Source organism: Hevea brasiliensis, chromosome 18 (assembly GCF_030052815.1).
Source record: "Hevea brasiliensis isolate MT/VB/25A 57/8 chromosome 18, ASM3005281v1, whole genome shotgun sequence".
Lineage (NCBI taxonomy): Eukaryota > Viridiplantae > Streptophyta > Magnoliopsida > Malpighiales > Euphorbiaceae > Hevea > Hevea brasiliensis.
In genome coordinates, this window is record NC_079510.1 from 52,233,677 (window position 1) to 52,305,765 (window position 72,089).

The 72,089-nt window shown below is 36.4% G+C and overlaps 1 protein-coding gene and 1 non-coding gene across 2 annotated transcripts; both read left to right on the forward strand.

The window, feature by feature from the left end:
- Positions 1-13,696: 13,696 nt before the first annotated feature.
- LOC110656681 (uncharacterized) lies at positions 13,697-16,294 on the forward strand. Its single transcript, XR_009146161.1, has 5 exons — positions 13,697-14,230; positions 14,747-15,196; positions 15,301-15,613; positions 15,696-15,821; positions 16,054-16,294. It is a non-coding gene; the product is annotated as an uncharacterized LOC110656681 (transcript).
- Positions 16,295-22,166: 5,872 nt separating this feature from the next.
- On the forward strand, positions 22,167-30,089 carry LOC110656680 (EH domain-containing protein 1). Its single transcript, XM_021813572.2, has 16 exons — positions 22,167-22,517; positions 22,650-22,729; positions 22,914-22,982; positions 23,072-23,129; positions 23,694-23,749; positions 23,843-23,876; positions 23,959-24,020; positions 24,680-24,793; positions 24,950-25,052; positions 25,152-25,201; positions 28,230-28,358; positions 28,446-28,697; positions 28,792-28,871; positions 29,248-29,374; positions 29,499-29,642; positions 29,732-30,089. Exons 1-16 carry the CDS (start codon positions 22,436-22,438, stop codon positions 29,915-29,917), a joined length of 1,626 nt encoding a protein of 541 aa, XP_021669264.2. The 5' UTR covers positions 22,167-22,435; the 3' UTR covers positions 29,918-30,089.
- The last annotated feature ends 42,000 nt before the right edge of the window (positions 30,090-72,089 follow it).

Below are 72,089 nucleotides of genomic sequence, written 5' to 3' on the forward strand. Positions count from 1 at the left end.
ATAATTTAGGGGACAAAATGGGCCTTTAGTCATTTAAAAAAATTAACATTTATTATTTATATTATTTATTAAAATATAATAAAAATTATATTTAGTGATTGATAACCAATTTGTAGTTAATAAGATTTAGCAAACTATTGCTAATCCATAATAATCCATCTCTAATATATTTGGCGACGTTTTATCTGTCACCAATAATTTTTAAAAATTATTATAAAATACCATAAAACAATAAGTAAAATTACACAATAATATAATTCATATTTATAATGAAAGAATTTAAATTTTTTATTTAAAATTTTTTTAATTAAAAAAAAGAATTTAATGCATAATTATTTAAGAATTTTTTTTTTAAATATTTTTCTTGTAAATGATTTATTCTAAATAAATCTTGTATTTTTTTCGATAAATAATGGCTTTATCTCTTATTAAATGATTTAGCAACGTGATATCTCTCACTTAATCATATTAATTTGCCGTTAATAACATTTAGTGACACTTAATCAATCTCCAAGAATTTTATAAAATTATAAATAATTTTTTTTATAGTTAAAAATAATTTATTAAAAATTTCATAAATTATGATAATTTTATACTAAAAAATAAATGATTAGATTTAATCGATTATTAACAATAATTTATTTTAAAGTTTTATTATTTAAAATAATTTTAAAGTTTATATATATTTGAAATTCTTAACTTTATATGTACTTAAATTATATTTAATTTAGTGTTTTATTATAATTCAAAATAAAATTTTAATAAAAAATAAATAAAATTGGAATTTTTTAAAAAATTGTTAATTCCATATTTTTAAAAAATTTGGATATAATTTTATACAACATTAACTAAAAAAAAAATCAGAAACTCACTTTTTTTTTGGTAATTTTATCAATTGTTATAAAAAATTAACTAGAAAAATTATGAATTTACTTTTTTTTTTAACTTTTATGTTTTAATAATGAATGAATATCTAATTGAATTTAAAGTGTTTTTTATTCTGTTTATTGTGGCCTTTTTTCTTCTACGGCCGATTATTTAATTAATAATTAATTTATGATAATATATAAAAATATAAATATAACACCCTAAAATTTTAAATAATTATTTTATATATAAATTATCATGTTTTACTTTATTAAATATTATAAAAATTATATTTAAATTTTCTGAATTTTTAAAATCGAGTTTGATTTTCTTAAGATAATAAATTTCATACATTTTTAAAAATTAATTTAAAGACCACGTGGCAAATGTAAAAATATATTTTGACTCTACAAATTTTTTTGAATTTTTAGTAATTTTTTTGAAATTTTTAGGTCTCGTTTTAGATTTTAGGACAGAATAAAAATTCAATTTCAGGTATCTTGAATCGAATCGGACAGGATCCGATCAGTTGAATCAAACCAGCCCATCTTTTTCTGTCCTTCTTCCTCTCGCACGCACCAAACCCCTCCCCCTTCTCTCTTCATTTTCTCTCTCATCTCCCCTCCGCACTGCCGGCCATCACCTCCCCTCCCTTCTCCAGTCGCTGACCACCCCCTGGAACCTTCCCCACCACCGGCCGCCACCCAAGGACGTTGAAAAATGAGCCAAAAGTCCCTTCAAGCGCGCGCGCACGACTCCTTAACTTCTTGGCCAAAATTTGACCAATCCGGCCACCAATCAGACAAAATCTAGTTCCAATCACCTTCTACTCTTCGAGAGCTTTCCAAAGACACTAAGAATAAAAATTTTCATTAAGCAGTTTGTCCGATTTAAGCTCATGAAGTTTTAGTCCATTTCGACTTTTGGGCTAAATTTCTCCCAAACCGGAAACCCCACGGAGATTTTGAGAGTACTAGCGTGCTCCACTAGATGTGAGCTTCGCAATTATATAACTTTCAAAATTTTTTGACATCGAAAATTCGGTGGGTCTTACGGACTTCGCAGTATTTTTTTGAGCCTTAAATGAGCTTATTTAATTTCATAAAAATTATATTCTAACTCCTAGTGTTGTTCGTTTCGCATAGGTACATTCGTTTCGCTAAAATTTGACCAACGACCTTGTTTGCATTTTCGGGCCGGACAGACGAACTGCCAGAGTCGCTTCAAAAACAAGTCAAAATTTCAGTCATCGCCATCATTTTCTGATGTCCCATAATCATTCCAAGTGCAGAATCGGCATAGGTAAATCCAAACTCTAAATTTCCTTATTTATCTAGTACCTGATTTAGAATAAAAATCCATAAAATATACGTGGGTAGTTAAAAAATTATGATTCCTTTTGCAATAGTCTTATAGCATTGTTAAGGACAGCAAGAAAAAAATTTGAAAATTTTTAGAGCTAGTTTGAATGACTTTTGCAAAATATCAGTTTTAAGCCTTATAATTGAATTGTCGGACGGTGTAAAATTTGTCTAGAATGGAGGGCCAAGAAGGGGCCAGGTGATGTTGTTGAGTTGACTTGTGACTTTATAAGTGTAATTTGAGCTACTTTAAAGGCTAGGTAGGTCTTACGTACAGGAAAAATTTTGTCAAATTTTCGACATAAATTAGGGTGTCTTTTGACTCGTTATTATTTTGTATTAGAGCTGACAAATTCATTAATATATTTGTTTCGGTGAGTATGGACAACCATCTTCCTCCAGTCAGCCACCCTAGTAGTCTTTGGTGTACTGTGAGTAGATATTAATTTTATTTGTAATTTTAATATTATTATACATACAAGGCACGCTCATGCATTCACTTATAATTATATGCATATAGCTGTTATAGGCACGCTTTGTGTTGTATTATCATTATTTGATGAAATTGATGTGGGTGTGTGCGTGTGCGTGTGTTGGCGTGCTTGAGGTATGGCACTGGATATGGGTAGGACAGGCAGATCGGCTTAAGCTAGTCTCGCTTGGGGCCAGGACCTTTATATAATAAGTCAGAGTGAGTGTGGCTTTGAGTTAATCTCACTAATCCCCACATTTGGATTATTAAGAGAAAGTCCAGCTCGAGTTAATCTCGCTTGCAGAGGTTGAAATTAAAAGAGTTGTGTAGGGAATCACCTCCCATATATATATATATATATATATATATATATATATATTTGATTGATGTGACACACAGGTGTGTGAGTACTCCAAATTATTCTTTGTGGGAATATTGTCTGAATTTGATTAACTTTAATGATATATGTTGCATTTCATCCTTTAAGGATGCATTAGCTCTAAATAGTTATAGAGATTGTATATAAAATCAATATCTTACTCTATGAATCAAACATTCACTCCTGTTCACCCTTTTTTTTTTTTTCAGGTTATAGGAGGTTCTTTTTCTTTGTGATTAACTTACTTCTTTCCTCGCAGGTCTGCTAGCAGTAATATCAGTTTTTCATAGTATTGATTAAAAATCTAGACTTTGCAAGTGCTAGGAATATTATATTTGGTGTGGGATTATAAAAGATTATTTGGTTTGAAATTATAAACCTATATTTATGCTTGTGTGATTGAATGGGATGAATATATACATTGGATGAGGGAGCTAAGCTCCCATTTGATATAATTGTTGTGTTAAGAATTGTGAGGGTGAGCAGAGCTCCCTAAATTTATATATTTGGTAATCACAGGTCGGATGAGCTAAAAACTCCTTGTTGGATAGTCTAGATTATGGCCGGACTCTGTTCAGTTGATTCCTTGAAATAGAACTTAGAATATGAGATTTACGATTGGGCTAGAACAGTTAGGCTTATTGGAGGCTTTGGGGGTCTTATGCTGATCCAAGTCCTAGTGCTGGTCTGGTCCATAATTTGAGTCGTGACAAAGTTGGTATCAAAACTTAGGCTCCAGATTCATGGGAAGTGCATGTCTAAGGTTTTAAAAAGAGTCTTGTTAAAGGGTTACATGCAGAGTATAGGATGTTGTTTCGTCTTCTTCTATAATTCTTTATTTCTAGATTCTACATTTTTCTTTAGGTAGTGTAAAAGTGCTTTAGTCTAGTATCTCATTTTTTGTGGAGTACATGGTGATGTGAACTTGAGCTAGCTAACGTGTTGAGGTCTTCCATGGGGATACATATTCCAAGAAGTTTTGTATTTTTATCAGTATGGGACTAGGTGGCATGCCTATCTAGCATAATGTATGAGTACATAAAGGTGAGTTATGACAGTATAGCTACCCTAGATAGGGATGAGGATATCACTGCTGGCAGTCGTCAGTGGATAGCCCAGTCAGAGTAAGTTTATAGTATCAGTGGATTCCAAATAGATAAGAGATTAGAGAACCTGATCTATTAGAATGTACAATGGTAACTATGCAATGTTTTTGATATTTGTACTGTAAGTTACAGATTACAGTATTGACATGAGATTATTGGGTAGAGCTGCATGCTTTCCCGTGGTGCACCATGATGAAGGTGGTTATAGACAGCCTCAATTTTGGTATAGTTATGCTAGAATAGAGTTCTATTTTTGTAGAAGAGTTTGGAACTCCTAGTTTGTAGTTTAAATCCTTGAGCTAAAGTATCAAATATCACAGTTGAGTAGTAGCTAGAGTCAATGACTCGGTCACTCTCGCATGGGTTAGAGTGTTATCAGGAGTTACCATAAGACTAGAGGTTTCAGCTTAGTTGCAAAGTAAAGGTAACACCTATAGAGTGAAACCATCTGGTTTTCGGTATGGGATCTTAGATATTTTTTATATTACGATGGACGTTTTACCTAAAGTTTAACAAGAATAGTATATCCTTTATGTGTTAAGGAGGTGCAAAGTACAACTTTGCTGCTTAAAGGAGATCGGATGCTAGGAATAATGTTCATAGCTTATAAGATGATGTTTTAGGGAATTTTAGAGTATGATAAGAGAGCAGATAGCCTTATATAGTTGTGACAATGTAGTAGATGTAGTAGCTCTTTTACTGTTAGATGTGCTACAGAGTATGATAATGTCCTTCAAGTGAGACAGCAGATTGCTATTAGTATTGGTGACTAACTGAGTGGCATCTCAGTTAGTACTGTAAGCTGTGATAGGGAGTTGTTGGTTCAGGTACCTTAAAGAGGACACAAATCCCACTATGGAAATCATAAGTGATAAGATCATGAAGTACGCAAAGCTTTTGAGCTAATGATAGGTTTGGGTACCTAGTACCTTAAGTTTGTCTATTTAAGTTGAAATGAGAAAATAAAATCTTCATCTTGAGGTAGTAGAGGGTAGTTTGTAATCTAGTAGGCAGGAATAGAGATTATGCAATGAATGATCAACTACTATTCTCTGAGTTCCTTCTTAGCCTCTTATTACTCAAAACAAGAGTATAACACCCCTATTGGTATAGCCTGGTATATTTCACTGTTCCGGTGACCGGTGTCTGTCCGGACAATTAATGGGATTAGGGCCACACTTAAGACAACTTGAGAAGCCATAAACACAAATAATTAGTAATGTTTAATTAGTTAACTATAAATAAGAAAAACAGAACATAAGAGGTTAAACGAGCCGAGAGTCACAGCGACGAGTGACCTCCTCGAGAAAGACTGCGAAGTCATTTTAAACTCAAATTTCGAACCATAAAAAGTGACGCTGCGGTCCTTAGGACCCTTATGAACATAGTGGAAAAGAGAAAATCACGAAAAATAACTGTTAAGTCAGTCAAATAATTAGGTCAGGGAGCCGGAAGAAATATGAAATTATTTGCAAACCGAGATGAACCGGCGAGGGGCAATTTGGTCAATTGACCCCGAGAGCTGACTCCTGACCTAGCTGTCAAATAAAATCGGAGAAAAGAAAATTTCGGAATCGAGAATTAAATTAAAGAACTAATGGAAAAAAATAAAAAAATAAAAAAAAAAGAAAGAAGATGGAAAAGTCAAAGGTGATGACATCATGCATGATGTCATAAACAAATTAATTAAATTATTTATTAAATTGATTTGTGGTCTTCCATAAGCTAAGTTTATAAAATAAAAGAAAAGAAAAAAAAATGGTCATCTTCTCACTTTCCCGTCCACACTCTTTCTCTCTCTCTTTTCTCCTTTGTTCCTCCATAGCCATGAAAAATCAAGCTTTTAAAGCTTGAATCAACCCCATAAATCCCACAAATTTCTTATGTAAATCTTATTGTTGGATCTTGACAAACTTATTGAGAACAAAAAGAAAGAAGAAATTAGAAGAATTGGAGCTTTTGGAAAAACTTCAATCGAAGTAAGTTGATCCAACCTTTTCTTTAAGTAAAAATGTTTGAATTAGAGTAGAAATGGATAGAATAACATGAAAAATTGAGAAAATTATGTATGAGAACAAAGATGTAAATTTCAGCCAGCCATGGGATTGTGAAGTGTTGATGTGTTTTAGTTCAAGTAAATGTGTGTACAAGCCTAATTGAGCAAGTAGATGTGATTGGCACACTTTGATTTGATGAATTTTAATAAATTAGAAATCAGGGTTTGAATGTTAGGGTTTGTGAACCAAAATTTGGAGAAATGAGTAAATGACATGTTTGACCTAGTCTGAGGTGAAAAATGGTCAATAATGACCAAAGGAGATGTGTTTGAATTGTTGGAAGTGAAGCCAAATTCGGAGGTTGCATGGTCATGCTGCTGGCAGCATGACCAAGCCAACTTTGAAGGACCAAAACGGAAATTTTACAAGTCCAATTGATATGCCACCAATTGGAGATGAAAATAGACATAAAATAGCACAATTTTCATTAAGGAACCATGGCAAAAAACTGACTAAAACTTGGTGAACCAATTGACCAAAGTGAAATGAGAGCAACTAACCAAATGAACAGTAACTGTTCATTTGGTCATAATTCGAGCTAGACAGGTCAAATTGACCTGAAATTTTACCAGCAATTAGATAAGATATAGATATAAAACTTTCATGAAGAACACCACCCCAAATTATTCCATTAACCTAGTCAAATTATTGAGCAAAGTTGAGTTATTAAACCTGCAACTCTGGAGAATTACCATTGAGCAGTAAAGTTCTAATGGCTATAACTCTCTCTAGAAAACTCCGATTTAGGTGAATCTTGAACCGATGGAAACCTAAGACATAGTAGAACATTTCGTATGAAGGAAATTAGACCAAATTATGGACTTAACTTAATCAAATTATTGAATGAAATTGAACCAAAAATCTGCCAGAACCATAGTTGTAGTATAAACAGTGCACGTGAACAGTAACTGTATTTTGGCTATAACTTGAGCTACAAAACTCCGATTGGGGTGATCCAAAAATGAGAATACACTTAAGACAATAAGGAACATTTTCTATGAAGGAAGTTTTGCCAAATTCCAATAGTAGATTGACCAATGGAACAGTGCAACTTCGGAGCACCAAAATCGAAAATTGGCAATTTTGCCAAAATCACCTAAGTTTTGAGAAAATGACCAAAACCAACAAGTTTAGTGACCAAAATGTGGTATGTGGGTGAAGTTGGAATTCCCATACCTATTAAGCATTAGAAAGTCAACTATTTGACTTGAATAGTGCAGTGAATAGTAACCCGAAACACAAAATTTAAAGACCGTCGAATTTAGCACGTTAGAGCTAGGTAATTGTAAAGCTAAATTTATTTTGGATTTATGTTAAGTTCTAGTACTGAAACATTATAAAATTGTGTGTTTCAGTTGAAAAGAATATCGGGAAGAAACCCGAGGAACCGAGTCGAGGCTAAGGACGACTCGCTTGAGGTTTGTGCACAATAAACCCTATTTAAGCATTTTATCCTTGAAAAAAATTGATTTAGTACGCATTATGAATTTATGAACTTTTGTGTTGCCACCTTGTGACCAAATTATAACTTTGGAAATTGATTTGATTTTTGTATACAATATTTGAATGAAATGTTTGAAATGGATTTTTGATTCACACTTAGCATGACAGTTACTTATTATTCCTCCTCCATTTATGGGGTTGAGATCGTTTATTTTCCTCCCTCTCTGGCTTGCCAGTTGAGGTTGTAGATCGAATGAGTACTAATTAGCTAGCTAGCCACCTCCCTCATTGATTTTCATTAATGGGGTTGAGATTGCTTTGTCGTGGTGTACAACACGGCATTGATCGGAAATTTTGTGTCATGGCTTAAGTTGTGTGTGACTTTGGCAACACTGTGTTTATGAAATTGTTTGACTAAACTGTGTTTAATAGATTATTTGACAAAATGATGTTATTATGAACTTTAACATTTGTGAAATGTGATTGAGAAACATTTAAATTGTGTTTGACAATGAATTATTTATTTATTGCATTTTAAATTTTTATTGTGCACCACTAAGTATTTTTATACTCAGCGATAGCTTATTTTGCTGTCGCAGATAAGAGCAAAGAGAAAGCAGCAGAGTGAGCTGCTGTTAAATCGAGGACTACTCTGATCATTTTGTACGGGTATTATTTTATACCCTTGTAGATAATCTTGATGTAAATATAGAAATGTTATTTGTATCAATGTAAGTTGAGCAGTTGTAAATAAATTATAATGATATTATTTTGGACTTTCTTCTATAAATTTAATATTTGTACATATGAAATTCCTACTTTATGCTTTGTGAATGGAATTATTAACTATTCTGAGTTGATAAATTTGATTTGGATTGTGAAACTGTTTTGAAATGAATTGATTGGAGTTGAATTGTGATTTATTGGAGGTTGGGAGTTGTGAAATATTTTTGGAAGTGCTTTTTACAGGTCTTTGAAGAACTGGTTTCTCAAAATACAGAGGGAACTCTGTCAAAATTTTTATAAAAATTACGGCAAAATTTAAAATGGACAAAATTTTTACTAGTATTTAAGCTTGAATAAATGACTTTTTAATTCTCACTAAAATGCTCACCACTTCCAAAATGTAAGAAAATCGTTTTAAAATCCCTTGTAGGGTACTTAATGAGTTATCGGTAGGTGAAGTTCGGTAGTTCATTAAGTATTCTACGGGATCATGTTATGCCTTACGGATGGGTAAGATGTGACAAAGAGTATACTCTAAGTAAAAGAAAGGATAAGGACAGAAGTTAGCGTAGATAAATCATAGAATATGAATATATATATATATATATATATATATATATATATATATATAAGAAGTGCAAAAGGGAAAGATAAAATGATTGGATCGAATGTAGCAGGAAAGATAACCTGAATGCTAGTAGAAGTACTAGCTAGAGTGGTTAGAGGACCAATTCTGAATATCAAGGTGTTGATGACTTGATAGAGACAATGAAAAGATATAAGTTTTTGTCTTAATAGTCAAGTCAAGAAAGAGAATAGAGCTAATGAATAAAATTGTCAAAGTTTAGATTTGGGTAAGATAAAAAGAGTTGGCTAAAGAATAAACTAGAAAGCCTAGATTAGGATAAGATTAGGAAAAGTAGAGTCAAAATATAGAGAAGGCAAAATGCAATTCTAGAAAAGGTAAATGAGATAAATAGAAAGGTAATGATAGAGAACTTAGAAAATGACAATACTAAGGAGAATGTTTGTTATGGTATAGAACCTAAAAGTGCAGAACTCAAAGCAGGTCATAATTGGTGCAGTGTTAGGGGCCAGAATGTAGAGCTTGAAGTGATGAGATTGGATCAGCCTCTACTTGCTTCCCATATCTAAAGTGAAGCAGATAGCAAGGGGGAAATATTTCTTTAACTTGTTAACAATTCCAGGAAGATTAGGAGAGGAATACAACAATAATGAACAAAAGCTAGAAGGTGTGCAATGGTGTTCTGAACTGTCTTATAAGGCAAAGAAAATAAGTTAGTAAATAGTAAATTGAATAAAAATCAATCTAATGGATCAAATAAGCATGATATAGTTGAAATCATTCATATTTTCTTTAATTGTAGGAATATCATTCATATCATATTTATACAGTTGAAATCATCCTATTATTAGTAACATTAATAAATTCATATTTAGTAATACAAAGAAAAAAGAAAATGCCAATCTCAATGTTGCTCAAAATATATAAATAGTAGAACTAAAGAAACCATAAAATATAAAAATAATGGAACCAGATAATACAATTTCCAAAAAATACGGTATAATTTTATTTAGACTAACAAATTAAACATATAAAATAAAAAAAATACAAATTAATTTTAATTATGAATAAAATACAATTATGATAATTTGGCACTATAATAATAAAAAATTAAATTTAATTAATTGTTAAAATTAATATTATATATATATAATAATGTTATATCATATATGAAAAAATAATAAAAAATTATATATGAAAAGTTAAATTATAAACAACGAGCACAAATAACATACAATGCATATTAAAAGAAAAACCTAGTCACTACTAAAGAACTAATTATTTAATGCTAATTAGCCTGACTTTGTTTAGTAGGTGAATCATATTATTTACTCTCCAATTCCTTAACTTAGAAAAAAAAGAACAAATAGCAAATTGCTCTTTTAATCTCTTATAATAAATGGGGTGAAAATTGGCTACTGAAACCTTTAAATTAAAAAATAAATAAATAAATAAACTCAAATTTCACACTGTTAACTCCCCGTCCTTGGTACAGTGGAATTCAAATCCTTCCACAATCTCGCAATTAAACATGCCCTTTCCTCCGTCTCCACCTTGGTTCTCTTCCTCTCCTTCTTGTCTCATCAGCTTCATATATATGTCGCTGAGATCTTCAAAACCAATGGAGATTCATGTAGAAACTTTGCGTAACAGAATTATTAGGACCCTTGAATGATCGCAATGTCCACATGTAGGCCACATTTGGTTTGCTATGTAAATCTAGATGTACTGCAAATTTCACTTTCTTGCTTAGTAGATATGAAAAGGATATGTAGATTGATCCCAAAAGACTACCATTGATGTGCAAAAATTGGTTCATCTTTGGATTGCACAAGGATAAGTCAAATCATTGCATCTAAGCCGGGGTCTACACATTTATTTTGGGATCCTTTGTGCCCCCATAAAATTAAGTTGAAAATATCCAGTAACTAGTTACTTCTAATGCCCATTTGTGACTAGGCCTGAAGCACAGAGTTCTCCAGACATTAACAAATTTATGGATTATAATCTTGAAAAGATGATACTGAGCTGCTCAATTGCTTACTTAACCATACTTAATAATTATATTTTTAGTTTAATAATAAAATAAATTAAAAATATACCTTCATTAGTCATTTTAGATATTAACAGCAACATGTAAACATAATTTTATCAAATACTAAACATAAATTAACTATTATCAATTATCAATTATTGATTATTAGTTATTAGCTATCAGCTAAATTATCCAACAATTAAACTAAATATGCACTTAGTTTTAAATCTAGTTTTATTATGATTTAATCCTTATTTTGTTTTTAATTTTTGATGATTTTATTTCTGATTTAAAAACGATTTGGTTCATAAAGTGCTCTCTAAAGTTATCACTTATTATTTTTATTATTATCATTTTTAAATATTTTGAACCAAGTTGAAACTGGTGGTTGGAATTGTCAATTTTAATTAGGTTCTAATTTAGGGTTTGGAGAGAGGGGACCGAAGGCCCTCCAATAGCCAGTCCAATTCCAACCAGGGTGCAGATCGAGACCAATTTTAGATTTGACTTGGGCTAATTTCGGGTTTGACTCAGACCATTTTCAACCTGATTCAAGACCTAAACTGGCTCTGGCCGGGTTAGGGAACTAAATTGCTTGGGCCTACAGTTGGTGTACATGGAAGAACAAATTTTGCTACTCATTTCCGAATTCAGATGGTTAGCAAAATAATTTAAAATTACTGTCTACTTATAAATTTAAACGATATTAAAACTGTATCAAGAATATAATTTCTAATGAGTTACAATTAGCTGCATGATAGATTCCGCAGAGTTTGGACCATAAAAATAAAATTGCTCGAAGGTCAAGCCTATACCCTCATGCTTCTCTGGTTTTGTGGAGGTTTATTTATTTATTTATTACAGCAATGAATTTTGCGGAGAGGTTGAATGGTAGAATTGTATCGCCTTCATAGGCTCGATTGAAAATGAACCTACTTTTTTTAAGTCTTCGCACGCACGTCTTTTCTTATACCTGACCATCCAATTGTCAACATTTTAATATGGGTTAACTTTCTTGGCCATCACTCACTTTTGCAGTTGTTACATTCTTGTCATCATCATCATCATCATTATTATTATTATTATAAAATCCTCTAACTTAAAAAAAACATTATATAAAAGTTTTTTTACTTAAAAAAAATATTACATAAAAATTTTTCATATCAAAATCTCATTATATTTTCGACAAATCTGATACATAATAGTATCACGCTATAAAATTAAAAAAAAATTAAAAAAACTTAAGTATCAAGTATAAAATTCATATTAGTCTCTCTTCTGAAATCTCTACCTCATATATATTAATTTTATTCAAAAGTCTAAAAAATTATATTTCTTACTCGATTAGGGATTAAGTCTTCGTATCACTCGAAATACCCATAATAATTAAAACTCTGTAATTTTATACTCAAATACATAAATAAAGTATATAAATTGTTCTAAAAAAATTTCAGCTTTAAAATCAAAAAACCTATTTGACATGCTTATCCCATACTTTTTGTACTAAAAAGACTTTAACCCTATTTGACATTAAATTTTAAAATTTTAAAAAATATATTTTTTTAGAAAAAGTACCATCTCAATTCTATTAGAAAAAGTAGTTTTAAAAATATTATTTTGTTATTTTAGTATTATTATGTTAAAAGATGTTAAATTTATTTTTAAATTATATTTTAATACTCTATAATTAATATATTTAAGAAAATATTTTTCTCAACAATAGTTCTAACAGTAATAACAAATAGACTCGACTTTTTTATTTTACATTATAACATTGCTATATACTAAATTGATTCAAAATATGATGATATTTTAGCATAAGAGATTTTTGTCTAATATTTTTAAAGTTGAAGAAGTTTCATGTAACGTTTTTTAAGTAGAGTGATTTAATAGTAACGAAATTAAAATATAAATGAAAGTGTAAAAATTGAGGGACAATTGTTAAAAATGAGCCTTGGAGCAATTCAAGCAACTGACTTCCAAAGTTGATAAGAAAATTTACTAGAAACACTGATCTCGGCTCTTGAGAGTCCAAAAGGCACAAACTTAACAGAGTAAGGGGCAATTTTTATAATTCGTCTCTAAATTTTATTTTATATTTTATTTTTTTTTTACTTTAATTTATAATTAAAAAATTTTAAATTTTAATTTTATTTTATAAAAAATTCATCTAACGTGCAATAATAAGTTTTTGTATTAAAAAAATTTCCTTTAAACTATAATATGACATTTACAAATGTAATTTTAATACTTTTTCATAAATGATAAATTTTTGACATTTGCAGAAAGTATATTATTATAATGATATTAATATTTTTATAATAAGTGTATATAGTGATTGAAATAACTAATTTTTTTAGTGTAAAAGAAAATAAGATGAAAAGGTAATTTTTTTTATTTAAAAATAAAGAGATTTTGAAATAAAATTAAAATTTAAGAAATTTGTAAAATTAAATTAAAATTAAGGAGTAAAAATAAAATATAAACAAAATTAAGTACTGAGTATAGCAAGGGAATTGCATTTCAAAATTTGCTGTCCGGATACACATGTGGCAAAGATTACTCGGCTAATACATAATTTTCATATGCTGGGTCCCACCACCTGCAGCATCAATCATGCCAACTTTATTAATTTAAAATGGTACATGTTTATGAAGCAAAGGGAGATTGAGTTGAAACCTTTCTCTTTAATGATCGTTCCCCTCTCAGCACATTCATGCTCCCAAGTTTCTTTGTTTATGGGCATTCTTCTTGGCCTTGCACTCAGATTCTGAGTTGGGCAAAGTTCCCAAAGCTATGGAAAATGAAGGAGAGCCTTTCACTTCCAATAACAAAGCAAATTTATGGTACTTCATCGATGAAGGGATTGAATTGAAAAGCTTTAGACTATGCCTCAAATGGGTATTCCAAGATCAATCTAATATTTGGACCACTGCTCTCTCGTGGTCCATCTTCTTGCTCCTGGCAATTGGCGTTCCTATCGTGTCTCACTTCGCTTTTTTGTGCTCAAATTGCGATTCAAACCACCAATGACCTTACGATGCAGTGGTGCAGTTATCTCTTTCGGTATTTGCTATAATTTCATTTTTGAGTCTATCTTCTTGGTCTCGCAAGTATGGTGTAAGAAGATTCCTCTTCTTGGACAAATTAGATGATCAAAGTGAGAGAATTCGGAGAGAATATAAACAACAGCTCCAGGTATGCTTCGTTTTCCAACTTCTTTTCTTTTTTGCTTGAAATCTACTCATGCGACATGATTCTCATAAAGAAACAAATCAATGTAAATCAAACTTTTTCATGCAAGAATTGATACATTTTTGTTTGGATAGGGTAAGTAGTTGACGGATAAGAAGCAAAGAGGGAGAAGTGTAGGAGGATTAATGGGTGAATTAATGAAAAAGGTAAGCAATGGTAATGTACTATGAAAGAATCTGGTAAATTTAAAGGTATAGAAAGAAAAATAGTAATAGTTTGAGAATTAGTAATTACCCTTACCTCCGTTAAGTCGCTTGCATAGTCACTTAACCTCTATACCTTATTTACCCTTACTTCAAGGGCTTCTCTACCAGATCTGGAAATATTGTGATCAATTCTAATGTTTGCAATCATATTCATTATCTTATAGAAACCTTCGGCTTGAATTTGGCACATGAAATCGATGATTATTAATTGTATGAGCCTTGATTTATGTGCAATTGGTAACCCCACTTGCAGAGATCAATGAAGCTGCTCTGCAATTTTGTCCTCCCCTGCTTTGCTGCAGAGAGTGCCTACCGAATATGGTGGTATGTCACAGGAAACACCCAAATACCCTACTATGGAAAAATGTATGCCAGGGACACAATTCTGTGCATGTTGCAGCTATGCTCTTGGGTGTATCGAATATCAATTTACATCCTTGTCTGCATTCTCTACCAACTGATTTGCTATTTGCAAGTACTTAGTCTTGAGGAGTTTGCTCTAGTCTTTCAAAAGGAAAGTGATGTGGGTTCAATCTTGAGGGAGCACCTCCGAATCAGAAGAAATCTTCGCATCATAAGCCATAGGTTTCGAAGGTTCATCTTGCTGTCTCTGGTTTTGGTCACTGCAAGTCAGTTAATTTCATTGCTGGTGACCACCCGTTCCAGTGCTCATAACAACATATTCGAGGCTGGAGAACTCGCGGTATCTGTTTTTAAATGCAGACTATAATAATTCTTAGCACATGATACTTATACGTAAGGAAAATCAACTGACAATTCATAATTCTCGTCTGATTTTGAGGGCAGTTGTGCTCCATAAATTTGGTGACGGGCCTCTTCATATGCTTGCGAAGCGCTACAAAAATCACCCACAGAGCACAGTCCGTGACAAGCCTTGCTACAAAGTGGCATGTATGTGCCACAATAAACTCTTATGATGACATGGACGGTGAGACCCTAGGGGATCAGACTAGTGCTTGCAGCCACCATGTATTTCCTGTGGACATTTATTGGGTTTTGGATGATGATGATGACAATGGAGATGAAGATATTGATAATAGCACCAAAATGGTACCAATTTTTGCGTATACAATCTCATTCCAGAGGAGACAGGCCTTAGGTTAGTTTCTCGGTGGGAAATGGGAACAAAGATCTTTGAGAATATTTACTAAGTATAACTAATCATCCATCAATTGTTGCAGTGACATATCTGGAAAACAATAGGGCAGGCATGACAGTTTACGAGTTCATGATGGACAGAACATGGCTCCATACCATATTTGGGATTGAACTAGCTCTACTACTTTGGTTGCTCAACAAGACAATAGGTATTTTTCTTAATCTCAATTTTCTACATGCGCCTTTGCTTGTGTGTGTGCATGGTATTTTTCAACAATCACCATAAAGATGGCGTGATTTCATCACGATCAGTATGGTAATCTAATTGGATTTTGAATGTTGAAAACAATAAATTAATCTTGAAATCTCTAGCACCAATTAGTTTTATTCTTTTTTTATACAAAAACGTAACTTCTTTCACTTCCTTTTTTTAACACTCAGTGAATTGGACATGAAAGCGGCAAGACTCCAGTGATGCAAGGAACTATAAATTTGGCAGTACTGCGAGTTCATTTGGCCAAGTGTTATCGGCTTGAGACTATGACATTGTGTGTATGTAATAAAATGAGTTCATTTGGTTATCATTTTTGTTAATATGCGAACCGTTAAATCTATATACAGTTTGTGAATCATTGACAAGTTTTTGTGAAATTAAACAAAAAGGCCATTGGATTTATAACTAGTTGAGGTTTGCTTTTTTTTTTTTTTTTTTTTTTGAAATGAAGACGCAAATTCATTGATCAACCAGATTCAAAAACATGGGAAATATCATTACGATCACAGCGGAAAGATAAGGAGGGCAGTCCTCCACCCATGATTGCAGAGTATCTGAAATAACAAAAGCCTGCTTTGCGAATTGATGAGCTAACTGATTGGCTGTCCGTGGAGCATATTGAAACCTCAGTCACTCGATCATGGAAGATATATGCGGCACATCACCTACGCATAAATCGTATGGAGAAATCTGCTCTTGACCATTTAAAACTGCTATAGTGCTCTGATTCTCACCTTCAACAATTAAGGAGTTAAAACCAGCTTCGAGAGCCATCTACACCCCGAACTTGACTGCATGTACTTCAGCCATGCTTGCATCCCAGGCCTCCTGAATTCTTTTAGCTGCTGCCATCAAAACATGACCCTGATCATTTCGAATTATCATTCCCAACCCCACCATATTATCTGGACGTGAACCAGCATCTGTATTTAGCTTATAAAAACCTTGTAATGGTAGCTTCCATCTACTGCAATCTGCAGCTTTTTCAACGGGATGATGTGCAAATTTTGAACTCTGAAGTTCCTGCCAATGCTTAGATGCATTTGTGAGAACCCAAATCTCATTGAACTCGCCTCCCTTAAAACATGGTTTCGCTCCTTCCATATAAACCAACCAAGCACACCAAAATATTCCATGAAATTCAAATCCTGGGAACGAAACAGATAATGAAGTAAGACCCCAACTTCACCGTTCGGACAAGCACTAAGCTGCCATCTCAGAGGAATTTCAAATCTATACAGCTTAAAAATGTCAGGTACCTAGATTTTCTTAGTATCTTAGTTTCTTACCATATTTTGACATCTAAGTAATGAGTTGGCCACCATGGAAAGTAACAACTTTTCCTCTGCTTTTGTTAAGGGAAGAATTTCGTTAATCTAATGCCATATCCCATACGGCATCTAGGCTTCAAAGTATAATATATTTCTTTTTCCTTTATAAACACGTATAAAAGCAATTAATTATTAGGATGGCAATATTTTTATATTGATCATCAATTGCTAATTGAGATTTCAATCCCAAATACGTAAAGTAAACATGGAGATGTTGAAGATATTCAACTAAAGCTGTGGAAATTTGGCTTCATTCACTATTCAGAGTGAGATCCTTGTTGCTCTCTAGTTCCAATTTAGTCTTTATCTTAATATAATGATTATAAATCTTTATTTCAATTACTAGTTTTTCTGCTCTGGAATCTTTGAAAGGGTAGGAGTGCGTTTATTTTTAATAACGAGCAATTTTCTTTCCAAGAGGTGATTGCTAAGGTCATTAAATCAGCTGAAGAATTTGCTTCTATCCCTTTGGACCGCCACCTTAGTAAGGTTCCTCACCGGTATGTTGTTTGGACTTCTTCAATTTCTCACACCATCAAAATTACTTTTGATGCTATGATGAATCGAAGAAAGAATTTGGGCAGCATTGCTACTATAGTAAGGAATGCATCAAGAGGTTCTAAGTTGGTTTACTAGACGATATACAACCCTCTTATTTTAGAGGTTCTAATTTGTAAGTAAACGGTTTTACTTGCTAAGAATAAAAGTTTCGCTTTTATTCTGTTTGAAGGAGATTCACAATTAATAATTTCTATGGTTAAAGGAGACTCTATTTCTAGTAGTCTTTTGGGTATTTTGAATGATGTATCAACATTAACCCATGATCTTGATGAATGTGGTTTTCATTTTGTACATAAAAAATGTAATAGGCAGCTCGTTCTATTGCTTATAAAATGCTCCATAGAGACACTTTTGCGTATAATCCCTTGGAGTAATTCAACTTTGTACTCTTTTCTTTGCCTGTCTCAGGCTTAATAGATTTGCATTGTTGACAAAAAAAAAATAAAAATAAAAAAGTAAACACGGAGATGAAAGCAGCCTTGCTTTGCCCACATGTCTGAACGACGGAGCACAGAAATTGCAACAAACAACAACATATTAATTCTTAAAAAACAGCAAATTAGAAAACAATTGTTAATGACTTGAGCGTTTGGGTTTGAGAGAGTTTTTCACTTCGTAATCATCGAGTATTGTCTCAACTTGGGTAGCCACATCCTCTCAATTTCCCCCAAAATAAATGCTACAGCCTCAATTCATTATCCAAAATTTCTTCTGCGCTTCTTCTCCTTCTCCAGGGTTTCCCCATATATCAAAAAATATACAAAGCAAAATTCTTCACTATAGCCCACCTGCTCAATGGCCGTATGTGGTTTTCTTTCTCTCTTCTTGTTTTTAATAAATTCTGCCTCGTATTTATATATTACAGGATCAGCTTTCTGATTTATAGCCTGATTAAACTGGTTTTGTGCAATATACTGTAATCCTTTTAAAAATTAATTAAGTAGGATGAATTATTAATATTTGTTTTTCAATTTAAAAGAAAGGCCAGCTGAACCAGGAAAAAGTTGCCTCCATGGTAGATAGGGTTTTTAACTTTAAAATCTCAGCGTAGAGTGTTATTTATTATTATTATTATTTTTTTTTCATTTAAGTAGGGGATTCGAAACCTAAGTCTGTTAGGTTCTATTGAACTAAACTAGATTAGCCTCTCAATATTTTAGTACAAATAATACACTTCTCTGTCCATTTTATACCAATTTTGAGAGAAGTGTTTTAAATTAAATTCAATGAGTTAGAAAATGTAATTTCTCCTCTTTTTTTCATCTTTTTCTTCTTATATTTTAATATTCAAATAAGAGAATTTAGGCAAATTAAATTTATTTTCTTTTCTGTTATTTTCATCTCTCAAAAGGTTAATTATGAACCTTGTGTTCTTCATCAATTAATTCCATATGTTGTTACTTTTTATGATTTACAGTTAATTATCAAATATCATATCTTGCAGCTCTGTTGCTGTCTATTTTCTTGCGGAATCAAGTGACCAAATGGAATGGCTGCATATACATATCGCTCGGAAGTTGGAACAATTGAACAACTTTTTGAAGATTTTGTCTCTGTATTATTTAACTTCCTTCGTCATCGCCCATAACTTTTGCATTTAAAAATTAGGAGTGCGGTTTTGATCTGCAGTTTATTTAATAATGGAAACTAAATTAAAATTTCGATGCGGATGTAGTTCAGTTTTTTAATATATCAGTTTTGATTTAATTCTTTATTATTTGGTTTAGGTTTGATTTAATATAATTCCTGTTCAAGTTTTGTTTCTTAAAACAATTTTATGTATTTTTTTTATAAAAGGTTATAATTGAATAAGTTAATTATTAATACACAATATATAATATAATATATCTTTTAGTATTTTTAAATTTTAATTATAAAGTTTATATATATTAAACATATTATATAATATTTAAAATTAAAATTTAGTTGTTATTGTATATAGTATAATAATACAAATATATCAAATAATATCATAATATAGCTTTTAACTATTTATTATTTATATAATCTTTAATTATAAAATACATATATAATATTAAGAAAATATAAAATACATATACATTAAACGTATATATAATATAATAGTACCATATAATTAAGAATTATAAGGTAATTTAATATATATATATATATATATATATTTCTTTTTTGAAAGTATAAAATATATTTAAAAAAATTATAAAAAAACATATGTGCAAAATCAATTTTAGTTCGATTTCAACTTTCTTAATGAATAATTTAAGTTGAACCAAATTATTAAAATAAATTCAATAAGGTTTTTATTAATTTAATACGATTTTTTTATTTAAAGTCTCGAGAATCATGCATAATCTTAATTAAAATATTATTTTTTATGTTATTCTTCACTTTCTTTAAGTGTTTTGAATTTTGATTATTCCATTCGTTGATTTTTTTTTATTAACGAAAAAAAAATCAAAAAATCATGCGTTACATTGTTTGGAGTTGCTATATATAATGCAAGCAATCCCTAAACTTTTCCCTCTTCCTTAGAGGTTTGTAGTCTCTTCCTCCTCTACCAACCCTTTCTGTCATAATCCCTCGATTTTTCCTTGGATGCCTTGTCCACTAACTGCTCGTCTCATCTCATCTCATTTCCTATATATATAATTACTTTTTTTCTTTAGTTCTTCCCTTTCGTTGGCCACTTTTGAGTCCTTTCGGGTTCTTTTTTTTTTGGCTCTCTACTTCTTTTTCTTTAGTTCTTGATGTGCTCATAGACCCAATCAATTTCTAAATATCATTGGCGTCCTTCAGTCCATCCCTTTTCTCCTCTGGCTCTCTTGGTCTCAGAGGCTCTGTCCACAATGAGTCCACATTCAAAGTCTACACATTGGCACACCTTGCGTTATGTGTCCTTGCCATGTCTAAGTGCAGTCGTTAAGAATAAAAAAACTCGATGCTCATCATCGTTGTCATTTTTAGGCTGAGAACAAAACACGATTCTCTACTGTGTTGTTTTTGGTATGTAATTAAATTGAGGATTATGTAAATTTGGTTATTGATGTTTTAAATTAAGCCTTGGATATGTAATTGATTTCTAATGTTGGATGATTTGTGAATTGAGGGTTCTATTATAATTTATTGTTGTTGTTGTTGCTATGGGATTGAATTGATTGAATTTGTTGAAGCTACTTGGAATTTGGGTAGAAAGAGAAGTGAAGTGGCAACATATATTTTTTTTTTTTTGGTAAAATTATATTCTAAATCAATGAATCGAAATGTATAGAAATGACAACGAGACGAGTCACGACAGGGATTGTTCCTCCTGTCCCTGCCTCATAGGAGTTCGGGGTTAAGACGGGACTTGTTCGTTGGGAAGTAAGGTAAGACAGTTTTTCGTAAGAAATTTATTTTATTTTAATTTATTAATATATAACATCAATTTATTTATAAAAAATAAAATATAATTAGAAATACAAATTTTAAACCTTAATTTAACTATATATTTATATTTTTTTTGTTAAAATTATAATATTAAAATATATAAAAATAAATTATTTTTTTAATTAATTAATTATATATATATATATATATATATATATATATATATATATATATATATATATATATTACTGTTCAGGATGATTATGGAGATTTGGAATGGGGGAAGGATCTTTCCGTCCCTGTCCCATAAAAAATGGAGTCGAAATGAGATCGAAAAAAAAATTAATCATACAGAAATTTTTACCATCATCATAATTATATAAATTTAATTCTTATATATTTTCAGTTTGGCTAGATTTACATTTTATAGGATTTCAATAATTAAGTCTTTTATTATTCAGTTGAAAATCAAATTGGCTAATTATACATTTCTATCTATCAAATATATATATTTTCTAATTTAAGATAAATTACGTTACACTCATTAGTTATCCATAAATATGGTACATTATTTCATTAGTTATCCATTAGACTTGATTGCTTTGACATTAAACTGTCTATGTTAAGGAAAATAAAAGGGTGAGGCGGTGCAGAATCATTCCACACTTGTGAAATTTTGAGAAAGGCTGATGGATGAAAGTTTATCTTTATAAAAAGATTTTTAGAGCTTAAATTTGTGATATTTAAATCATAAATGAAGTAATCCTATCGTTGTATCAAAGCCCCCTTACAATAGCAGCAATTGGATTAATGGCGCCCTAAGTCTAATTCAAACTTCAAAACAAGGCCCTTTAGCATGAAATCATCACGTCACACTCGTCAATCCAATCAACGCTTTTTTCCGTTTCAATAAAAAAAAAAAAAATCAATCTAATCAAGATGCGACCACCCGCTTTATGCTTCATAGCGATCATATAAACGACGTCGTATTTTTTTTTGTTTTTTTTACCTGATCGCCAAGGCCAGTTGCACTGTTGCAAAGGGAGAGAGGACAAGAGTAGCGGGGGGGAGTGGGGGGGAGGTATTGCGCCTTTTTCCCAAATCCATTGTCAATACTAATTCAAATTTTGAAGAGACAGGAGACGGTTGTTTGAGAGAGATCAAACGTTCAAGTGTTCTCTTATTTCTTCTGAAAAAGAAAAGGGGATAATAAACTCTCCTGTTTCTCATATTTTCCCTTGGAAAATTGAATCTCATAGAAAGGAGTTGTTATTTGTGCGTCAGTGGGTGTGGTTCCGTATTGAATTTGATAATGGAGGGGAAAGGCACAATTGGATCATGCTCAAAAGAGCACCAACAGATTTACAAGGAGTGGTTCAACACAGCCGATTCAGGTTTTTCTTCTTTCATATATTTTTATTAATTAATATTATACTCACTTCTACTTTTACTTCTTCACCCAATTCTTTAATATGTTGGTTTTAAGCAAATGCTTTTTTTTTTTTTTTTGAATTAATTTGGTGTAGATGGAGATGGGCGTATCACTGGAAATGATGCCACTAAGTTCTTCTCTATGTCCAACCTTTCTCGCCAGGAACTCAAACAGGTTACTCCATCTCCTCTTTATATTCTATTATTTTTTATCCTGCAGATGTTGCGTCGATTTTTAGTTTTTCTTATTGATTAAGAGGCTTTAATTGTTTTCACTATTCATTTTCGGTTTGCTTACTTGTTGGATTGAAACCCGGCAAGATTTAACTTATTCATTTATTTTTGCTTTATTTCCTAAGGTTTGGGCACTTGCAGATACTAAACGGCAAGGATTTTTAGGATTTACGGAGTTCATTGCTGCTATGCAGGTTGTGTATTGAGTTATTGTTGCCTTTGTATTACTATGATAGCTAAATCATGTGAAATCTCACTTTTTTATTAAATTTCTTAACTGCAGCTCATTTCTCTGGCGCAGGCAGGACATGAGATAACCTCGGATATCCTTAAAACTACTTGTATGTAAAAATATTACTTAGTTTTTTTGCTAACATGATTTTTCTTAGGAATATAGCAGTGAATAGCATATGTATGATTTTGAATAGGTTTTCTTAGTTATTCCCTTCAATCTTTTCAAAGGGAGATACATTAGAAAATCATGAGTCTTGATGTAATGACTGAATGATCCATAAAGGCCCAATTTTGAGGCCAAGCACAGACTAATAAGATAAAACACTAAATGTTTAACCATTTCTCTCAGCAGAAATTTCCAGCCTTAATCTATGCGTTTTCATTATCTTGGATGCGTAAAAGATATTTCAGTTACTATTCATCATAGTACATGGACTATAACTCGGCATTGATAAAGTACTATAAGATGAATTTGGAAATTTGTTATGCTCTAATAAGTGCATTTCATTTCCCCTTCATGTTAATATTTGGGCATCAAGGATTGGAGCCTCTTTGGTTGATCCTTGCATTTTTATCATTAAAATGTTTTATGTCAAGGCCAGTTCTGGCATTAACATTATTGGTTTTGTTTTGTTCATTTAACTATCCTGAAGCATTTATGTTTCTCACAGCTTCCATGGAGAATATTAAACCTCCACTGATGGAAGGCATTGATACCTTGTTAAATGTAAGCATTCTGCTTTATCCAACTTTGTATGGTTTGATTATTTAAATGCAACTAATAATTGGATTTTTGTTTTCTAAATTTTTGCAAAACAAGGTTTCAACAATGAATAGTGAGCCAGAAATCAATGGTCAGACACTAACCATCTTTGCTGATAAAAGATGTATTTTTGGTTAATTGTTGGTTAAGTTCTTTCGTAATGAATGATGTAGGATTTGTTCAGCTACAATCATCAGCAATGGCTCAACGGTTTAATTCGAAATCTTCAAGAAAGGTAAGTTGTATGTTCCAGTATGTCATCACAAAATGCTCTTCAGTTCTGACTCAAATTGAGTCTAATTAGAGTCATATCCTTCTCCTCTCCCGTCTCTCTTATTTATTTCTAATATACATTGTTACCCATTTTTTCTGCCTTTTCCTGAGTCCTGACTGTAACATTTACTGTTGGTTGGACTGATGTCTATTTAAGGTGAAGTAAGGATGTGACTTTCTTAGATGCAATGCAGCTCTATCACTGTACTTTTTTTTTTCTTTCTGTGGAATTATGCAGCAGCAGATCATTATGTGCCTTTTCTGCTTGTGATCAGGTTTCCTGTTTGCACAGAAATTTCGCGTGCATTATTTTATTATTTTTTAATGTACTGGAAACCTCGTTTAATGATATAAGCCAAAGAATATATGGGATCAATGGTCCACATCTCACTATTGAATTTTTGCTATCCACTTTCTTATGTTGCAATCTTTACAAAATATAGGGATATTTTTCGTATGCATGCCTATTTCTCTATCCTATTTTGTCTGATATGTTGTTCATTCATTTGATTCGGTAATATGCTAGATCAACTTCTTCCTACCTGTCTTTTAGGGGATGTTGGCATTTTTTGCCTGTTTTCTGATGAGTTTCCTTTCTTTCCTTTTTCATTTCTTGCTTAGATGCCACTTGTTGCAGTTACATCCATCATTGATGGCTTGAAGAGACTGTATATTGAAAAGCTAAAGCCTTTGGAAGTTACCTATCGTTTTAATGATTTTGTGTTTCCCTTATTGGTGAGTTTACTGGCAATTTTTTTGATTTATTACCATGAAACACTTAAATTTGGTTAATTCTCCCTACACTGTATTGAATTCTGGCCTTAGTTTGCAGGTTAGTTAACTTTCTATGCTAAAGCTATAAATAATCATCTACATTAACTTATTTTTCAGACAAACAGTGATTTTGATGCCAAGCCTATGGTTATGCTTTTGGGTCAGTATTCCACTGGCAAAACAACATTCATAAAACATTTACTTAGATGTAATTACCCAGGTTAGTTAAGTACTTCCAGTCATCTTTTTCCTTTTGAATACATTAACCTTTCTAGTCAGCTATCTATGTCTTCTTTGGTTTTCTTTCCCCTATGGACAGGAGCTCACATTGGACCAGAGCCTACAACTGATAGATTTGTTGTTGTAATGGTATTAATAGTAATTCTCGTTCAGCTGTATTATTTGATAATTATTCAAATGATATATAATAAGTCATGCTGAAACCTTCAGTCAATAATAGGAACTCATGTATTATCCTTTAGATTTATAGTTATTTCATATTAATTATTTTGTTTTGACTGGGATATCTGTTTTATCTGTTCAAGCTCTATAACTAGACATTAGCAATCTTTTAGTGGATTTGGGAAGTCAAATACAGAGTGATATTTTAAACTCTCTTACTTAGTTATTTAATTAAAGGCTGCAAAACAGGCAGTGGTTTTATAAATGAAATAGGGTAATTAATTTCATTGAGTTCTTACTGTAGTTATTTTTAAGGAGTCAGTTGGATTATACCAAGATTCAGCTGTAAACCCTTATATTTTTATATTAGTTTTAGATAAATTAACGAAACATATACAAGAGAGTATCCTTTTGTGCATGATGTTTGCGGATGATATAGTTCTGATAAATGAGATGCAAGAAGGAGTTAATAGAAAGTTAGAGCTTTGGAGAAATACTTTAGAGTCAAATGGCTTTAAGTTAAGTAGAACGAAGATAGAATACATGCATTGCAAGTTCAGTGAAGACCGAACTGGTGATAGCGAAGGAGTTAGTTTGGATGGAGTGATACTGTTTTAAAGTAATCACTTTAAATATCTCGGCTCAGTCCTTCAAGTAGATGGGGGATGTGAGGAGGATGTTAGTCATAGGATTAAAGCCGGATGGTTGAAGTGGAGAAGTCCCACGGGAGTTTTATGTGATCGCAAGATTCCCAATAAGTTGAAAGGAAAATTTTATTGTACAGCCATACGACTGGCCATGTTATATGGTAGTGAGTGTTGGGCACTGAAGGAGTCATATGTGTCTAAGATAAGAGTTGCGGAGATGAGAATGTTAAGGTGGATGAGTAGCCATACTAGACTAGATAAAGTCCGTAATGAGAGTATTAGAGAAAAGGTAGGATTGGTACCAATTGAAGATAAGTTGAGAGAAGGGAGATTGAGGTGGTTTGGTCATGTGAAGCGTAGACATACAGAGGCTCCAGTTAGACAAGTAGAGCACATTAGGGTAGAGGATAGAAAGAAAAGAAGGGATAGATCTAAACTGACTTGGAGGAGAGTAGTACAACATGACCTAGAAGCATTACACATTTTCGAGAATTTAACCCAAAATCGTTTAGAGTGGAGAAAGAGAATCCATATAACCGACTCCAAATTTTTGAGATAAAGGCTTAGTTGAGTTGAGTTGAGTTTATAATTTTCTTTTTGAGATGGCAAAGTGATTAGGACTTCATGGACATAGTGATTGCTATGCCTGGGTCTTGGGGAGGTTCCTTTCCATTAAATTTATTAGTTTTATTGATGTTTGTTCTAGTTTTAATCTTGCTTTGGTGCAACAATTTAATTTGTTTTCTACCCTTTGAAAGTCATATGATCCAAAGGAAGTTTCTGAAGTACAAATTTAGCCTTTTGTGTGGAATTTCCAAATCTGTCAAGCTATTTCTCCCCAGTAGGGAGCTTCATAGACCAATATATAATAAGTGTTATTAGATTTCTAAATTTGTAATAACCTAGGTTTTGAGTCACTGAAACACCTTGTGATCTTAAAGTACCTATTTTTAAAAATAAGGGAGACATATAGAGTTGCTCAAACTATAGGGGGATTAAACTCATGAGCCATACTATGAAGTTGTGGGAGAGAGTTGTGGAGCATCGACTACGTCATGATACTTCTATTTCTCTCAATCAATTTGGTTTCATGCCCGGTCGTCAACTATGGAAGCGATCTTTCTCATTAGAAGCTTGATGGAGAAATATAGAGATGGGAAGAAAGATCTACACATGGTTTTTATTGATTTGGAGAAGGCTTATGATAGTGCTCCAAGAGAGGTCTTATGGAATGTGTTAGAACAAAAGAGGGTATCTATTAGGTACATACAAGTATTGAAAAATATGTATGAAGGAGCAACTACTATTGTGCGCACAGTGGGAGGGAACACAAGAGATTTTCCGATCTCAATTGGATTACACCAAGGATCAGCCATAAGCCCTTACCTTTTCACATTAGTTTTAGATGAACTGACGAAACATATACAAGAGAGTATTCCTTAGTGCATGATGTTTGCGGATGATATTGTTCTGATAGATGAGACACAAGGAGTCAATAGGAAGCTAGAATTTTGGAGAAGTACTCTAGAGTCAAAGGGTTTTAAGTTAAGTAGAACGAAGACAGAATACATGCATTGCAAGTTCAGTGAAGGCCAAACTGGTGATAGGGAAGGAATTAGTTTGAATGGAGTGGTACTGTCCCAAAGTAATCACTTTAAATATCTAGGCTCAGTCCTTCAAGTAGATGGGGGATGTGAGGAGGATGTTAGTCATAGGATTAAAGCCGGATGGTTGAAGTGGAGACGTGCCACGGGAGTTTTATGTAATCGTAAGATTCTCAACAAATTAAAAGGAAAATTTTACCGTACAGCCATACGACCGGCTATGTTATATGGTAGTGAGTGTTGGGCACTGAAAGAGTCGTATGCATCTAAGATAAGAGTTGCAAAGATGAGAATGTTAAGGTGGATGAGTGGCCATACTAGACTAGATAAAGTCCGTAATGAAAGTATTAGAGAAAAGGTAGGAGTAGTGCTAATTGAAGATAAGTTGAGAGAAGGGAGATTGAGGTGGTTTGGTCATGTCATGTGAAGCGTAGACATACGGAGGCTCCAGTTAGAGAAGTAGAGCACATTAGATTAGAAGATAGAAAGAAAAAAAGGGATAGACCTAAATTGACTTGGAGGAGAGTAGTACAATATGACTTAGAAGCATTACACATTTCTGAGGATTTAACCCAAAATCGTTCAGAGTGGAAAAAGCGAATCCATATAGCCGACCCCAAATTTTTGGGATAAAGGCTTAGTTGAGTTGAGTTGAGTAGGTTATTTTTGCTTCCTTCATCATTATTTCCATATTTTATGCTTATCATTGTAGTTTTCGATAGCTCATTGTGTTCTTGAAATCAGTCTGGATCTGATGAGAGGAGTATACCTGGGAACACTGTTGCTGTTCATGCAGACATGCCGTTTAGTGGCCTGACAACATTTGGAGGGGCATTCTTATCAAAATTTGAATGTGCACAAATGCCACATCCAGTGAGTTAATTTTTGCTTTTGGTATAGTTGACTTATATCTGTCTACTCTGGTATCTATAACAATCACTGTTGTTAATTCGCTTGCAGTTGCTAGATGAAATCACAATTGTTGACACCCCTGGAGTTCTGTCTGGAGAAAAACAACGAACACAAAGGAGTTATGATTTTACTGGTGTTATATCATGGTTTGCAGCAAAATGTGATCTCATTCTTCTTTTGTTTGATCCTCATAAGCTTGATATAAGTGATGAGTTCAAGAGAGTAATTGCATCTTTGCGTGGTAATGATGACAAGATCCGTGTTGTTTTAAACAAGGCAGACCAAGTTGATACACAACAAGTTAGATGTTTCATTCCACAGCTTCCTTTACTTTTTTAATGGCAGAAATTTGTTAGATATGTACAATTGCTTACTTTCAAACACCATGTTACAGTTGATGAGAGTTTATGGGGCACTAATGTGGTCACTTGGAAAAGTTTTAAATACTCCAGAAGTTGTGCGTGTTTATATTGGGTATGTTCTTTATCCTTCATGCTTTATTTGATCTTACTAACTAAATGTGTCCTTATACTAGAGAGCTACAATTTCATTAAAGATTGTATATCACTTCAATATCTAGCAGATGGGTGAAAGCTGGGGCTTAAAGGTTTAATTTTTTGTAGCTTCAGTTTCTTGCTTCATTTGATTCAAACTTTTCATTATGAGATTTTTGCTCAATATATGTTCGAAGTTATCTCTCATGGTGCTTATTAAGTCTATCTACAAATTTGCTTATGGATTTCCCTTTTTATTTAACTTTCCATTGTGAATTTACGACGCTACACAATCTCAAGTTAAGGGTCTTTTTGATGTAACTGAAGTGATTATAGCATTTTTGTTGGTTTTGCAGTTCATTCAATGACAAGCCTATTAATGAAGAAACTGTCAACCCAATGTTCCGTGAACTTTTTGAAAAAGAACAGGATGATCTTCTCATGGACTTGGTTGATATTCCTAAGAAGGCCTGTGATCGCCGTGTACGTGTACTAATGTCACTTGTGATTTTCATTGTCTTGGGCATATGCATGCTTAAGTTGTATCTGTGAATGTTTTATGTGCTTAGGGCTATAAGCAGGCAATGATGGTTTGTTGTTATTGTAGATAAATGAGTTTGTCAAGCGTGCTAGAGCAGCTAAGATCCATGCCTACATGATTAGCCATCTTAAGAAAGAGATGCCTGCCATTATGGGGAAGGCTAAGACTCAACAACGCCTTATTGATAATCTTGAAGACGAATTTGCAAAGGTTTCTTTTTATCTTTCTTTGTGCATTTTGCTTCCATCTGTTCCACATGTGCGGTCGTATTTGTTGAGTGTTTTCTTTCTACTGAGCAGGTCCAGAGGGAGTTTCATTTACCAGTCGGAGATTTCCCCAATGTGGATCATTTCAAGGAAGTGTTGAATGGTTATAGCATTGACAAATTTGAAAAACTGAAACCTAAGATGATACAAGCTGTTGATGACATGCTTGGCTATGAAATCCCTGACCTCCTGAAAAATTTTAGGAATCCATATGCGTAAATGATTATGGTTGCAAGTGAGAAAGGACAGTGAAACATTCTATGGTTATTGTTCCTGCTATATGGTGTTTGTTTTGAGAGTGATGGGAACTTTGGAGCAAGATATTCGAGATTTGAGTGGAATGATAATTTCAATTCCTTGGTAATTAATTTTGGTTGTGTTATTTTATTTATATTTTAGGTGCAATTATTATAAATTTAATTTTATATAAAAATAATTTAATAATTATTAAATTAATTATTTATATTTAAATATATATATAATTATTATATATATATATTTTAATTAATTTATTTAATAATTATTAAATTTATTTTCATATGATATCCATGTTATATTAGATAAAATTAACCTACTAATGAGTGTATGAGATCAATGTATTTAACCTATTTTATACTTGCTCTCTTGGTGATCATTGTCATCCTGTTGGGAATTGGATTTGCTGGGCAGTGTAGGTGGCTTTGTGCTACATAAAGAGTTTCGCATGCCCGGTCATAGGACATGCAGGTTCAATGCCAACAGCCTAACTCTAGGGTTTGTTGATCTTTGGAAAGAAAAAAAAAAATTATAAGATCAACATTGGTTTTAAGAAAAATTAAGAGCCTTTTTGTAGTGGGAAAAGGGAGGAGAGAATGACAGGGTAAGGGAAAGAAACAAGTAATTCTTTTATTTTGTGAGAAGGAAAAAGATAAAAAGGAAAAAGGAAAAAAAAAAAGTTCAATTTTTCTGTTTTGCAAGAATGAAAAGGAGAAAGGAAAAAAATTGGGAGACTCTGGAAAATGTTGAAAAAGTAACATTTTGTGCCATTTTATTTTTCATTCAAATTGGATAAAAAAGAGTTGAAAACATTGTTAATTTTTTTATTTTTCATATATATAATAATTTTTCTTTTCATTAAGATATGAAAAAAAAATATTATTTACTTTCTCTACGGAAAAGTTATAAAAAAAATAATTCCACAAATTTTATTGGGTAAAGCACACTTTAATACTTTGTGCTGTTAATATTTTAAAGATAAATTGATAATAATATTAAATGGCACTAATGTGGCATAATGACGTTATGCCATATATGACGTGATATTGATGTGGCGTGTTGATGTATAGTTCATGTATGACTTGGCATTGACATGGCATGTTGATGTTGCACAATGTATGACGTGGAACTAACATTGCATGTTGATATCAGTGCCACGTTAGTAATTTTTATGCCATTATTCATTTTATGATCTAAGTACAAAAAGGTGGAAGTACATGGCTTGAATTGCAAAAAAAATAAAAATAAAAATAAAGTTTAAATCTTAAATGCTAAAAGCATAAAAATTATGAAAGTACACGAAAAAGTAAGGAAATAAAGAGAGGAATGAGACAGAGAAAGAGAGAGAGAGAGAGATGGATAAAGAGAGAGACATAGTGAGAGAAAAAAGGGAGAGGCATAGGAGATTCATTATGTCTTTCTCTTTCTCTCTCCATGTCTTTCTCACTTTGTCTCTCTCCCCCTCTCTCTCTCTTTCTTCTAATCTTTTATCTCTCAGTCAACTAGAGCAAAAGAGAGAATGGGAGAGTAGGACAAAAAATTAACAAAGAGAGTGAGAGAGGTAAAGATAGATGAAGAAAGAGGCAGATAGGAAGAGAGAGAGAGTCACAAAGAGGGAGAGACAATGAAAAATATGGAGAGATATAGAAACAGAGTGACTCTCCCATGCCTCTCTTCTTATCTCTCCCTTTTTTTTTCTTTCTTTAAATGTGTCTCCCTCTCTCTTCGTGTCTCTCCCTCCCTCCATCCTTCTCCCATGCCTCTTTCTCTTCCTATTTGTCTCTTTCCCTCTCTCTCCTATTTCTCTCGCTTTTTTCATATTTTTTCATGTATTTTCAAAATTTTTGCATTTTTAATATTTAGGGCTTATTTTTTTCAGGTAATTTAGGCTATGTATTTTAGTTTTTTACATTTAGGTCGCAAAATGAATAATGACATAAAAATTAATGATATGACACTGATGTCAGCATATCTTATTAGCATCACATTATACATGATCTCATATCAGCATGCCACATTATACATGATGCCAAGACAACACCATATCATACATGGCACCAAATTAGCATTATTTAATATCATTAGTAATTTATTTTTAAAATTTTAACAATAATAAAGTTTTTATCCTTAATTATAATAAAACAAAGTAGATATCCTTAACATTAAAAAGACTAAAGTATAAAGTATTAAAGTATACTTTTTCTCAATTTATTTTCAATGCAATTTCACTTTATATATATATATTGTTGTTTTACTACAAAACAGTCATTTGGACTTAAAAGACAAAGTAAGCAAGAGTCCAATCCTCGAGCTTACGTTTGATTGATTCGTGATTTTTGCTACGACTTCTATGTTTTCGTTAACTTTTGTAGACCTACTGTACATTAAATTCTCATCTGCCAACTAGAAATTAGATTTGATTGAAATGCGTGAATCACAATATTGAGGACCAGATCCAATGGTGTCAATCAATTAATCTACTGCATCATTAATTTCTCTCATCGATTTAGGCTTTTGCTTTGTATATCGAGTTGCTAGTAGTGATACTAATGGAGGAGAAGAAAAATATTGGCAAGAGACTTGCACTCAAGGCATTGACTTTGCAATCGCCTAGCGCCTTGGCTGCGAAGGCACCTTCATCTTCATCTCTTCTCGCAAGTTGGCTTATTCTCTTCTTCTTTAGGAATTTGGAATTTTGTCTGCCTTTATCCTTTTTTCCTCAAATTTAATCTCTTTTTTCTGCTTCTTTGTTATGGAGCAAATGAGAATAATTACCTCAGCTCACCTAAACTAGCTCCTGAATCTCTTTTAGCTGATGGGATTTTTGTTATTATTATTTTTTATTTTGCCTTCGATTGGATTGCTTTTTCTCTTTTGCTGTTAGTTTGATCGCTGTTGGAATCGGTATTATTTTGTTTTAAGTTGTGAATATGAGGAAGGTAGTGTGCAAGGTATTTCCATGGTTGGTCAAAGGGTGTTTTGGAAGAAGACTAATGTTTCTGATGCCATATAGAAATAGGAGAGAATGTGTTACCCTCAAACAGTATTTCTATAGCATACAATAATTAGCTTATATATAATTACTGTGAAAATACAAACAACTTGTCATATTGAGCCAATTAATCAAATTAGGCACATTATAGTGCAAATTTTGCTTCTCTTAAATGGCTTTTTTATCTGTATCTACTTGGATTATTTGAAAGTTTAGACGAGGTTGTTGAGAAAATTAAAGCTCAGGGTATCCAAGTTTTAAGTGTTGTTTGTCATGTCTCAAATGCAGAACATAGAAAGAATCTCATTCAGAAGATAATTGAGGTGAGAAAGTAATCTTTTGGTGGCCTTTTCTGTAACACCCCTCACCCGTCTACAATGTAGTCGAATAAAGTGTGCTACATTCAGTGCCGGAGCACCCTATCTTATCTTGTCTTATACCGTATTAATTTAAATTTAATTTTTATTTTATATTATGCCATATATGAAAAATTTTTTTTAATCACATTTTATTTTGGTGAAGACCCAAACAGAGTCTCTTTTGTTTTTATTAGCGTATGGCGGGTTCCATTATTTACCTGTTAAAAATAATTTATATCCATTTTATTTTCCATAAACCATGTCATATTATCATAATATTCATAATCATTTCAAGTAAATAAAATACTTCATTTCATTCATATAAAATTAAGTACAATATTTATAATTTTATTTACAATCACAAAATGAATTATATCGTTTACTTATTTCATTTTCCATAAACCATGTCATGTCATCATAATATTCATAATCATTTCAAGTAAATAAAATACTTCATTTTATTCATATAAAATCAAGTATAATATTATAATTTTATTTACAATCACAAAATGAATTATATCATTTACTTAGGCACAATGGACAAAATACAAAATCTAAACATGCGTATAGGCCCTAACCAAAATAACCATCTGAGGTGACACCACTCTGTAGTAGATCTGATCAGAGAATCCTATCTAGCACTACCGCTACTGATGCTGTTGCTACTCTCCAGTACCTATGCGATGGATAAACCAACGCGCTAAGCATAACACTTAGTGGTGTATAAAATAAAGGAAAAATAACGAAACAATTAAAATAATTATTCTATGTGTAATTTCATAAATTTCTAAGCCATTTACATATTTTATGAAATCTTGGGAGCAAGTAAGTTATTAGGATTGTCTTTGTTCATTTACGTTTTTTTTAATCTTATTGTTCATATCTATAATCTATTCATGTACTTATTTAAATTTAAGGCTTATTACTCTTATCTGTACCTAAGTAACCTATAACAAACTATAAAGGCTGGATACACGGGAGTATACTAGTTAAACATCTGTATGTCTAACATGTATACATCTGTCATGTCAGGCACAAGGCCAGCGGGCAGGCACAATGGCCAACGGGCAGGCACAATGGCCAACGGGCAGGCATAAAGCCAGTAGAATAACCATCTTAAACATATATTTTCTATCAATTATTATTCCTATGGGCAGTACTGCAATCTATAGTCTCTAATTGGTATACCAATCCATCCATGCTATATAAATATGTCTAGGTATACTTAGGGCAAAAATAATATTTTTAAGTATTTATAGTTTCATTATTTCGTATTATGTACTAATTATATTTCATAGCATTTTCAAGTCATTTGTAATAGGAAACATAAGTCCCACATATATATTCATATCATTTTTATGTTTAACAAGTCATTTTATGAACCTTTCTCAAGGTCCAGATTTGGTGTCTTTACTTCACTTAGCAAATTGTTCAAGATGGGGCCACTGTTTGTCCACACTTCATTCATGAAAGTTGTTCTTCTATGTCTTATCTTTATTTTCCTTTTTGATTCATGTCATTTGAAGTTTTAGAACTCAAGTTATGGTCAAATAATCACAAATGATTTACTATCTCTTTTTGGGTCCAGAATTAGGTAGATTCTAGAGTTAAACTTTACCTAATTAATTGGACATGTTACAGCCACTTTTAGGCCTAATGTTCTTCATAGACGTTGTTACCCTATGTCTTATGATCACTCAAAATTGTGAATTATAATTTTTCAAGTTTTGTAGAATTAATTATAGCAAATTAACTAGCCTGGACTCATGTACCCTGTGCCATTAGGATCCCAGGTTCAAGTCAGTAGCTTTGACTCTTAATTTAGGATCCTTATACTCAAAATTTGAGGTAAGTTCCTAAATAAAAGTTCGAGCCCTGTCTCTTAGGTTTCTAGAACAGTTTAGCTCATCCCATTTGGGATTTCCTAATGGGAGATATGATATAAATTCTGTTATGGGGTTAAGTGACTATTTGGTTAAATTTCATGTTTTGGTATGCTGACTTGTCCTAGTTAATTGACCTAGTTTCTTTGGGTTCTGGGTTTTAGTCAAAACACCAATATTGTAGATTTATGTCTTATAAAAATTTTTCCATTGGTTTCACTACGTTTGGATTTTTGTAGTCCAAGTTATGGCCTTTTTGCCAAAACTGCTTGGGTATGCCTAAGTTCAGAATTTCTGGACAGTTTGGTTCTGGATAGTTTTGTTGTTCTAACTTGTGCTAGCAATTTGTTCTCCATAAAATTTGTGCTCCTATTTATAATCTTTCCAATGGTATAAAAATCAGGTCATTCTGTCCTTTCTAGAGGGAGTTATGGCCTAAACTGTTCATTTGGTCATTTTTCTAGGTTTAGGGTATGGTCATCTGAATTCAAGTAGTTTTTCGGTCAATTTAGAGACAATTTTTAAGCATGGTTTCTTTATGAAAGTTGTAGCATTTTGACCCTTGTTTCTTCTCCAATTGGCTTCATACCAATTGGAGCAACACAACTCTAGTTATGACTCAATTTTCACACTGGACTCATTAGTCCCAAAACCTGCATGAAAACACACTCTCAAATTTTCAATTTTCTCCAACTCCCATACTTCAATTGGCATACATGGCACTTCTAGTAGGCAACAAATCATCTCAACATCATCAATTTCAAGTCATATACCAAATTCCCAAAATTAAGTAAAAAACCCTAGCTCAAATTTCTCAATTTTTGCATACCACATATAATTCAATACATATACCATATCTTTCATGTTATCAAAGCTACGATTGAAATTTTAATTAAATTAAATTCAACATCACTCACTTCCCTAGGCTGACCGAAATTAGGGTCATACAATTAGCCAACAATTCCTTTCAATTTCATTCAATTTCCACTCCCTTAGGCATGATTAATATACTTAAAGAAGAGAGGGCGAGTAATCTTGCACTAACCTTTTGTGACCAATTCTTGAACTTGCTAAAAACCTCAATTTCTCTTCACTTCTTGGCAGCCACTATCTTTCTGAAGGTGTGAAATAAATTTTTAGTGAAAAAAAAGTATGAGATTTGGGGTGAAAAAGGGAGGAAATCAAGCTTTGAAAATAAAAAATGGTGGGAGCTCTTTTGGGATGGTGGTTCGGCCATGGGTGAGAAGGAAGAGGAAGAAGAAAACTTTTGTTTAATTACAATTTGTCATGTTATGCTTATATATATCCATAGCAAATTTTCATAAAATTTTAATGATGTAATATTAACATCATGCTTGGGTTACGCTTAGGCTAGCCTGAGGTCATGCTTACATCAAAATTTTTATTTCTTTTTCTTTTTTTTTTCTATTTCCATTGCATTTTTCATGATTTTAATTTATTTTATGTGTTTTAATATCTCTCATTTTAATTGACATTTAGGTCAAAATTTAACTCTGAGGTTGAAATAACCAAAATGCTCTTCGTTATGCTTGTCGGGTTATAATTTCCCTTTATCGATTGGCTAATTTCTTGAATTTTTTTTGGCATTTTTAATATCATTTAATCCTCATAAAACCTTCAATTTAATCCAAAATATTTATTTCACAGGGTTCTTTGTAGGTCTGGAGACGGTAACTGTCTTCACAATCGCTTCCCAGTACGATCACCCATCGCCGTGACTCCGGCTCGTTTAACTCATTTACAATTCATTTTTTTTTCCTTAATTTTTCTTGGTCTTTATTTAATCATCTCATGACTCCTCACTCAAGTTCAAGTGTAGTGCCAGACATCTTGGCTGTCCGAACAGACGTTAGTAATCAGAACAATAGAATGTATGGACTACCTAAAGTGAGGGCATTATGATTTTTCTCCTCTAAATAAAAATTTCATCCTCAAAACTTACTTGGTGTAAATAGTCGAGGAATTGCTATCTCCCTGTTTTTCCACTTTTTAGTGTTATAATACTTCACTTTCTCCTTAGTCTGTCTTACTAAATCTAGCTCTACAATCTTATCTCAATTAGTTCTGCACCTATCTTCTTTCATCTGATATACAGGGTCTATCAATGCATATGCTAAAGTATTATAAAAAGAAAATATACCTCTGCTAACATATGCTGGATCTGGCTCCTCCCGAGTTATAGCATATACTCGAGGTGCCATTTGGGCCTCAGGCCGCTCAATTGTCTCAGAAGCTGGTTTCTATGAGGTACCCGTCACCTCTGGCCTCGTGGGTCATCTACCTCTCTGGGCCGCAGGGGCAGATCTCTCGATCGATGGTAGAATAGTGGGAGCAACCCTCTGTGGGCAATCTCTCAAAAGGTGATTCGTAGATCCACATCTAAAATATCCTTCAGTCAATAATCGACACTCTCTTCGGTGCCTCCTCTCACAGTGGGTACTCCAGACTGGCCTTTCTGGCCCTTGGACTTCTTACTAGCAGAAGTCGACATGCTAGACTACCCCAGTCCAAATCCTCTCTTACGCTGCCTATCTCTCCGAGTTTGCTCATCATTTCATGCTCTCTCTACATTGAGAGCTGCAGCCACTAGCTGTGTGAAGTCTGTATAGTCACACCCTACTCCACCGTAAGGCATAACATGATCCCATAGTACGCTTAACGAATTACCTTACTTCGCCTACCGGTAACCCATTAAATATACTACAAGGGATTTAAAAAAAATTTCTATACATTTTTAAGTTGGTGGGTAAATTTTTTTTACAAATATTAAAACTTTTAATTGACATTAAGTCACAAATCAAATTTTTAGATATTTAAAACTACCGCAATTTTTACAAAAATTCTTGCAGAGTATCGGCTCTATTTTGAGAAAATAGTTCTTCAAAACCTGAAAAGAAACACACTTCCAATATTTTTACTCAACCATAACTCCAATACAAATCCATTTCATCTCACAATCTCATACAAGAAGCTCAACTCAAAATCAACCGTAATTCGAAGCATCTCATTTCAAAAAAAGAATAATTTCTCATTCACAAAATACAAAAATTTAATTATTTACATTGATTAAAAACTCAGAAATAAATTTGAATATTATAATAATTTACATTTTAATTACATACCCAAAATAATATTACAAAAGTTCTTGTACAACTGCTCAATCAATTTACATACATATAATTACATGCATACATCAAAATCTAATGTATAAGGGTATACCTCTAATATACCCGAAGTTAATTCTAATGAGTCTTCAAGGTGTAGCTACTAGAAATCTTACTTGGCTGCTCTATCTTTACTTTCACCTGTGACAGCATACAAAGCTATCACTGAGTGGTGAACTCAGTAGTGCACAACCATGATTTAAAACATAATATACAATACCTTACCAAAATTTTAGCAAAGAATTTGAAAATCTTGAAATTCAATCAAAATTCTAAAATTTAAAATATTCATTGTCAATAAAATAAATCTTTTGTTAAAATGACTCTGCTCAAGAATTTCAATTTATCAAATCATAACTGAACATTTAAAGTAATTCCAGTAATTTATGGAAACAAATCTTAATTCCAATAAAATCAATTATGTATAAATCTCATTTGAAATCACAATTCTTACTGTTCAAAACTCAATCTTTATCTGACTAACTATGCAAGACTAATCTGTAAGGGCCATCTTCGAGGCGATTCTAACTCCCTATGGTCGGAGAGGTCGAATCGATATCTTAACTCCCTATGGTTGGGGAGGTCGAATCATCGTGTACAGTACACACCACAATACTATAACTTCCGAAAGGGCCAATGAAAAACTTAGATCTTACCGCTAATAAGAGGAGAATCTAAGCTTGTGCACATACCATGGTATTCAAAATAAAACGAAGCTAACTCCATTGTCTCCTCAACAAATGAGAAAGACGGGTAATAACCTAGTCAAGCATCTATAGTGAGATATAAAATAATATCATGAATCTCTTTATCCTTTTTGTGAGCATAAATCACAACACAATTCAATTTAATGTCAATTCCAATATCCAAAAATTTTTATGCTCATCTTAATTCAAAACAAATTTTATCCATTCCCATGTCAAGTGTGTTTCAATTAAAATTTTTCCAAAGCTAACTTTATTCAATTCATGACAAAATAAAATCATAACTAATTTCATTTTCTAAAACTAAACTCATTCATACCATAACACATTTCAATAATTGTTGAGATAAATTCAATATTTGATAAACATAATACAATAAGAAATGAAATTATTTAGTCAAAAGACATATGAAGAAACATAACCAATAAAAACACTAGTTGTGCACAAACCTCTTTGTTGACTAGTTTACTCCAAATTTCGATTTTTTCTTGAAAATCCCTTTCCAGTCTCTTTTTCAGCTGAAACACATAATTTATAGTGTTTCAGTATCATAACTTATAATAAATCCAATAAATAATTTATGTCTATTGAATTCTAGCCCTCATATGCTTAAATTAACGTTCTTGGAAATTTGTATTTCGAGGTTACTATTCATGACACTATTCAAGTCAAAATATTGACTTTCTCATGCTTAATAGGTTTTTGAATTCCAATTATACCCACATACCACATTTTAAGTGTCAAATTTGTTGGTCTTGGTTGCCATTTCAATTTCTAACTCTCCAAAGAGAAATTGCCATTTTTCAGTTTTGATCCCCTGTTTTGCACTGTTCCATTGGTCTAGTTATTGTAGAAATTTGGCTAAGTGTCTTTCATCAAAGTTGTTCCTTATTGTCTTATATTTAATTCTATTTTTGAATCACTCAATTTGGAGTTTTGTAGGCCAAGATATGGTCATTTTACTAAGGCTAGACGGATTGGTGTTACCCAGAATTTCTGGGCTTATTTAGGTTCGGGCAGTTTTGAACAACTAACTTTAAGTGGCAATTTCATTTGGTTATGGGCAGAATTTGGGTTGGTGTTCTTTATGAAATTTGTAGTGTTATAACATACCTTTCCAATTCCATAAAAATCAGGTCATTTGGACCTTCCTAGACCAAGTTATGGCCAAATGAATCATTTGGTCATTTTTGTACAGTGGCAGTATATATTACCCGGATTTGACCTAATTGTTCACTATCTAAATGTCATTTTCTGGGCATAGTTTCTAAATGAAAATTGTGTCTTTATGTGTCTAATTTCATTCCCAATTGGCCTCACACCAATTGGGTTAGTAAAATTTTAGTTTTGGTCCCTGAAAGGGATCTATATCAGGCTGTTTAGTAGTGACCCCTCACCAATCCGAATTTCACTTAACTTCTCACCATTCAACACATTCTAAATTACACCATTTAACCATTTTAAACCTCACTTAGGTCAAAGTAAATCAATTTACCAAATTTTCAAATTTTTCCCCCAAACCCTAAGGGTCATGAACCCTAATTTTGTATTTGCCACATTTCATAAAATCTAAACATACTAATCACTTATCCCTAGTCCCTTAAGCATAATTACACATTTAATTATATTAGAACACTTCAATTCCCCTCAAGTGCCAAGCCAATCGAAATTTCTCCCTCCCCCCAATCATGCAAAATTTTCAATTTTCTTCATGTAATTCCATCAAAGCTAACTTAATTTCAATAAATTTTCACTAAAGAAGAAGATTAAATTACTTACCTCACTTGAAGAATTTCAAACTTCTTAAATCCTTCACCTTTCTTCAATTTCTTTGTCCCAATCTTCTTTCCAAGATGCAAAAAAAATATTGAAGTGAGAAAATTGGGGAATTTATGAAACTTTTTAGGGTTTTGAAAGCTTAAATTTAAGCTTTCATGGAGGTTGAGAGAGAGAGAAATGGGAGAGGAGAGTGGTGGCATACATTGGAGAAGAAGACCAAAAATGAATTTTCTTTTAATTTGTTATTTTTTATTTGTATTTATCTCATAAATTGACTTGGCCAAATAATTAATTAAATTGAAATTAATATGACCTCATGCTTAGGTCATTAAGGTGATGTCATAAATTATTTTAAATTTTCATTTTTTTTCTTTTGTTTTTCCCTAACTTCTTCAATTTAATTCTATATTTCACAATTTTCATTTCTCAGATTTTATTAGACAGTTAGGTCATGAGTCACCTATAGGGGTGAATTGACCAATTTGCCCCTCGCTGGTTTGATCCGATTTGCAAGTAATTTGATATTTCTTTCAGAGCCCTGACCTAATTATTTGACCTACTTATCAGCTCTTTTTCGTGATTCTCTTTTCCACTAGGTTCATGATAGTCCTTAGGACTGCGGTGTCATAATTTCCCATTCAAAATTAGGGTTAGGACTGACCTCGCAGTCACTTCCTGAGAAGGTCACCCATCACTGTGACCCTCGGCTCATTTAGCTTTTTATGCTTGTTTTCTTTATTTATATATATTTCCTTCTTATAATTGTTTTTTTATTTTTATCTATGACTTTTCTGGATGTCATAGATATAGCTCCAGACGTCTTGACTGTCCCGGCAAACATCAGGCGCTAGAACAGTAGACTGTACAGGAGTGTCCAATATGAGGGCGTTACAATTCTCCCCTCCTTAAAAAAATTTCGTCCTCGAAATTGTGCCCACTGTCTGTTCTTAAATACTTACACGTATTATTTTCTCATATTTTTTTCACATTTCTATGTAGCTTCATAGTCTAAATAATAGTCCATAGCACTTTAACTAATAATATTTACTCATCGATTGCTCACCTCGTGTGTTAAGTTTCTTATGAGCTTCTGTCATAAGTTAGATTCAAATTCATTTCAATTTTAGAGGTAAGCAAATCTGTGTGGTAATGGATCCACTTTTTCTAGGACCTCGTATAATCCTATGGGTGAGAACTTAGTTTTACTCTTTTCTTATCAAATCTCTTGATCATTTGATGCAACTTTCAGTTTAGTTTGGAATATTTTAGTCTTTTCTTACTGTTGTTTTAGCAATTATTTTTCTTTGTAGTCTTTTTTTTTAAATAACCTTGTTGGTCATATATGAACTGCTTATTTCTTTATTGGCCATAGGTCCATAACCATTATCTTATCATTTCCATTTATGACCCAGGCCTATGTGCCATTTTGCACTATCTTGTTTGCTTTTATTTATGTCAACACCATATTTTGGCCGATCCCCAAAATCAATAAAACTTTGAAACCGATCCCCGGTACTAAGCCTCCTTCGGACAGCTAATCACATTTCCGATCCCTCTTTGATAGGCTGTCACAATTCCGATCTCTCCCCGCAAAGAATTAAATCAAATTGTTAAGTTCTCGCATCAGTCAAAGCTTTACCAGTCTATCGCTCACCGATCTCTCAAACCCATTGTCGAAACTCAAGACCCGTCAAGTATATTCCTGATAAATGAACTGGCACTAGATCTTTTCCTATCAGTTTTATTGCCGATCTCCCTTTCGAAAGTTTAAGAGTTAAGGTTTTGGTTCGGTTTAATAAGGATTCCAATCTTAAGTGTTCAAGTTAAATTTTCAATTTTAATCAAGTCCCATTCAGCATTTCTTCCCACCGATCTCATGCTTATTGTGCTTTCCGATCTCTTATACTTAGATTAATAATTGCGTTTAGTTCTTGTTTCGCTATGCTCACACAATCAAATACTTAGGCAATTCAGAGATTTTCCAATCACATCCATTCATTGAACAAAAGAGAGCCCATTTCATTTCATTTTTTGTACAAGCTATTCACCGGTGGAGGTCACCCACTGATTTACAGTCGCTCACTCTCTCTCTCACCCTCGGCTTCCTCCTCACTGTCCTCATCGTCGCCCTCAGGAGCCAGGTCGGCCATCCAAGAGAAGTCCTCCCCTGGGTAACGCTTCTGGAGTTCGGCCAAGAGGTCCTTGCGAGCATTCACATAGGCCCCGGCTATTCCCGTCACCATCTCTTCATCTTTCTCCTTAAGCTCCCCGTCTTTCTCTTTAAGCTCTTCGATGAGTTGGGCGACTGGCGACCGTTGGCACTGGCGCTGGACTTCTCCGAGAACCCGATTCCTTTCGGCCAGAACAAGATTCGTTCGGCCACCTGTCCTCATAAAACTTCCGCCCCTCAACTTGAGATATATAATCTTGAGCGGATGAGAGTTGGGATCGGAGGAAGACACTTCCAGATTTTTCTTCACGATCTCCTTACCCAGACGCTGAACCTTTTCCCAAACCATGGTCTGATTCACCAGGCACTCCACGTTCAGGCTCATGGATTGAGTCAAGATATCATCAAGGCTGTTCGAGGATAGCCTGTCCCGATCCTCCCGAAGAAAGATGGAAGACCCCAAGACTTGGGCAAAACCGGTTCTCGAGCGATCCAAGTTATTCTTCGTGACTCGATTAGCTTTTGAGCGCCACGAGAAGAGGTCCTCCCGGAAGATTGAGAAGGACCCCTTTCCGTGCTTGGAACAACCTGGAAGAGCGGAGGTTGCTCTTCCAATCTAGGAGGAGATCGGACGGCTTCAGTGGCGGAATCCGAAGGTTGAGGCGGGTCCCCTTGTACTTCCCCAGATTCATGACCAGGTGTTCGAAGCATTTCCGAACGCTTCATCTCCTTTATTTTCCGGGAGATCTCTTTGTCCTTCTTCCGTTTCCTAGAACCCTCACCACCCGCCATACCTGCACAAAGAAAAGGTCAGTGAGATCGATAAGGTCCTGAGAGCTGAGATATAGAAAATACCAATGCCGAGGTCAGAGAGTGGAAGTTCGCGGTCTTGGCCGGTGAGCAGTTGAATAGTCCAATGGTGCAACTCGGCAGTCACCGCATCCAAACAAGAATACTTTTGAGTGGCGGCCAGACTCTTCAGATCCATCACTACTAAGCTTTCCTCCTGGTTCAGGGTAATATGCTTCGGAAGCAAAGGCCCCTGGTACCACCAGCTACGGGGGAAGTCCTCAAAGCAGCTCGGATCTTTGCTCCTCAGAATGAAGAAACAGTTCTTCCAATTCTTAAGGGATGAGGGCAGATCGGAAAAGAGCCCGCAATGAGGCTTCGCCTGAAAGAACCAGTGTTCGTCATCCTTTCGGCGAGTTAGTCTGTGCAGTTCGGCGAACACCTTAGCCGTAGGTCTGATTCCCTTAGCTCGGCATAGACCTCGGAAGGCTACCAAGATCCGCCACGAGTTAGGGTGAATTTGAGCAATGCACGCTCGGTGAAGTTTTAGGACCTCCTTATAGAAGTCATCTAGAGGGAACCGAAGACCGGCCTTTAACTGTTCCTCGTACACCATAACCATGTCGTTCTCTTCAAAGGAGTGATCGACACGAAGATCGCCGTGGCACTTGATAAGCTTGTACAAACAGGCCGAATGTTGTATTCTTGGCTAAACGATTACAGATCGGATACTCGAAGAACCGACGGTAGCTCATCTATAGGGAGAGTCTCCCTCCCTGAAACAGGTGCACGCCTTGATGGTATGATCCGCCCCCGAGCTGGAATGGAGACCCTAGGGGGTTCAGGTTGCGTGCTTGGCCCGACTACCTCTTCTTCATCGGACGACCATGAGAACTGAATGGAAGGAGGGCTCGCCGCTCTCTGAGCTTCGGCACCGCTCATTTTCAAAAGGAATAAAGAACTTAAACTAAAAAAGAAGATCAAAGCCCTTACCGGAGTCTGATCGGCGTCGGAAGAACTTGAGAAAATGAGAGAACTTCGAAGTTGTGAGCAGGGGATTGAAAATGGATTGAGAGAACAACTGGCTAACCCTCCCACCCCTATTTATACTAGTCCGAGCATTTAATGCTCGCGAGGTTCTAGGTAACGCATCGATTGGTGGGACTCGACAGCTGTTCTGACACTTCTCTCAAATATCCAAATGTTCAGAGATCGGTCAATTGGAGATCGGCATAATAAGTTAAATATTTTGAATAAAGGATCAGTTAAGTGTCATTCAGGTAAAGAACCAGATCGGATAATCACATTAGAGATCGAAAATAATCAATGCAAAAATAATAAGATGATAATCGACAAAATAAAGTCTTTATTTTCAAAAGATCGGATTACATCATTTGGGCGATCTCTAGGGATCGGATTACACTAAAATTGGATTACATCATTTCTGTGATCTCTAGAGATCGGATTGCATTGAAAACAAAATACATCATTTGGGCGATCTCTAGGGATCGGAATGTCACATTGTGACTGATCCAAAGAGGTGTCACCGACCAGAACCGAGGCGCTATCGGAACACCCAATGTGGAGGAAAGCCGCTGTCGGAACACTCAATGTGATGAGAAGCCGAATGAACTTAGTTGAGCGACTCGAGCTCGATACAACCGAGGTCCGCAATACAGATCGGTCAAATCTGGTTCTCTCACCCTCGTCAGTTAGGGTTATGCGATCACCGGGATCGTAAATTTTCAGCCGGTGGTTAAAGAAGCTCATCGGAAAGGGATCAAAAACCACCATCATGGCCGGAACTTCCACCGGAGCAGCTAGAACAGGAAAAGTAAGAAGGAAGAGAGGAAAATCAGATGAAGGAAATGTATCTGTCGACAGGTGGGTATATATAGGGAAAATGAGCATTTATTGCTGAAGCAAAACGGCTTAACGCTTCGGAATCGAGGCAATTAATGCTTTGACAGACCGGACGAGAAAAGGAGAGATCGGAATAACGGTCGGAAGGCGGAGATTAACATGAGAGATCGGAATAGGAGCGTGTCAAGCAGAGGCACCGGAAGACAAAAGGAATAAGACCCCGCCCACATAGCCGTTGTCAGAATCAGAGCCGAGGTAGTTAAAGCGCTGCACGCGAGATCTCCACCGCACGCTTAAGAATCGCCCGCAATCTTGTGAGCGCTGTGGTATGTCATGACGATCTGTATATCCCAATCCCCACCGTTGATCTCACTTGTAAGGACAAATCCGGAACCCTAGGATCAAGAGAGAACACGACAAAACCAGCGCCTAATGCTCTTAGCCCACATATCGTTACGGACAACAAGATTAGGGACCGTTAGATCGAAAGAAGAAAAGGACAAATATTACAAGAGAGATCTCACCATTCATTTTGATTCTCTTTAATTCTGGACATCCGATCATGTCCTTGAAATCTTGACCCTCCATCTCCTCAAAATAAATCCCGACCCTTCATGGGAGCACCGATTCCTATAAATACCGGCATGAAAAAGCTGCTCAGGGACGGACGGACAAAAAGGAGAGGTCATATTATAGCGGAAGAACTCTGAAAACTTCATTTAGTTTGTTATTCCGCTACTTTGAAGTGTTGATTGGAAAAACTTTTGAAACTAGTTTTCTGAAGTGTTTCTTGAAAAGGATTCTGGATACTGGAACTCTACATTTCCAGTTTGTTCATTATCTGGTCACACCCTCACTTTCAGCCCTTTATCATCTCTGTTTTCATTCCCACTGTCTAAGCTAAACTTCATTCCACTCGGCTTTTATCTTAATCTGATTATATTTTAACTGAGCTCCCTTCACTTCCCGACGAACATCAGCTCTCAGGCTAATCAGTCCACTGTCTTATCTCTATTTGCCACCCCGTAGCTTTTTCAGTAGATTTGGCTCCTCACAGGTAAGAGCTCATATTGCTGTTTTACTAAGTGTTTACATTTATTTTTCGCACTTTCTTTGTTTCTTCTTACGTATGTGGTTTTCTCCAGGTTCATTTTGTGCAAAAGGACCCAAAAGAATGTTACTCTCGAGTTATCTCTTTAGTGATTAGTCCGTCATTTTATTAATCTTCGTCATGCAAGTTTTTCTGGTTCCTAGTAGCGTGTAAATGGTCAGGCAAGACGTAGGTAACTGCAACTTAGGGGCCTCTTTTAAAGAGAGAACCTAAATAACGCGTCAGGAAGATAGCCAAACTATTAGGCTGACGTGAACAGCGATTCGACAAAGAGGTCATAAAGTGGAATAAAACCAAAATAAACAAAACAGAATATATCGGTCATTAATAGATATTGGTAAAATGAATACATGGAAGGTCGGTAAATCAAGTCTAGTTTTCCCCATCTAGCCAAAAGGTATCGAGTAGCTTTATCCCCAGCATCTTTGAATGCCAGAATCCTTAGCTTTAGGCTCTTATGTCATATAGCCAAAATTAAAATCTGTGAGATCGAAAAAGTCCCTTTCAGGCTCCTGTTAATCTAAAAGAGATCGGAGGAGAGTTCTTATCCGATCTCCCCTCAAAATTTTAATAAACGTTAAAAAGAGATCGGAGGAGAGTTCTTATCCGGTCTCAACTCAAAAATTTTGATAAATGTCTAGAGGAGATCGGAGGAGAGTTCTTATCCGATCTCCCCTCAAAATTTTAATAAACGTTAAAAAGAGATCGGAGGAGAGTTCTTATCCGATCTCAACTTAAAAGTTTTAATAAACGTCTAGAGGAGATCGGAGGAGGGTTCTTATCCGATCTCCCTCCAAAATTTTAATAAATAACTTAAAAGAGATCGGAGGAGAGTTCTTATCCGATTCTCACACTAAATCTTAACCCGTACGCAAAATAATCTCAGAACTAAAAAATTCATAACGTTAATTCACTAAGGTGGTCTCATTTACTTGTGTATCTGAGTGATCTGAATTTAGTGAAAGATCAAAATTTCCTTTTGAAAAAAAAGGATTAACATTTCTATCCGAGCCTTCTTAACTAATTTATAAAGAACGCAAAATTAAATCTACTTACCCTTATTAAGGGACGAGGTGGGGTGCCTAACACCTTCCCCACCCGTTTACGGACCCCGAACCTAGAATCTCTATCTTGAAGTGGTTTTATTTGTAATTTATTTTCCCAAATGGTTTTCTTTAGTTTCCCTCAAAACTAAAGTGGCGACTCCTCACTTTTCCCACTTCGGTGAGTGATCGTCCAGGCGACCGCAAAATCCCTTGCGACAGCGTGGCGACTCCGCTGGGGACGTAATTTTAACCCCGGTCTAGTGGTCCAAAAGTAGATTTAATTTTGTTAGATCAAATTATAGTTAGATGGGCTCATTCGGCGATGTTTTATACATTAATTATTATTGCTGCTAACTATTTTGTTTTGCCTGTTCTATTTCCCACAGTGCTCTTCATTTCAAAAAAAGGGGAAAAAGGGAAGAATGGAAAAATAAAATCCCCCTGAATTGGGAAGAGGTAAAGGTGTCCCTTCACACACTGAACACTCACACGATGTCCTCACACACTATGGTCCTAACCCGGGCTTTCTTACCCTTTTAGGAAAGTAGGAGGGGGTCATGTAGCGGTACCCGTGGGTTTTACCCCGTTAGTATCCGTGAAGGCTTCTGCTCAAATTGAAACTCGTTCTATTCACCGTGATACCCGTGGAATTTTCCCGATAATATCATGGGGGTAGAATGGGGCTCTACTGTTTACAGTAGGGGCAATTTGGGAACCTGTGGCTTTTAGAAAATTAGATCCTGAGCTAAACTATCACAATAGTTGAAAGCCGTAGTAAACTACCTTATGAGATAGAACTATCCGAATAGGTAGCGCTCACCCGGTATTAGGAGTCTCCCTATTGCAGGATAAAAGGGGCATACTTACTCTTACCCTATTCTGCTTTAATTTCCTTTTGTTCATTTTTTTTTGAGGGTAATCTTGAATCCTATTAGAACACCTACACATTTTCCTACTTTAATAAATGTGTACGTGTCACCCTGTCAACAGTATGATTCAAAATTACCCCAATTTGTCTTACTAACGAATTTTCCCGCAGGCATTACCAAACCAAGAGTCTGTAAAAGGATAGGCATCATTTTTATCATGGCATCCTCGAGTCAGTCGGCAGAAGAGGCTCAGCATGCTAAACTTTGGTCCAAATCAGCTCATAGGTCGGTACCCTCGCAAAATGATGTTTCCGAGGCACACGCTAGCTCAATACCTTCACTAGATCTGGATAAAATAGAGGTCAGAATGAACAACCTCAAGGGTCTGTCTAATGGATGGAGGTCGTTTCCCGATCAGGTCAAGGTACGATTTGAAGAAAAGTACAGAAGGATTGCAACCTTAATGCAAGTCAAGGTCCAAATCCCGGCATTAAAAGCCATGTTGTCGGTTTGGAATTCTAAGTACGGGGTATTCTCTTTCAATGACATTGATACGGTTCCCACTATGGAAGAATATCAGGCATTGCTAGGGATTCCTTACTCATTACAGAACCGGATCTACCTACACCTCGAACATAGGCAGACCTGGAAACGACTGGCACATATGTTGGGTACTCCCCCAGAAGAATTGAAGTCAAAAGAAACCTCCAAAGGAAACACGCATGGTTGGTATTGGACATATCTCCAGAAATGGTTGGATCAATGCCTCCGAGAGAAACGGTGGGATCAAGCTTCGGTAGCACTCGCCTTGGGAATCTATGGTCTGATTTTGTTCCCAGGACCATTGGGAATCATAACTTGTAATGCGGTGGAAGTGTTCTGGACAGTAGAAAGGCAGCAGATCAATCCATTACCGGCGATCCTTGCGGAGACTTTATTAACCCTCACCTACTGCAGACAACAGGGCAAAGGGTCCCTTAAGTGTTGTTCTCAACTGTTATACCTCTGGATTATCAGTCACATGTGTCCCGTGGAGACGAAGGGGTTGACTTGGTACCTTGACCAGCCTCCCATCGAGAGAATGACCCGGTTAGTAATCAGTCTGAAAAATGAACAGCAGTGGTGGGAACGGATTTTGAGTTTCAATAGCCATGATTACTGTTGGAGGAAACTGTGGACGTCAGGCCAACCCGTTCTGATCAGTACAGGGGGTAATCAGTCGGTATCCCTAATCGGAGTAACCGGGTATACAAGTTACACTCCGGCATTGGTAATGAGGCAGTTTGGCTCAACACAGTCCGTGATCAACATCAAAGAATACCACCAAGGTCGCTTCTACCATGAGCTCAAGGAAGAAGAAGGGTTGAAAATGGCTCGCAAGTCTTGGGAAAACATCACTCTGATGGAGAAATCACCCAAAGGCCCAAGTGCCTCGGGCGATTATCTTAAATGGAGAACTGACAGGGACCGAGAACACTCTACTGTAGAATTCAAGGACAGCAACCCTCGCCAAAACGCCCTATTAGAGGAAGCTGATAATCGCCTGGTTGACTCGCTACAAAAGGCAAATACCGAGAACTCACAGCTGCAAGAACAAATGAAACAATTGGAGGACCAACAGCAGAAACTTAAGAGAAGGGTGAGAAGACTCAAGGAAGAGGCAAGAGCCGAAAGGATGGAGTTCGAAAAGCAAGAGGTGCAGTGGGAAAAGGAAAAAGACTCTCTTCAAGCTGAGGCCAAAGAAATAAAAGTGCGAGAATAATAAGCTCAGGAAAAGATGAAATACCAAGAAATACTCATTGAAGAGTATAAGCAAGAAAACAAAAGAAGAAGCTTGAATTAAAGAGCAAGCACTACTCATCAACGATATCTTGAAAGAGTGTGCTAAAGAAAGGAAAGAGAAAGAAAAACAAGTCGCTTCTATCAAAGACGAAAGAGAATGTTGACCAGTTGGAGAGAACAATAGCACAGGGAAAACAAGAACTATTACAGAATCCGAGTATGCCACGAAAGCATTCGATCCCGCCAAGCAAGAAGAAAGGTTATATGAGTATCTCGTAAAAATGTCATCTCATTATAAAGAACCTCCTGCAGCCTAGGCCGATATAAAGAATATGGTGTACAAATTATTGATTAATGAAATGGTTTTGGATCATTGTTTAGTAAATTTGTGAATGAATAATATGACTCCCGTAGGAACTCCCTCGCTAGGGTTATGTGAAAAATTGAATGCGCTATATGGACAGGTATCATAAATGCGCATTCAATCCCGTCATTCACAGTCAGACTATCGGACGATGCCATGATAAAGTTGACGCGATTGTCCTTTTACAGATTTCAACCTGGCTCTCAAATGCCACTGTATCCTTCGTCCAGACCAGGACTTTTAGTTTCTTTGCAAAATTCAAAGTTCATTTAAAATTTTCTTTTTTTACCCCTCACAGGAAATCAATATTGCTTCAAACAAAGCAAGTCTGACCAAGCACACGGTTCAGCCCAAGCGAGTGTACTTAACAAGATCTCGGACAAAGAAGATAATGGAAGATCAGGAACAAGTACAGAACCTACAGGGGCAAGTCTCCGAATTGAAAGACCAGGTCTCAGAACTTATGAGACTAATGAGAGAAATGTCCCAGAATAAACCGACAGCAGAGTCTAGCCTGCCATTACCTCCTCCACCACCTCCAACAAATGATCCTCACCAAGCTTCAACTTCTTTTACCTTTCAGTCTCCCATCCCGGACCCAACAATCACTGTCAATCCGGTTACTACAAATAATGACCTGCCTTACTCTCATTACCCAACCGTTCAAAACACCGACCCATACCCTTCAAATGTGATCCCTCCCATTCACTTCACCCCTCATCTCCCAACTGGGGGAGTATTCCACGCAGTAGGGGGAGAAAATAAGTCAAAAGAAAATGAGAAACTGTCTGCTCTAGAGGAAAGATTGAGAGCAATTGAAGGGCTGAATATGTATGGCTCTGTGGATGTGGCATCACTAAGACTGGTGCCAGATGTGGTGGTGCCACCCAAATTCAAGGTTCCGGATTTTGACAAGTACACCGGGAACTCAGATCCCCGCATCCACCTGGCAACCTATATTGCCAAAATGTCTGCCCTAACAGAAGATGACAGACTTCTCATTCACTTCTTTCACGAGAGCCTCTCCGGAGCGGCTCTAAGATGGTGCATACAATTGGACAGGAGCAAGCTGCACTCCTGGAAGGATTTAGCTGATACCTTCTTGAAGCAATACAAATTCAATTGTGATGCGGCACCCATAAGGAGAGACCTCCAGAACATGGCACAGAAAGACCAAGAAGGTTTCAAGCAGTATGCCCAGAGATGGAGGGAAAAAGCGGCGGAAGTATATCCCCCGGTGACTGACAATGAGCTATGCTCTTTGTTCATCGAGACTTTGAAGGCTCCCTACTTCAACTTGATGATTGGAAACACTTCCAACAGCTTCTCTGACATCATCCAGGCGGGTGAGAGAATTGAGGCCAACTTAAGAATGGGACGACTGCAGGAGTCAGCAGAGAACCCTATAAAGAAGACTGCCAGCTTTGGCAAGAAAAAGGAGGGTGAGGTACATTCTGTCACTCGTCAAAACAATTATTCCCCATTCCCCCAAAACAACTACCGGCCGTATCCTTCCTCTCCTGGCCAAACCATCGCAAATATCCCACCTCCTTTCCCAAATTATCCACACCCGCGCCCACAATATCCCCCACCTACAAATTACCAACCAAGACCGCTTCCTCCTCCTGCTCAACCAAGACCACCACAAAATAATCCAAGGCCCCCAAGAAACCCTGATCCACCTCTTCCCCTCCCACTCAGTGAAATATACCGATACCTTGTTGGTATAAACCAAATTGTACCAGTCCCCTTAGACCCAATCCAGCCACCATACCCCAGATGGTATGATACCACTGCCCATTGTGAGTACCATGGAGGGGCACAAGGGCATTCAACTGATAACTGCGGGGCACTCAGAGGGAGAGTGCACGCTTTAATCCGAAATGGGTGGTTGAAGATCGAGGGAAATGGTTCCCTCCCCAACGTTACCTCAAACCCACTGCCTAACCATAATACGGGCAGTGGTGTAAATATGATAGAGTCTAAGGGAGAAGGATCAACACCAGAAGTGGATAAGCTGGTTCCTTACTTTAAGGAGATTTTTGCTGTAGCGACGAGGGAAGGCTACCTTTGCCCTCAGGTAGCGGGATTCGAAGAGAGTACGGAGTGTCCTTACCATGGAGGGGCAGCTGACCATGAGCTGCGAGATTGTGAGGGGTTTAGGCAAGAAGTCCGGAACTTATTGTCTCTCAAGGTTCTGAGATGCCAGACAAGGCTGAAGACGGAAAAGGGAGTGAACACCACTGGATACAGCCAGAATGCTTCTACCTCCAAACCCAGAATCACCTTCTCACCCCCGGTAGCCTCACCGCCAGTAACGGTTATCCGAACTCCGCCTCAGCTCCCCGTCACCAATACTCACGCTGTTCCATGGAATTATAATTTCCAAGTTTTCACTCAGGGAGCGTCAAGCAGTACCTCGGCTCCTAGTCTTGTCACACCTCCGGCACCACCAAAACCATGTTTCGCTCCTCATGAGCACTTCAGGATGACTTATCTTTGGACTCGCCGACATTACTCCCTGCACAGCCTCACCCATTATCACAACAAAGCCCTCTCCACTGAGCAAGAAGTCGAGTTTGTAACTCAAGTGGGAGGTGTTCATGAACGAAGAAAGAGAGAGGAGGAAAGGGAAAGTAAAAATGGGAGAGTCATCAAGAAATACAGAAGAGGAGGTGGAGAAAGCAGGGGAAGTAGAGCCTGTTGAGCACAAGGAAGATGAAGAACTGCTGCTCCAAATAATGAAACAGAGCGAGTATGATGTGGTGGAGCAGTTGAGAAAAACACCGCCGGATTTCATCTGTATCACCGATCCCGAGCTCGGAAGTCCACCGACAAGCCTTACAAAGAATCCTGGATCAAGCCTTTGTCAACCCCGACATTACTCCAGGGCAGTTTGAGAAGATAGTAGAACAAATCCAGGCATCCAGCTTTGTAGCCTTTTCTGAAGAGGAGGTAGACCCCGCAGGCTTAGGGCACAATAAAGCTCTACATGTAACTGTGAAGTGTAAGGGTTGTATAGTGGCCAAGGTCCTCATCGATAACGGATCAGCCCTCAATGTACTGCCTAGCGCTACCTTAGCCAGTCGACCAATCATATATACGTCAGAGTGCTATGGTGGTAAGAGCCTTTGACGGTACCAGGAGAGAGGTGCTGGGAGACATTGACTTGCCAATCCAAGTCGGTGCATGTACTTTCAATGTCACGTTCCAGGTGATGAACATTGAGCCGGCTTACACTATGCTGTTGGGAAGGCCGTGGATCCATTCTGCGAATGCTGTTCCTTCGACTTTGCACCAGAAGATCAAATACATTAAGGACGGCAAAATCATCACTGTAAGGGGCGAAGAAGCCATACTGGTCACCAAGCCGCAATCACTTCCTTATGTGGAAGCGGCCGAGGAATCGTTGGAGAGTTCTTTCCAGGCCCTTGAACTGCAAGATACCGGGAAGGAGGGGGCTATGGCTATGGTGGCCAAAGTGATGTCAAGGAACGGGTATCAAGAGGGGAAAGGCTTGGGTACCGCCTTGCAAGGAATCGTGGAACCCATACCGGCTATTCAGAAGGTGGGCCGTAGTGGTTTGGGATATGAGGAGGATGCCCTCGTGGATGGGCGATTCTGGATGAGGAAAATACTTCGGGATCAGAGGTTTGACCAGGAGATGGGAAAGATGAAAATAGTCCCGAGAATTACGGAGATCTTCACTAAACCGGTCATTCAACATCCGGCAAATACAGAAGAATCACCCGATGATCCATCCATCGATGTCATCCAACTGGATTCCTTGTATGAGGCCCTAGTATCGCCAATTGCTGAGGGGCAGGAGTTGGACAACTGGACAACAGAGGATATCCCTGTACTCAATCTCGAGTAAAGTTCCTTTGGTTATCAACACTTGATCATTTTGTCCATGGTGACAAGTGTAATACTGTAAATGGACCTTTTCTTATGGCATTAATATTAATGAATTGATAGCGCATTTTAAATCCAATACTCTCTTTCTTTCCTTTTTAATTCCATCCTTATAACACGTTCTATTCTTTACTTATTCAGGACTATTCATCAATTAACACCTAATAATCCAATATGCTCAGAAATTCCTCTGGTCAATTTTGAAATCCCCATAACTGCCATTCATTCAAGTGATTCTGAGGAAGACCTTACATAAGAAGACAGTGAAAAGGACGAGCCCTCCCTCGTACCTTGTGGAAACGAAACACGCACCGTAAACTTGGGCACGGAAGAAGTAAAAAGGGAACTTAAGGTCGTGGAGTGTGAAGAATTGGGAGATATGATCAGTCTGCTTAAAGAATTCCTCGATGTATTTTCCTGGAGCTAATCAAGGAATTTGAAGAAATCTTTTTCACCCATCTTAGCAGAGACAAGAATCAATTTGCTGATGCCTTAGCTACTCTAGCTGTTATGGCTCAGATCGAAGAAGGGCAGACGACTCAAGCATTGAGGATTAAAGCAAGGGATGAGCCAGCTTACTGCTTCATGGTTGAAGAGGAGCCCGATGGAAAGCCTTGGTATCATGATATCCTGGTCTACTGCAGAACCAGAGAATTCCCCTCAGGGGCAAGCAAAAATGAAAAGAAGATGATTTGGAGATTAGCGTTGGGATACTTCCCCAGTGGAGAAACCCTATACAAGAGGAGCTCCAGCGGCAAATTATTGAGATGTGTAGATGCAAAAGAGGCAAAGAGAATCCTTTTTGAGACTCATGAGGGAAATTGTGCAACTCATGCCAATGGACACGTGATGGCTAAGCAAATCATGCGACGGGGATATTTTTGGACCACAATGGAAAAGGACTGCATCGAGTATTTCCGAAAGTGCCATAAGTGTCAGATTTATGCGGATCCAATAAATGTGCCACCTCACAAGTTATTCAACCTCGTCTCACCTTGGCCTTTCGCAATGTGGGGCATCGATGTGATTGGTCCCATCAATCCCAAGGCATCCAATGGACATAGATTTATCCTAGTGGCCATCGACTATTTCTCCAAATGGGTCGAAGCAACGTCGTATGCTCACATCACGCAAAACACGTTTCTTAAATTCTTCAAAAGCAACATCATCTGCCGGCATGGCCTCCCGAATGAAATTGTCACTGATAATGCCAAGAACTTGAATGGTCCAAAGGTTCAGAAACTGTGTGATCAATACAGAATCCGACATCTTAATTCCTCCCCATACCGTCCCCAGATGAATGGAGCGGTGGAAGCCGCAAACAAAAACCTCAAGAGGATAATTCGGAAAATGACGGTCACATATAGGGATTGGCATGATATGCTCCCCTACGCTCTACACGCATACCGGACTTCCGTGAGAACCTCAACCGGGGCAACTCCATACTCACTGGTCTACGGGATGGAAGCAGTATTACCTATTGAGGTCGAAATTCCTTCCTTAAGGATCCTGAAGGAATCAGGAATTGATGAATCAGAATGGATCCAGTCAAGGTTGCATCAGTTAAACTTGCTGGACGAGAAAAGATTAACAGCAGCATGTCATGGGCAATTATACCAGAGGAGAATGGCTAGGGCATTTGATAAAGGTGTCCGCCTACGCGAATTCCAACCCGGGGACCTAGTACTGAAGAAAGTGCTGCCGAACCAAAACGATCCCCGGGGCAAATGGTCACCAACCTATGAGGGACCCTATGTGGTTAAAAAGGCATTTTCTGGAGGAGCCTTGATCTTGACCCACATGGACGGTAACGAATTCCCGAGACCTGTAAATGCCGACACTGTAAAGAGGTACTATGCATAAAATGAGTGAAGGATGAAAACCCGAAAGGGCGTCCCAAAAAAAAAAAAAAAAAAAAAAAACTACTTGGGGTGAAAACCCGAAAGGGCATCCCAAGAACCAAAATGGAGAAATAAGGAAGGGGATATGAAATCGAGGATGGAGAGGAAACTGTCGCGGCATGAAGCTTCAGAGAACTTGAAATAATGGCAGTTAAAAGACTTCAAAACCAACTATAAGGAATATGTGAGATCTATCCTTGTACCCTTCCTTTTCCTTTCAAAGTATATCCCTATTTTTCCTAAAGCCATAATAAAATTATACTTTATTCCTTCTGCTTTTGTTTTCCTGTTTACTCACTTTTCAAATACTATCCTTTCTCTTTGTTTAATGCGTTATTGATTAGTTAAAATTTTTGCCATAAGATTTGAATTCGAAAATTGATAACCTCACGTACTTTATTATGAGATTTGCAGAGAATGGCCTTCAAAAAAAAAAAAAAAAAAAAAAAAAAAACTAGGGGTGAAAACCCGAAAGGGCGCTTCTGGTCGAATGGACGAAAAGAAAGTGAAAACCCACAAGGGCGCTTTCTGTAAAATAGAAAGAAAATCGGGGACAGAAAAGGGCCATCCGAAGGAATGGGATCATGGGTCGAGTCTTGCAACTCCTCCTTCATTAATCATCGGCCTTCAGTATCTTGTTAAGTACACTTCGTCAGGGAAAGAACTTCATGTGTCAGGGTTAGACTTGCTTTGTAAGTTGATTTTAATTTCCTGTAATTTACATTTCTGTTATCAACCTCTGGTTCCTTGATCTAAGTTGATTTTAATTTCATGCAATTTACATTTTCTGTTATCAACCTCTGGTTTCTTGATCTAAGTTGATTTTAATTTCCTGAAATTTACATTCCACCATCAACCTCTGGTTCCTTGATCTAAGTTGATTTTAATTTCCTGCAATTTAATTTTCCACCATCAACCTCTGGTTCCTTGATCTAAGTTGATTTTAATTTCCTGCAATTTAATTTTCCACCATCAACCTCTGGTTCCTTGATCTAAGTTGATTTTAATTTCCTGCAATTTACATTCCACCATCAACCTCTAGTTCCTTGATCTAAGTTGATTTTAATTTCCTGCAATTTACATTTTCTGTCATCAACCTCTGGTTCCTTGATCTAAGTTGATTTTACATTTTCTGTCATCAATCTCTGGTTCCTTGATCTAAGTTGATTTTAATTTCCTGCAATTTAATTTTCCACCATCAACCTCTGGTTCCTTGATCTAAGTTGATTTTAATTTCCTGCAATTTACATTCCACCAGCAACCTTTGGTTCCTTGATCTAAGTTGATTTTAATTTCCTGCAATTTACATTTTCTATCATCAACCTCTGGTTCCTTGATCTAAGTTGATTTTAAATTTCCTGTCATCAACCTCTGGTTCCTTGATCTAAGTTGATTTTAATTTCCTGAAATTTACATTCCACCATCAACCTCTGGTTCCTTGATCTAAGTTGATTTTAATTTCCTGCAATTTAATTTTCCACCATCAACCTCTGGTTCCTTGATCTAAGTTGATTTTAATTTCCTGCAATTTACATTTTCTGTCATCAACCTCTGGTTCCTTGATCTAAGTTGATTTTAATTTCATGCAATTTACATTTTCTGTCATCAACCTCTGGTTCCTTGATCTAAGTTGATTTTAATTTCATGCAATTTACATTTTCTGTCATCAACCTCTGGTTCCTTGATCTAAGTTGATTTTAATTTCCTGCAATTTAATTTTCCTGCTATCAACCTCTAGTTTCTTGATCCAAGTTGGTTTTTAATTTTCTAAGTATTCTAACTGCCGTTGCCAATTTCTAGGTCGTTAACTTAGGTACACCTAATCGTCCAAAATATGAGTCTGAATCTTTACATAATTCCTACACGGAAATTTTTTTTTTCTTTTAATAGAAATTATGTAAAGAGGGGCAGCTGTCGACACCATATTTTGGCCGATCCCCAAAATCAATAAAAATTTGAAACCGATCCCTGGTACTAAGCCTCCTTCGGACAACTAATCACATTTCCGATCCCTCTTTGATAGGCTGTCACAATTCGAATCTCTCCCCGCAAAGAATTAAATCAAATTGTTAAGTTCTCGCATCAGTCAAAGCTTTACCAGTCTATCGCTCACCGATCTCTCAAACCCATTGTCGAAACTCAGGACCCGTCAAGTATATTCCTGATAAATGAACTGGCACTAGATCTTTTCCTACCAGTTTTATTGCCGATCTCCCTTTCGAAAGTTTAAGAGTTAAGGTTTTGGTTCGGTTTAATAAGGATTCCAATCTTAAGTGTTCAAGTTAAATTTTCAATTTTAATCAAGTCCCATTCAGCATTTCTTCCCACCGATCTCATGCTTATTGTGCTTTCCGATCTCTTATACTTAGATTAATAATTGCGTTTAGTTCTTGTTTCGCTATGCTCACACAATCAAATACTTAGGCAATTCAGAGATTTTCCAATCACATCCATTCATTGAACAAAAGAGAGCCCATTTCATTTCATTTTTTGTACAAGCTATTCAGCTGGAGGGTCACCCCCAGCCTGATTTACATTTCGCTCACTCTCTCTCTCACCCTCGGCTTCCTCCTCACTGTCCTCATCGTCGCCCTCAGGAGCTAGGTCGGCCATCCAAGAGAAGTCCTCCCCTGGGTAATGCTTCTGGAGTTCGGCCAAGAGGTCCTTGTGAGCATTCACATAGGCCCCGGCTATTCCCGTCACCATCTCTTCATCTTTCTCCTTAAGCTCCCCGTCTTTCTCTTTAAGCTCTTCGATGAGTTGGGCGACCTGAGCAGCTTCGTTGGCCTGTAGCGCCTGGACTTCTCCGAGAACCCGATTCCTTTCAGCCAGAACAAGATTCAGTTCGGCCACCCTGTCCTCATAAAACTTCGCCCGCCCCTCAACTTGAGATATATAATCTTGAGCGGATGAGAGTTGGGATCGGAGGGAAGCCACTTCCTGATTTTTCTTCCCGATCTCCTTACCTGCACGAACCTTTTCCCAAACCATGGTCCGATTCACTGTGCACTCCACGTTCGTGCTCATGGATTGAGTCAAGATATCATCAAGGCTGTTCGAGGATAGCCTGTCCCGATCCTCCCGAAGAAAGATGGAAGACCCCAAGACTTGGGCAAAACCGGGGTTCTCCCGAACAGTCCGGTTATTCTTCAGGGACTTGATTAGCTTTTGAGCGCCACGAGAAGAGGTCCTCCCAGAAGATTGAGAAGGACCCCTTTCCGTGCTTGGAACAACTGGAAGAGCCGGAGGTTGCTCTTCCAATCAAGGAGGAGATCGAACAGCTTCAGCGGTCGGCAGATCCGAAGGTTGAGGCGGGTCCCCTTGTACTTCCCCAGATTCATGACCAGGTGTTCGAAGCATTTCCGAACGCTTCATCTCCTTTATTTTCCGGGAGATCTCTTTGTCCTTCTTCCGTTTCCTAGAACCCTCACCACCCGCCATACTTGCACAAAGAAAAGGTCAGTGAGATCGATAAGGTCCTGAGAGCTGAGATATAGAAAATACCAATGCCGAGGTCAGAGAGCGGAAGTTCGCGGTCTTGGCCGGTGAGCAGTTGAATAGTCCAATGGTGCAACTCGGCAGTCACCGCATCCAAACAAGAATACTTTTGAGTGGCGGCCAGACTCTTCAGATCCATCACTACTAAGCTTTCCTCCTGGTTCAGGGTAATATGCTTCGGAAGCAAAGGCCCCTGGTACCACCAGCTACGGGGGAAGTCCTCAAAGCAGCTCGGATCTTTGCTCCTCAGAATGAAGAAACGGTTCTTCCAATTCTTAAGGGATGAGGGCAGATCGGAAAAGAGCCCGCAATGAGGCTTCGCCTGAAAGAACCAGTGTTCGTCATCCTTTCGGCGAGTTAGTCTGTGCAGTTCGGTGAACACCTTAGCCGTAGGTCTGATTCCCTTAGCTCGGCATAGACCTCGGAAGGCTACCAAGATCCGCCACTAGTTAGGGTGAATTTGAGCAATGCACGCTCGGTGAAGTTTTAGGACCTCCTTATAGAAGTCATCTAGAGGGAACCGAAGACCGGCCTTTAACTGTTCCTCGTACACCATAACCATGTCGTTCTCTTCAAAGGAGTGATCGACACGAAGATCGCCGTGGCACTTGATAAGCTCGTACAAATCAGGCCGAATGTTGTATTCTTGGCTAAACGATTGCAGATCGGATACTCGAAGAACTGACGGTAGCTCATCTATAGGGAGAGTCTCCCTCCCTGAAACAGGTGCACGCCTTGATGGTATGATCCGTCCCCGAGCCGAACGGAGACCCTAGGGGTTCAAAGGCGTGCTTGGCCCGACTACCTCTTCTTCATCGGACGACCATGAGAACTGAATGGAAGGAGGGCTCGCCGCTCTCTGACCTTCAGCACCGCTCATTTTCAAAAGGAATAAAGAACTTAAACTAAAAAAGAAGATCAAAGCCCTTACCGAGTCCGATCGGCGGAAGAACTTGAGAAAACGAGAACTTGAAGTTGTGAGCAGGGATTGAAAATGGAATGAGAGAACAACCGCTAACCCTCCCACCCCTATTTATACTAGTCCGAGCATTTAATGCTCGCGAGGTTCTAGGCAACGCATCGATTGGTGGGACTCGGCGGTTTACGACACTTCTCTCAAATATCCGAATGTTCCGAGATCGGTCAATTGGAGATCGGCATAATAAGTTAAATATTTTGAATAAAGGATCAGTTAAGTGTCATTCAGGTAAAGAACCAGATCGGATAATCACATTAGAGATCGGAAAATAATCAATGCAAAAATAATAAGATGATAATCGACAAAATAAAGTCTTTATTTTCAAAAGATCGGATTACATCATTTGGGCGATCTCTAGGGATCGGATTACACTAAAATTGGATTACATCATTTCTGTGATCTCTAGAGATCGGATTGCATTGAAAACAAAATACATCATTTGGGCGATCTCTAGGGATCGGAATGTCACATTGTGACTGATCCAAAGGGGTGTCACCGACCAGAACCGAGGCGCTGTCGGAACACCCAATGTGGAGGAAAGCCGCTGTCGGAACACTCAATGTGATGAGAAGCCGAATGAACTCAGTTGAGCGACTCGAGATCGGTACAACCGAGGTCCGCAATACAGATCGGTCAAATCCGGTTCTCTCACCCTCATCAGTTAGGGTTATGCGATCACCGGGATCGTAAATTTTCAGCCGGTGGTTAAAGAAGCTCATCGGAAAGGGATCAAAAACCACCATCATGGCCGGAACTTCCACCGGAGCAGCTAGAACTGGAAAAGCAAGAAGGAAGAGAGGAAAATCAGATGAAGGAAATGTCTCTGTCGACAGGGGTATATATAGGGGAAAATGAGCATTTATTGCTGAAGCAGAAAACGAAGCGAACGCTTCTGGAATCGAGGGGCAATTAATGCTTTGACCAGACCGGACCAGAGAAAAGGAGAGATCGGAATAACAGATCGGAAGACGGGAGATTAACATGAGAGATCGGAATAGGAGCGTGTCAAGAAGAGGGATCGGAAGACAAAAGGAATAAGACAAATCCCAAATAGCCGTTGTCAGAATCAGAGCCGAGGTAGTTAAAGCGTTGCAGGCGAGATCTCCACCGCACGCTTAAGAATCGCCCGCAATGCTGATAGGCGCCAGGGTATGTCATGACAGTCCTGTATATCCCAATCCCCACCGTTGATCTCACTTGTAAGGACAAATCCGGAACCCTTGGATCAAGAGAGAAGACGACAATACCAGCGCCTTTCGCTCTTAGCCCTCAGATCGTTCCGGACAAGAAGATTTGGGACCGTTAGATCGAAAGAAGAAAAGGACAAATATTCTGAAGAGAGATCTCAGCCATTCATTTTGATTCTCTTTAATTCCTGGACATCCGATCATGTCCTTCGAAATCTTGACCCTCCATCTCCCTCAAAATAAATCCTGACCCTTCATGGGGAGCACCCGATTCCTATAAATACCAGCATGAAAAACTGTTCAGGGGACGGACGGACAAAAAGGAGAGGCTGTTATTATAGCGGAAGAACTCTGAAAACTTCATTTAGTTTGTTATTCCGCTACTTTGAAGTGTTGATTGGAAAAACTTTTGAAACTAGTTTTCTGAAGTGTTTCTTGAAAAGGATTCTGGATACTGGAACTCTACATTTCCAGTTTGTTCATTATCTGGTCACACCCTCACTTTCAGCCCTTTATCATCTCTGTTTTCATTCCCACTGTCTAAGCTAAACTTCATTCCACTCGGCTTTTATCTTAATCTGATTATATTTTAACTGAGCTCCCTTCACTTCCCGACGAACATCGCCTCTCAAAGCTAATCAGTCCACTGTCTTATCTCTATTTGCCACCCCGTAGCTTTTTCAGTAGATTTGGCTCCTCACAGGTAAGAGCTCATATTGCTGTTTTACTAAGTGTTTACATTTATTTTTCGCACTTTCTTTGTTTCTTCTTACGTATGTGGTTTTCTCCAGGTTCATTTTGTGCAAAAGGACCCAAAAGAATGTTACTCTCGAGTTATCTCTTTAGTGATTAGTCCGTCATTTTATTAATCTTCGTCATGCAAGTTTTTCTGGTTCCTAGTAGCGTGTAAATGGTCAGGCATGACGTAGGTAACTGCAACTTAGGGGCCTCTTTTAAAGAGAGAACCTAAACAACGCGTTAGGAAGATAGCCAAACTATTAGGCTGACGTGAACAGCGATTCGACAAAGAGGTCATAAAGTAGAATAAAACCAAAATAAACAAAACAGAATATATCGGTCATTAATAGATATTGGTAAAATGAATACATGGAAGGTCGGTAAATCAAGTCTAGTTTTCCCCATCTAGCCAAAAGGTATCGAGTAGCTTTATCCCCAGCATCTTTGAATGCCAGAATCCTTAGCTTTAGGCTCTTATGTCATATAGCCAAAATTAAAATCCGTGAGATCGGAAAAGTCCCTTTCAGGCTCCTGTTAATCTAAAAGAGATCGGAGGAGAGTTCTTATCCGATCTCCCCTCAAAATTTTAATAAACATTAAAAAGAGATCGGAGGAGAGTTCTTATCCGGTCTCAACTCAAAAATTGTGATAAATGTCTAGAGGAGATCGGAGGAGAGTTCTTATCCGATCTCCCCTCAAAATTTTAATAAACGTTAAAAAGAGATCGGAGGAGAGTTCTTATCCGGTCTCAACTTAAAAGTTTTAATAAATGTCTAGAGGAGATCGGAGGAGGGTTCTTATCCGATCTCCCTCCAAAATTTTAATAAATAACTTAAAAGAGATCGGAGGAGAGTTCTTATCCGATTCTCGCACCAAATCTTAACCCGTACGCAAAATAATCTCAGAACTAAAAAATTCGTAACGTCAATTCACTAAGGTGGTCTCATTTACTTGTGTATCTGAGTGATCCGAATTTAGTGAAAGATCAAAATTTCCTTTTGAAAAAAAAGGATTAACATTTCTATCCGAGCCTTCTTAACTAATTTATAAAGAACGCAAAATTAAATCTACTTACCCTTATTAAGGGACGAGGTGGGGTGCCTAACACCTTCCCCACCCGTTTACGGACCCCGAACCTAGAATCTCTATCTTGAAGTGGTTTTATTTGTAATTTATTTTCCCAAATGGTTTTCTTTAGTTTCCCTCAAAACTAAGGTGGCGACTCCTCACTTTTCCCACTTCGGTGAGTGATTGTCCAGGCGACCGCAAAATCCCTTGCGACAATTTAACTTATTTCTTTCTTGATAGAATAGTTCGGGATATCGTTATGCGTCTTAAGTAGGTTGTTTGCCCTGGTGGCAATTCCTCAACTTTTGTTTTTCTCATTTCTTACTTTTCTATTTATTTCTTTTTTTCATTCCACAACTTAACTTTAATTATTTTATTCCTCAATCTTATCTTCTTCCTTAACTTGACTGTCGAGTCATGATTTAGCACCTCTTATCATCCCTAATAAATCTGTTATACTTCAATATTACTTTTATTTGGTCCTCTGACCATTCTAGTCAATACTTTAACTAATATTCATAACGTTTCTTTATTATATTTGAACCAACTATTCAAATTTTCATTTCCACTTTTCTTTTATCTCTCAATATTCTATTATTTATTTTGCACTGATGTGCAATCATTACTTTCTTATGTACTGAACTACAACCTTTCGATATTCTAACTTTAGAGTTTTAAATCCCGGGTTAGAATTTTCAAACTCCCTTCCAATAATAAAATTCTATCTTGCCAGAATTCTACCAAAATAGATGCCATTTGCAACTATTCTAACCTTGGTGTACTATCTAGTAGTACGTAACTCTACACAATAATCTTAAGTCAGTACTGTAATCTGCTTACAGTACAAACATTAAGAACATTGCATAGTTACTACAATACATTCCAATAGATCAAACTTTCCTATATTTTATTCTTTTAGAAGTCACTAATATACAAAACTTATTCTAATTATCATATCCATTGATAATTACTAGCAGTAACATCTTTGCCCTCATCTAGAGTAATTATATTACTGTAACTTACTTTTAGGTCCTCTTGCCTTATTTTAAGTAGGCTCACTAATTAGCTTTATAAATTATGGTATGCTAGAAAATACTTTTCACTGATAATTCTTTCAAAATTAATGTCAATCATACTTGTTATCGTAGTTTTTATCCTAAAGGACTAGTTACTAATGCATCAAAATTTATTCTCTTGTAAAGGAGTAGCAACAAAATATATAATTCTAACACTAATATACAAATAGGTAGTGCTGGGATCAAATAATAACTAATTGTTTCTTCCAAAAATTAAGAACTTATCAGCAACTACATCCGAAATTTTTGCTCTTTCCCCCTGATGCTTGGAGTACACCCTGGCTGGTTTACTACTCTGTTCAGGTTGATTCGCTGTGCTTAGATTGTGAGGAGTACCAACTCTATTTCTATCTTGACCTCTACTGACTGTCTGTGAACTTCAGAGAGCAGATCGAGGTTCTCTAGTACAATCTCTAGCAAAGTATCCAAGCTTTCCACAATTGTAGCAAGCTCCAGTGGCTTTACGATAAATGCCCCCATGTAGTTTACTACAAGAGTTGCAGTTGCGAGGATGATATGAGCTTCTAATTGTTCGACTATTGGACCTTGGTGGCTTCTATTCTGATGATCCGCCTCTATCATATCCCTATGCTCGGAGTTCCACAAATTCTTTTCTCTTCTCCAAATTACTATTCGAGCTGTGACCACCAGGTTTCTCACTCTTCTCTATTTTATGTTGCCCTTGTAGGGGTTGGGTCTGTACTTGGGCTTGAGCTGACAAACTATCAGCCATTTGTTGAGAGAAAGTGGCCATTTGCTGGGCCATTTGCGCGGTAATTTGTACTAGTGAAACTAGTACAATTAGATTTTTAACACACTGAGGAACTAGGGCCTCCCCTTGTTCCTCAACTGTAACTAGTTGTTCTACTGATTTATCTCTCTCTTCCATTCTATTCACAAAATCTTCTTTTTCCGAGACAACCTATACAAGGAGGTTTCTCTTCGTCAGTTCATATTTATGATGTAAATGTACTATATGTATCAAACATTTGAGCAGTTGTATTTACCGATAAAATATTTCAAATTCACAGTTCAAAATTTACTTTAAAACCATTGCTCTGATACTACTAAACATGTCACACCCTACTCTACCGTAAGGCATAACATAATCCCGTAGTACACTTAACGAATTACCGTACTTCGCCTACCGGTAACCCATTAAATATACTACAAGGGATTTAAAAAAAATTTCTATACATTTTTAAGTTGGTGGGTAAATTTTTTTCACAAATATTAAAACTTTTAATTGACATTAAGTCGCAAATCAAATTTCTGGATACTTAAAACTACTGCAATTTTTACAAAAATTCTGGCAGAACACTAGCTGTATTTTGAGAAAACAGTTCTTCAAAACCTGAAAAGAAACATACTTCCAATATTTTTACTCAACCATAACTCCAATACAAATCCATTTCATCTCACAATCTCATACAAGAAGCTCAACTCAAAATCAACCGCAATTCAAAGCATCTCATTTCAAAAAAAGAATAATTTCTCATTTACAAAATACAAAAATTTAATTATTTACATTGATTACAAAACTCAGAAATAAATTTGAATATTACAATAATTTCCATTTTAATTACATATTCAAAATAATATTACAAAAGTTCTTGTACAACTGCTCAACCAATTTACTTACATATAATAACATGCATACATCAAAATCTAATGTACAAGGGTATACCTCTAATATACCCGAAGTTAATCCCAATGATTCTTCAAAGCGCAGCTACCGGAAATCTCACTTGGCTGCTCTATCTTTACTTTCACCTGCGACAGCATACAAAGCTATCGCTGAGTGGTGAACTCAGTGGTGCACAACCATGATTTAAAACATAATATACAATACCTTACCAAAATTTTAGCAAAGAATTTGAAAATCTTGAAATTCAATCAAAATTTCAAAAATCAAAATATTCATTGCCAATAAAATAAATCATTTGTTAAAATGACTCTGCTCAAGAATTTCAATTTATCAAATCATAACTGAACATTTAAAGTAATTTCAGTAATTTATGGAAACAAATCTTAATTCCAATAAAATCAATTATGCATAAATCCAATTTGAAATCACAATTTTTACTATTCAAAACCCATTCTTTATCTCACTAACTATGCAAGACTAATTTGTAAGGGCCATCTTCAGGGTGATTCTAACTCCCGATAGTCGGGGAGGTCGAATCGGAATTCTAACTCCCTATGGTCGGGGAGTTCGAATCATCATGTACAGTACACGCCACAATAATGTAACTTCTGAAGGGGCCAATGAAAAACTTAGATCTAACCTCTAATAAGAGAAGAATCTAAGCTTGTGCACATATCATGGTATTCAAAACAAAACAAAGCTAACTCCATTGTCTCCTTAATAAATGAGAGAGACGGGTAATAACCTAGTCAAGCATCTATAGTGAGATATAAAACAATATCATGAATCTCTTTATCCTTTTTGTGAGCATAAATCACAATACAATTCAATTCAATGTAAATTCCAATATCCAAAAATTTTTATGCTCATCACAATTCAAAACAAATTTTATCCATTCCCATGTCAAGTATGTTTCAATCAAAATTTTTCCAAAGCTAACTTTATTCAATTCATGACAAAATAAAATCATAACTAATTTCATTTTCTAAAACTAAACTCATTCATACCATAACACATTTCAATAATTATTGAGATAAATTCAATATTTGATAAACATAATACAATAAGAAATGAAATCATTTAGTCAAAAGACATATGAAGAAACATAATTAATTGTCGCATGGTATTTTGTGGTCGCCTGGACGAACACTCACCGAAGTGGGAAAGAGTGAGGAGTCACCACTTTAATTTTGAGGGAAATTAAAGGAAACCATCTGTACACACAAAAAATAAAAAAATAAAAGAAACCATTTCGAAAATAGAGATTCTAGGTTCAGGGTCCATATACGGGCGGGGAAGGTATTGGGCACCCCGCCTCGTCCCTCTATGAGGGTAAACAGATTTAATATTAAGCTCTTTACAAATTAAAATCGATAATTAAGGGGTTAGAATGATGATGTTAATCCCTTAGATAAAAAGGAATATTTGATTTTTCACTGGTTCGGGTTACCCAGGTACATAAGTACATGAGACGACCCTTAGTGAGTCGGTGTTGTGTAGCGATTTTTTATTTCGAGGGTTACTTTGCGTATTGTGATATTTTAGTTTGGATTTGAGAGAATCCGGGTAAAAACCTCTCCCGATCTCTTAGGGTAATCTGTTTAAAGTTTGAGTGAGGAATCTCGGATAAGAACTCTCTTCCGATCTCCACATATTTATTAAAAATTTTGATTGAGAATCGGATAAGAACTCTCCTCCGATCTCTTTAAATTTTTAATTTAGACTTAAGCATAAAGAATCTCGGATAAGAACTCTCCTCCGATCTCTGCATATTTATTAAAATTTGATTGAGAATCGGATAAGAACTCTCCTCCGATCTCTTTAAGTATTTATTAAAATTTTGATTGAGAATCGGATAAGAACTCTCCTCCGATCTCTTTAAGTACTTATTAAAATTTTGATTGAGAATGAGGATCGGGTAAGAACTCTCCCCCGACCTCTTAAAATTTAATTACGATCGTATATCCTAAGAACCTTAGACTAAGGGTTCTGGCATCTGAAGACGCTAGAACCCGAACAAGGCTTCTCTTAACCCATTGATACCTTATAACTAGGTAGGGGATACCAGACTGGATTTTTACCGATCTCCTTTGTGATCGCCTCACCAGTACTTTTTGACAGGCAATGTTCGATCTCTTTTGTTTACTAGTCTGGGATCCGATCTTACCTTGATCCCCCACTATACCAGGTTATCTCCTGAGCTTATTTAGTGGTTCGACTTCATAACTTTTCCTCTGATTTATTATCCAAACTTTTATTATTTTAAAGAAATTCTCGTGTTAAGATACAGCTACCAACATTTTATCAAACTACCTATACGTTACCCGTAACCAGAACACCTACATTTGAAGGTAATAAAGGCTAAGAACAAATAAATAACATGAACTAATGAACAAAAGGTAAACTCAAGAGAATAACCACCTACGTGGGGGCTCTTTAACATAACATAAATTTGACGAAAATTACGAGCATGAAAACAAAGAAAATAAAAAAATGAGCAACGGTCTAGACGCTCACCTATAGGGGATTGAATCTATTGAACTAACTATGGAGTCACAAATATTGTAGAGCTGCGTGCTAATAGTCTGGGGACTAATGCTTGCCTTGAAATAAAGAATACCAAGTTAGAATGCAGTCGAGCCGAAGTGACAGTGACTGGGTTGGAATGAGATTGAGCTTGGAAAATAAAAGGTGGATATAAAGATGATGAAGACAAAACTGAAACTGAGAGATGGTATCGCAGAGTAATGAACAAACTGAAAATGAAGAGTTTCAGTGTCCAACACTCCTTCAATGGAAATACTTTAGAAAACTAGTTTCTGAAGTTTCTCTATTTTGAAAGCTTAAAAATAGCAGAGTAGCAAGATTGAATCAAGTTTCAGAGCCTTTCCACTATAATCACCACCCTTTTTCGTCCTCCCCTTCAACAGTTTTTCATGCAGGTATTTATAGGGAACGGGTGCTCCTAATGAAGGGTCAGGATTTCCCCTGAGGGAGATAGAAGTTTTGGATTTTAAAGGACATGATCTGATGCCTGAGAATTGAAGAGAATCAAAATGGACAACTGAGATCCTATTTAGAATATTTGTCCTTTTTCTTTTCTAATCCAACGGCTCAAAATCTTCTTATCATGGGAGATCCGAGGGCCGGGAATAAAAGGCGCCGGTCCTGTCGTCTTCTCTTTGATCCAAGGGCTCCGAGCTTGTCCTTATAAGTAAGATCAATGGTGGAGATCAAGATGTACAGGACTGCCATGACATGTCCTAGCACCTGTTAGCATTGTGGGCGATTTGCAAATGAAGCGTGCGGTGAAGATTTGATCTTGCCTGCAACGCTTTAACTACCTCGGCTCTGATTATGAAAAGGGTTATCGGAAATTGTCTCATCCTTTCCTTGCTTTCCGATCTCCCATTCCTTTCAATCTTTCTATTATGACCCTTTTCTGATCTCTAATACCGGGCTCCTCTCCCGATCTCTCCCATTCCATAACCTTCCCCTCTATCCGAGCTGCTTCAGTCAAAGCATTTAATCCTTCGATTACTGATGCATCCGCTTCGATTTCCGCTAGTAATAAATGCTCAGACCCCCTATATATATGCCTCAACGAGGCATCTTTCCGCATTTCATTTTTCCTCTTTCCACTTCTCATTTCTCCTGTTCTAGCTTCTCCGACAACAATCCCGGCCATGGCGACTGCTCTTAATCTTTTTCCGATTGTTCACTTTGTTCCTCGACTAAAAATTTACGATCCTAGTGATCGGAGAATCATGATAACCATCTCTGATGATAGTAAGAGAACCGGACTAATTTATCGATCCAGATCGAGAATATCGATCGTATCGATCTCAAGTCGATCGACCGATATAGTCGGCGAACTGATTTCGGGCGAGAAGACTGCTAATTTCCCTTTCAAAATCGGTGACCGCCCTTTGAAGTTCATTTGGTTCCTCACCACATCAGACGTCTCGACTGCAGCTTGGTTCCGATCGATAACATTGACGATGACCCTTCCTATCACCATGAGAGTCATAGTCACCCCATCTGAGCTACACATCTATCCAACGCCTATGGCTGACTTTCTGATCAGAAACATCTTTTGATTTAGCCACGAGACTAGGCTTTGGCATAGGTCCTTACTAGGTAGAATGTAGTGCCGATCTTTAGAGATCGCCCAAATGATGTAATCTAACCTTTAAAGGTTCTTAATGATGTAATCCGATCTCTTGAGATCGCCCAAATGATGTAATCTGACCTTTTGGAAATGAAATAGAGTTTTATTTAATAGTCATCATTTAATTATTGCATTGGTTATTTTTCAATCTCTAATGTGCATATCCAATCTGGTTCCTAACTGAATCACCCATAGCTGAAGTGCAATTAAAAGCTGGGCTTCGATTTCCCCTTGACGACTTCTTTAAGGACGTCCTGAAATTTCACCATGTCTCGGTGGCCCAAGTACATCTGAACTCATGGCGGATCCTGGTAGCCTTCAGAGGCCTCTGCGGAGCTAAGGGATTCGATCCTATAGCGAAGGTGTTCGCTGAGCTGCATAGGCTCACTCGTCGAAAGGATGATGAGTACTGGTTCTTTCAAGCAAAATCGCACTGTGGGCTCTTTACCGATCTGCCCTCATCACTAAAGAATTGGAAAAATCGCTTCTTCATGTTGAGGAGCAAGATTCCGAACGGTTTCAAAGGTTTCCCTAGAAGCTGGGAATATCTGGTCCCGCCGCTTCCGAAGCATGTCGCCCTGAGTAGGGATGAGGGCGCCATGGTAATGGAGCTAAAGGATCAGGCAGCCACTCAGAAGTTCTCCTGCTTAGATGCGGTGATGGCCAAACTGCACCATTGGATGATGCGGCTGGTTACCAGCGAAGAACACGGGCTTCAGCTCTCTGACCTCAGCCCTGGTACTTTCTACATCTCTGATCTCTGGGCCTTAGCGAACTCACTGACTTTTCTTTATGCAGGTATGGCGGGCAGTGAGGCTTCCAAAGAGAGTTGAAAGCGTAAGAGGGAGGTCTCCAAGAAAGTGCCAGAAATGAAGCTCGCCGAGACCTCACAAACGCCAAGGCATGATCCAGGAGAGGTGCCAGGAGGCTCGTCCCAACCCTCAGGACAGCCGGTCCCTGAAATAGAAATAGCTCAGTCTCCTCCTTGACAAGAAGAGCCACCACCTCCACCAGTTGCTTCAAGTGCGGAAGGGGGTCCTTCCCAACCTACTACGAGGA

Coding starts and splice junctions, on each gene's coding strand:
- LOC110656680 (XM_021813572.2), top strand. CDS start 22,436: ATGGAGGGGAAAGGCACAATTGGATCATGCTCAAAAGAGCACCAACAG. Junction 23,130..23,693: donor GGATATCCTTAAAACTACTT/GTATGTAAAAAT, acceptor TGTTTCTCACAG/CTTCCATGGAGAATATTAAA. Junction 28,872..29,247: donor GTTGTGCGTGTTTATATTGG/GTATGTTCTTTA, acceptor TTGGTTTTGCAG/TTCATTCAATGACAAGCCTA.